This window comes from Embiotoca jacksoni, unplaced genomic scaffold, assembly GCF_022577435.1.
Source record: "Embiotoca jacksoni isolate LCO1_2020_lvr unplaced genomic scaffold, fEmbJac1.0.p SCAF_52, whole genome shotgun sequence".
Lineage (NCBI taxonomy): Eukaryota > Metazoa > Chordata > Actinopteri > Embiotocidae > Embiotoca > Embiotoca jacksoni.
The window spans coordinates 1,355,733-1,427,821 of NW_027185406.1; the positions used below are offsets into that span (position 1 = coordinate 1,355,733).

Here is a 72,089-nt window from a genome sequence, read left to right on the forward strand (position 1 = left end):
ACTTTTTTATATAATTTTGGAAGACATGCTATAGTATGACTTTTTTATGCAATTTTGGAATGACATGCTATAGTATGACTTTTTTATATTAATTTTGGAAGACATGCTATAGTATGACTTTTTTATATATTTTGGAAGACATGCTATAGTAATGACTTTTTTATATAATTTTGGAAGACATGCTATAGTATGACTTTTTTATATAATTTTGGAAGACATGCTATAGTATGACTTTTTTCTATAATTTTGGACGACATGCTAAAATATGACTTTTTTATATAATTTTGGACGACATGCTATAGTATGACTTTTTTATGCAATTTTGGAAGACATGCTAGAGTATGACTTTTTTATGCAATTTTGGAAGAAATGCTTTAGTATGACTTTTTTATGCAATTTTAGACGACATGCTTTGGTATGGCTTTTTAATGCAATTTTGGAAGACATGCTATAGTTTGACTTTTTTATATAATTTTGGAAGACATGCTATAGTATGACTTTTTTATATAATTTTGGAAGACATGCTATAGTCTGACTTTTTTATATAATTTTGGGAAGACATGCTATAGTATGACTTTTTTATATAATTTTGGAAGACATGCTATAGTATGACTTTTTTATATAATTTTGGAAGACATGCTATAGTATGACTTTTTTATATAATTTTTGGACGACATGCTATAGTATGACTTTTTTATGCAATTTTGGAAGACATGCTATAGTGTGACTTTTTTAGAAAATTTTGGGACGACATACTATAGTGTGACTTTTTTTATGCAATTTTGAAAGACATGCTATAGTATGACTTTTTTTATGCAATTTTGGAAGAAATGCTTTAGTAAGACTTTTTTATGCAATTTTAGACGACATGCTTTGGTATGGCTTTTTAATGCAATTTTGGAAGAAATGCTATAGTGTGACATTTTTATATAATTTTGGACGACATGCTATAGTATGACTTTTTTATGCAATTTTAGACGACATGCTTTAGTATGTCTTTTTTATATAATTTTGGATGACATGCTATAGTATGACTTTTTTATGCAATTTTGTAAGACATGCTATAGTGTGACTTTTTTATATAATTTTGGACGACATGCTATAGTATGCCTTTTTTATGCAATTTTGAAAGACATGCTATAGTATGACTTTTTTATGCAATTTTGAAAGACATGCTATTGTATGACCTTTTTTGAAAATTTTGGACGATATGCTATAGTATGACTTTTTTATATAATTTTGGGACGACATGCTATAGTATGACTTTTTTTTATACAATTTAAGACGACATGCTATAGTATGCCTTTTTTTATATAATTTTTGGACCGACATGCTATAGTATGACTTTTTTATGCAATTTTGGAAGACATGCTATAGTGTGACTTTTTTGTATAATTTTGGACGACATGCTATAGTATGACTTTTTTTATATAATTTTGGAAGACATGCTATAGTATGACTTTTTTATATAATTTTAGACAACATGCTGTAGTATGACATTTTAATGCAATTTTGGAAGACATGCTATAGTATGACTTTTTTATATAAATTTTGGAAGACATGCTATAGTATGACTTTTTTATGCAATTTTGGAAGACATGCTATAGTATGACTTTTTTATATAATTTTGGAAGACATGCTATAGTATGACTTTTTTATATAATTTTTGGAAGACATGCTATAGTATGACTTTTTTTATATAATTTTGGAAGACATGCTATAGTATGACTTTTTTATATAATTTTGGAAGACATGCTATAGTATGACTTTTTTCTATAATTTTGGACGACATGCTAAAATAATGACTTTTTTATATAATTTTGGGACGACATGCTATAGTATGCCTTTTTTATATAATTTTGGACGACATGCTATAGTATGACTTTTTTATGCAATTTTGGAAGACATGCTAGAGTATGACTTTTTTATGCAATTTTGGAAGAAATGCTTTAGTATGACTTTTTTATGCAATTTTAGACGACATGCTTTGGTATGGCTTTTTAATGCAATTTTGGAAGACATGCTATAGTTTGGACTTTTTTATATATTTTGGAAGACATGCTATAGTATGACTTTTTTATATAATTTTGGAAGACATGCTATAGTATGACTTTTTTATATAATTTTGGAAGACATGCTATAGTATGACTTTTTTATATAATTTTGGAAGACATGCTATAGTATGACTTTTTTATATAATTTTGGAAGACATGCTATAGTATGACTTTTTTATATAATTTTGGGACGACATGCTATAGTATGACTTTTTTATGCAATTTTGGAAGACATGCTATAGTGTGACTTTTTTAGAAAATTTTGGACGACATACTATAGTGTGACTTTTTTATGCAATTTTGAAAGACATGCTATAGTATGACTTTTTTATGCAATTTTGGAAGAAATGCTTTAGTATGACTTTTTTATGCAATTTTAGACGACATGCTTTGGTATGGCTTTTTAATGCAATTTTGGAAGAAATGCTATAGTGTGACATTTTTATATAATTTTGGACGACATGCTATAGTATGACTTTTTTATGCAATTTTAGACGACATGCTTTAGTATGTCTTTTTTATATAATTTTGGATGACATGCTATAGTATGACTTTTTTATGCAATTTTGTAAGACATGCTATAGTGTGACTTTTTTATATAATTTTGGACGACATGCTATAGTATGCCTTTTTTATGCAATTTTGAAAGACATGCTATAGTATGACTTTTTTATGCAATTTTGAAAGACATGCTATTGTATGACCTTTTTTGAAAATTTTGGACGATATGCTATAGTATGACTTTTTTATATAATTTTGGACGACATGCTATAGTATGACTTTTTTATGCAATTTTGGAAGACATGCTATAGTGTGACTTTTTTATATAATTGTGGACGACATGCTATAGTATGACTTTTTTATATAATTTTGGACGACATGCTATAGTATGACTTTTTTTTATACAATTTAAGACGACATGCTATAGTATGCCTTTTTTATATAATTTTGGACGACATGCTATAGTATGACTTTTTTATGCAATTTTGGAAGACATGCTATAGTGTGACTTTTTTGTATAATTTTGGACGACATGCTATAGTATGACTTTTTTATATAATTTTGGAAGACATGCTATAGTATGACTTTTTTATATAATTTTAGACAACATGCTGTAGTATGACATTTTAATGCAATTTTGGAAGACATGCTATAGTATGACTTTTTTATATAATTTTGGAAGACATGCTATAGTATGACTTTTTTATGCAATTTTGGAAGACATGCTATAGTATGACTTTTTTATATAATTTTGGAAGACATGCTATAGTATGACTTTTTTATATAATTTTGGAAGACATGCTATAGTATGACTTTTTTATATAATTTTGGAAGACATGCTATAGTATGACTTTTTTATATAATTTTGGAAGACATGCTATAGTATGACTTTTTTATATAATTTTGGAAGACATGCTATAGTATGACTTTTTTTATATAATTTTGGAAGACATGCTATAGTATGACTTTTTTATGCAATTTTGGAAGACATGCTATAGTATGACTTTTTTATATAATTTTGGACGACATGCTATAGTATGACTTTTTATGCAATTTTGGAAGACATGCTTTACTGTGACTTTTTTATGCAGTTTTGGAAGACATGCTATATTATGACTTTTTAATGCAATTTTGGAAGACATGCTATAGTATGACTTTTTAATGCAATTTTGGAAGACATGCTATAGTATGACTTTTTTTATATAATTTTGGAAGACATGCTATAGTATGACTTTTTTATATAATTTGGAAGAAATTCTTTAGTATGACTTTTTTATGCAATTTTAGACGACATACTATAGTATGACTTTTTTATGTAATTTTGGACGACATGCTATAGTATGACATTTTCATGCAATTTTAGACGACATGCTTTGGTATGGCTTTTTAATGCAATTTTGGAAGACATGCTATAGTGACTTTTTTATATAATTTTGGACGACATACTATAGTATGACTTTTTTATGCAATTTTGGAAGAACTATAGCATGTCGTCCAAAATTATATAAAAAAAAGTCACACTATAGCATGTCTTTCAAAATTGCATTAAATAGTCATACTATAGCATGTCGTCTAAAATTGCATAAAAAAGTCAGACTATAGCATGTCTTTCAAAATTGCAAAAAATAGTCATACTATAGCATGTCGTCCAAAATTATATAAAAAAGTCATACTATAGCATGTCGTCCAAAATTATATAAAAAAGTCATACTATAGTATGTCGTCCAAAATTATATAAAAAAGTCATACAATAGCATGTCGTCCAAAATTGTATGACTTTTTTAAACAAGTCATGTCGTCCAAAATTGTATGACTTTTTTTAAACAATTTTGGACGACATGACTTGTTTAAAAAAGTCATACAATTTTGGACGACATGCTATTGTATGACTTTTTTATATAATTTTGGAACGACATACTATAGTATGACTTTTTTATATAATTTTGGACGACATGCTTTAGTATGACTTTTTTTATATAACTTTGGAAGACATGCTATAGTATGACTTTTTTATATAATTTTTGGACGACATGCTATAGTATGACTTTTTTATATAATTTTGGATGACATGCTATAGTATGACTTTTTTATATAATTTTCTAAGACATGCTATAGTGTGACTTTTTTTATATAATTTTGGACGACATGCTATAGTATGACTTTTTTATATAATTTTGGACGACATGCTATAGTATGACTTTTTTATATAATTTTGGATGACATGCTATAGTATGACTTTTTTATATAATTTTTGTAAGACATGCTATAGTGTGACTTTTTTTATATAATTTTGGACGACATGCTATTGTATGACTTTTTTTATGAACTTTGGGACGACATTTTACAATTTTGGACGACATGCTATAATTAGAATTCTTCAGACAATAGTGACAACATTCTACAATATTTCTTTTTAATGCAATTGCAACAACAACTGCTACGTGTAAACTTTTGATGAGGTGCAATATCATCTCATCCTCAACTTATTTGGAAAATAATTGGACGATGCGGGCATCGATCCCGCTACTTCTCGCATGCAAAGCAAGCACTCTAACATTTGAGCTAATCCCCCATGAGAAAGTCTGAAATGGCAAGCGTGAAAAATTGATCTTCTGGTTAATAGAATAGACGACCTGATATAGTAGGACTTTATTAAGCACTTTTGGACGAAATGCTATCATGTGAGTTTTTTAAGGACTTTTGGAAGACATGCTAGAGTATGATTTTTTATGAAATTTTAGAAGACATGCTACAGTATGACTTTTTTATATAATTTTAGAAGACATGCTATAGTATGACTTTTTTATGCAATTTTGGAAGACATGCTATAGTATGACTTTTTTATGCAATTTTGGACGACATGCTATAGTATGACTTTTTTATACAATTTTGGACGACATGCTATAGTATGACTTTTTTCTATAATTTTGGACGACATGCTATAGTATGACTTTTTTATGCAATTTTGGAAGACATGCTATAGTGTGACTTTTTTATATAATTTTGGACGACATGCTATAGTATGACTTTTTTATGCAATTTTGAAAGACATGCTATAGTATGACCTTTTTAGAAAATTTTGAAGACATGCTATAGTATGACTTTTTTATATAATTTTGGACGACATGCTATAGTATGACTTTTTTTATACAATTTAAGACGACATGCCTTTTTTATATAATTTTGGATGACATGCTATAGTATGACTTTTTTATGCAATTTTGTAAGACATGCTATAGTATGACTTTTTTATATAATTTTGGACGACATGCTATAGTATGACTTTTTTATATAATTTTGGACGACATGCTATAGTATGACTTTTTTATATAATTTTGGACGACATGCTATAGTATGACTTTTTTATATAATTTTGGATGACATGCTATAGTATGACTTTTTTATATAATTTTGTAAGACATGCTATAGTGTGACTTTTTTATATAATTTTGGACGACATGCTATTGTATGACTTTTTTATGAACTTTGGGACGACATTTTACAATTTTGGACGACATGCTATAATTAGAATTCTTCAGACAATAGTGACAACATTCTACAATATTTCTTTTTAATGCAATTGCAACAACAACTGCTACGTGTAAACTTTTGATGAGGTGCAATATCATCTCATCCTCAACTTATTTGGAAATAATTGGACGATGCGGGCATCGATCCCGCTACTTCTCGCATGCAAAGCAAGCACTCTAACATTTGAGCTAATCCCCCATGAGAAAGTCTGAAATGGCAAGCGTGAAAAATTGATCTTCTGGTTAATAGAATAGACGACCTGATATAGTAGGACTTTATTAAGCACTTTTGGACGAAATGCTATCATGTGAGTTTTTTAAGGACTTTTGGAAGACATGCTAGAGTATGATTTTTTATGAAATTTTAGAAGACATGCTACAGTATGACTTTTTTATATAATTTTAGAAGACATGCTATAGTATGACTTTTTTATGCAATTTTGGAAGACATGCTATAGTATGACTTTTTTATGCAATTTTGGACGACATGCTATAGTATGACTTTTTTATACAATTTTGGACGACATGCTATAGTATGACTTTTTTATATAATTTTGGACGACATGCTATAGTATGACTTTTTTATACAATTTTGGACGACATGCTATAGTATGACTTTTTTCTATAATTTTGGACGACATGCTATAGTATGACTTTTTTATGCAATTTTGGAAGACATGCTATAGTATGCCTTTTTTATGCAATTTTGAAAGACATGCTATAGTATGACTTTTTTATGCAATTTTGAAAGACATGCTATAGTGTGACTTTTTTATATAATTTTGGATGACATGCTATAGTATGACTTTTTTATATAATTTTGGACGACATGCTATAGTATGACTTTTTTTATACAATTTAAGACGACATGCCTTTTTTATATAATTTTGGATGACATGCTATAGTATGACTTTTTTATGCAATTTTGAAAGACATGCTATAGTATGACTTTTTTATATAATTTTGGAAGACATGCTATAGTATGACTTTTTTATATAAATTTGGACGACATTCTATAGTGTGACTTTTTTATGCAATTTTGGAAGACATGCTATAGTATGACTTTTTTATATAAATTTGGACGACATTCTATAGTGTGACTTTTTTGTGCAATTTTGGAAGACATGCTATAGTATGACTTTTTTATATAATTTTGGACGACATACTATATTATGACTTTTTTTATGCAATTTTGGACGACATGCTATCGTATGAATTTTTTATATTATTTTGGACGACATGCTATAGTATGACTTTTTTATATAATTTTGGACGATATACTATAGTATGACTTTTTTATTTAATTTTAGAAGACATGCTATAGTATGACTTTTTTATATAATTTTGGACGACATGCTATAGTATGACTTTTTTATATAATTTGGATGACATGCTATAGTATGACTTTTTTATATAATTTTGTAAGACATGCTTTAGTATGACTTTTTTATGCAATTTTGGGAGACATGCTATAGTATGACTTTTTTATGCAAATTTGGAGGGAATGCCATACTAACAGTTTGTCACGTAATAGTACCCGCTTGCTATAATATTTCTTAATTCAATTGTCAACAACGAGCTAAATATGAATTTTTGATGAGACACTGTACAGTCTCCTCCTTGACTAAATTGGAGGATGCGGGCATCGATCCCGCTGCCTCTCGCATGCAAAGCAAGCACTCTACCATTTGAGCTAATCCCCCATGATAAAGTCTGAAATGGCAAACGTGAAAAATTGATCTTCTGGTTAATGTAAAAGACGACCTGCTATAGTATGACTTTTTTATATAATTTTGGATGACATGCTATAGTATGACTTTTTTATGCAATTTTGTAAGACATGCTATAGTATGACTTTTTTATGCAATTTTAGACGACATGCTTTAGTATGTCTTTTTTATATAATTTTGGATGACATGCTATAGTATGACTTTTTTATGCAATTTTGTAAGACATGCTATAGTGTGACTTTTTTATGCAATTTTGTAAGACATGCTATAGTGTGACTTTTTTATATAATTTTGGACGACATGCTATAGTATGATTTTTTTATATAAATATGGACGACATGCTATAGTATGACTTTTTTATGCAATTTTGGAAGACATGCTATAGTATGACTTTTTTATATAATTTTGGACGACATACTACAGTATGACTTTTTTATATAATTTTGGACGACATGCTATGGTATGACTTTTTTATATAATTTTGGACGACATACTATAGTTTGACTTTTTTATATAAATTTGGACGACATACTATAGTATGACTTTTTTATGCAGTTTTGGACGACATGCTATAAGAAGAATTCTTCAGACAATAGTGACAACATTCTACAATATTTCTTTTTAATGCAATTGCAACAACAACTGCTACGTGTAAACTTTTGATGAGGTGCAATATCGTCTCATCCTCAACTTATTTGGAAATAATTGGACGATGCGGGCATCGATCCCGCTACTTCTCGCATGCAAAGCAAGCACTCTAACATTTGAGCTAATCCCCCATGAAAACAGTTGCTTTGTAAAGTTAAAATGTTTTTTTTCTGGACAACACACTGGACGACATGATATCGTGTGACTTTTTTATACAATTTTGGAATACATGTTATAGTTTGACTTTTTTATCTAATTCAGGACGAAATGCTATTATAACAGTTTGTCATGTAATAGTAACCACTTGCTATAATATTTCTTAATTCAATTGTCAACAACATGTTAAATATGAATTTTTGATGAGACACTGTACAGTCTCCTCCTTGACTAAATTGGAGGATGCAGGAATCGATCCCGCTGCCTCTCGCATGCTAAGCAAGCACTCTACCATTTGAGCTAATCCCCCATGAGAAAGTCTGAAATGGCAAGCGTGAAAAATTGATCTTCTGGTTAATAGAATAGACGACCTGATATAGTAGGACTTTATTAAGCACTTTTGGACGAAATGCTATCATGTGAGTTTTTTAAGGACTTTTGGAAGACATGCTACAGTATGACTTTTTTATATAATTTTAGAAGACATGCTATAGTATGACTTTTTCATATAATTTTGGACGACATGCTATAGTATGACTTTTTTATATAATTTTGGACGACATGCTTTAGTATGACTTTTTTATATAACTTTGGACGACATGCTATAGTATGACTTTTTTATATAATTTTGGACGACATGCTATAGTATGACTTTTTTATATAATTTTGGATGACATGCTATAGTATGACTTTTTTATATAATTTTGTAAGACATGCTATAGTGTGACTTTTTTATATAATTTTGGACGACATGCTATAGTATGACTTTTTTATATAATTTTGGACGACATGCTATAGTATGACTTTTTTATATAATTTTGGATGACATGCTATAGTATGACTTTTTTATATAATTTTGTAAGACATGCTATAGTGTGACTTTTTTATATAATTTTGGACGACATTCTATAGTGTGACTTTTTTATGCAATTTTGGAAGACATGCTATAGTATGACTTTTTTATATAAATTTGGACGACATTCTATAGTGTGACTTTTTTATGCAATTTTGGAAGACATGCTATAGTATGACTTTTTTATATAATTTTGGACGACATACTATAGTATGACTTTTTTATATAATTTTGGACGACATGCTATAGTATGACTTTTTTATATAATTTTGGACGACATACTATATTATGACTTTTTTTATGCAATTTTGGACGACATGCTATCGTATGACTTTTTTATATAATTTTGGACGACATGCTATAGTATGACTTTTTTATATAATTTTGGACGATATACTATAGTATGACTTTTTTATGCAATTTTGGACGACATGCTATAGTATGACTTTTTTATATAATTTTGGAAGACATACTATAGTATGTCTTTTTTATGCAATTTTGGACGACATGCTATAGTATGACTTTTTTATATAAATTTGGACGACATGCTATAGTATGACTTTTTTATATAATTTTGTAAGACATGCTATAGTATGACTTTTTTATATAATTTTGGATGACATGCTATAGTATGACTTTTTTATATAATTTTGTAAGACATGCTATAGTGTGACTTTTTTATATAATTTTGGACGACATGCTATAGTATGACTTTTTTATATAATTTTGGACGACATGCTATAGTGTGACTTTTTTATATAATTTTGGATGACATGCTATAGTATGACTTTTTTATATAATTTTGTAAGACATACTATAGTGTGACTTTTTTATATAATTTTGGACGACATGCTATTGTATGACTTTTTTATGCAATTTTGGAAGACATGCTATAGGCTGACTTTTTTAGAAAATTTTGGACGATATGCTATAGTATGACGCTTTTGTGAAATTTGGGACGACATTTTACAATTTTGGACGACATGCTACAATATGTCTTTTTTATGCAATTTTGGAAGACATGCTATAGTATGACGTTTTTATGCAATTTTGGAAGACATGCTATAGTATGACTTTTTTACATAATTTTGGAAGACATGCTATAGTATGACTTTTTTTGAAAATTTTGGACGATATGCTATAGTATAACGTTTTTATGAACTTTGGGACGACATTTTACAATTTTGGACGACATGCTATAATAAGAATTCTTCAGACAATAGTGACAACATTCTACAATATTTCTTTTTAATGCAATTGCAACAACAACTGCTATGTGTAAACTTTTGATGAGGTGCAATATCGTCTCATCTTCAACTTATTTGGAAATAATTGGAGGATGCGGGCATCGATCCCGCTACTTCTCGCATGCAAAGCAAGCACTCTAACATTTGAGATAATCCCCCATGAAAACAGCTGCTTTGTAAAGTTAAAATGTTTATTTTCTGGACAACATACTGGACGACATGATATCGTGTGACTTTTTTTTACAATTTTGGAATACATGCTATAGTTTGACTTTTTTATATAATTTTGGACGACATGCTATAGTATGAATTTTATATAATTTTGGACGATATACTATAGCATGACTTTTTTATATAATTTTGGACGACATGCTTTAGTATGACTTTTTTATGCAATTTTGGAAGACATGCTATAGTATGACTTTTTTACATAGTTTTGGACGACATGCTATAGTATGAATTTTATATAATTTTGGACGATATACTATAGTATGACTTTTTTATGCAATTTTGGACGACATGCTATAGTGTGACTTTTTTATATAATTTTGGATGACATACTATAGTATGACTTTCTTATGCAATTTTGGACAACATGCTATAGTATGACTTTTTTATATAATTTTGGCAGACATACTATAGTATGACTTTTTTATATAATTTTGGAAGACATGCTATAGTATGACTTTTTTATATAACTTTGGAAGACATGCTACAGTATGACTTTTTTATATAAATTTGGATGACATTCTATAGTGTGACTTTTTTATGCAATTTTGGAAGACATGCTATAGTATGACTTTTTTATATAAATTTGGACGACATTCTTTAGTGTGACTTTTTTATGCAATTTTGGAAGACATGCTATAGTATGACTTTTTTATATAAATTTGGACGACATTCTATAGTGTGACTTTTTTATGCAATTTTGGAAGACATGCTATAGTATGACTTTTTTATATAATTTTGGACGACATACTATAGTATGACTTTTTTATATAATTTTGGACGACATGCTATAGTATGACTTTTTTATATAATTTTGGACGACATACTATATTATGACTTTTTTTATGCAATTTTGGACGACATGCTATCGTATGACTTTTTTATATAATTTTGGACGACATGCTATAGTATGACTTTTTTATGCAATTTTGGACGACATGCTATAGTATGACTTTTTTATATAAATTTGGACGACATGCTATAGAATGACTTTTTTATATAATTTTGTAAGACATGCTATAGTATGACTTTTTTATATAATTTTGGATGACATGCTATAGTATGACTTTTTTATATAATTTTGGACGACATGCTATAGTATGACTTTTTTATATAATTTTGGATGACATGCTATAGTATGACTTTTTTATATAATTTTGTAAAACATGCTATAGTGTGACTTTTTTATATAATTTTGGACGACATGCTATTGTATGTCTTTTTTATGCAATTTTGGAAGACATGCTATAGTCTGACTTTTTTAGAAAATTTTGGACGATATGCTATAGTATGACGCTTTTATGAAATTTGGGACGACATTTTACAATTTTGGACGACATGCTACAATATGTCTTTTTTATGCAATTTTGGAAGACATGCTATAGTATGACTTTTTTATGCAATTTTGGAAGACATGCTATAGTATGACTTTTTTACATAATTTTGGAAGACATGCTATAGTATGACTTTTTTAGAAAATTTTGGACGATATGCTATAGTATAACGTTTTTATGAACTTTGGGACGACATTTTACAATTTTGGACGACATGCTATAATAAGAATTCTTCAGACAATAGTGACAACATTCTACCATATTTCTTTTTAATGCAATTGCAACAACAACTGCTATGTGTAAACTTTTGATGAGGTGCAATATCGTCTCATCCTCAACTTATTTGGAAATAATTGGAGGATGCGGGCATCGATCCCCCTACTTCTCGCATGCAAAGCAAGCACTCTAACATTTGAGCTAATCCCCCATGAAAACAGCTGCTTTGTAAAGTTAAAATGTTTATTTTCTGGACAACACACTGGACGACATGATATCGTGTGACTTTTTTATACAATTTTGGAATACATGCTATAGTTTGACTTTTTTATATAATTTTGGACGACATGCTATTGTATGACTTTTTTAGAAAATTTTGGAAGGCATGCTATAGCATGACTTTTTTATATAATTTTGGACGACATACTATAGTATGACTTTTTTATATAATTTTGTAAGACATGCTTTAGTATGACTTTTTTATGCAATTTTGGAATACATGCTATAGTATGACTTTTTTATCTAATTCAGGACGAAATGCTATTCTAACAGTTTGTCATGTAATAGTAACCACTTGCTATAATATTTCTTAATTCAATTGTCAACAACGAGCTAAATATGAATTTTTGATGAGACACTGTGCAGTCTCCTCCCTGAATAAATTGGAGGATGCGGGCATCGATCCCGCTGCCTCTCGCATGCTAAGCAAGCGCTCTACCATTTGAGCTAATCCCCCATGGAGAAATCAGAAATGGTAAGCGTGAAAAATTGTTCTTCTGGTCAAAATAATGACGTTTTTATGCAATTTGGACGACATTCTTTAGTATGACGTTCTTATGAACTTTGGGACGACATTTTATAATTATGGACAACATGCTACAATAAGACTTCTTCATAAAATAGTGAAAACATTCTATAATATGTCTTTTTAATATAATTGCTATGTGTGAACTTTTGATGAGGTGCAATATAGTCTCATCGTCAACTTAATTGGAAATGATTGGAGGATGCGGGCATCGATCCCGCTACTTCTCGCATGCGAAGCAAGCACTCTACCATTTGAGCTAATCCCCCATGAAAACAGCTGTAATGGTAAGTTTGAAATGTTTATCTTCTGGACAACATACTGGACGACATGATATAGCACGAATTTTTTATATAATTTTGGACGAAATGCTACAATAACAGTTTTTCATGTAATAGTAAACACTTGCTATAATATTTCTACTTAATTCAATTGTCAACAACATGTTAAATATGAATTTTTGATGAGACACTGTACAGTCTCCTCTTTGACTAAATTGGAGGGTGCGGGCATCGATCCCGCTGCCTCTCGCATGCTAAGCAAGCACTCTACCATTTGAGCTAATCCCCCATGAGAAAGTCTGAAATGGCAATCATGAAAAATTGATCTTCTGGTTAATGTAACAGACGACCTGCAACAGTATGACTTTTTTATGCAATTTTGGACGAAATGCTATTATAACAGTTAGTCATGTAATAGTAACCACTTGCTATAATATTTCTTAATTCAATTGTCAACAACAAGTTAAATATGAATTTTTGATGAGACACTGTACAGTCTCCTCCTTGACTAAATTGGAGGATGCGGGCATCGATCCCGCTGCCTCTCGCATGCTAAGCAAGCACTCTACCATTTGAGCTAATCCCCCATGGAAACAGCTGTAATGGTAAGTTTGAAAAATTGATCTTCTGGTTAATAGAATAGACGACCTGCTATAGTACGACTTTTTTATGCAATTTTGGACGATATGCTTTAGTATGACTTTTTTATATAAATTTGGACGACATGCTATAGTATGACTTTTTTATATAATTTTGGACGACATACTATAGTATGAATTTTTTATGCAATTTTGGAAGACATGCTATAGTATGACTTTTTAATATAATTTTGGAAGACATGCTATAGTATAACTTTTTTAGAAAATTCTGGACGACATGCTATAGTGTGACCTTTTTATATAATTTTGGACGACCTTCTATAGTATGACTTTTTTATATAATTTTGGACGACATGCTATAGTATGACTTTTTTATATAATTTTGGACGACATGCTATAGTATGACTTTTTTATATAATTTTGGACGACATACTATAGTTTGACTTTTTTTTAAATTTTGGACGACATGCTATAGTATGACTTTTTTATATAATTTTGGACGACATGCTATAGTATGACTTTTTTATTTAATTTTGGATGACATGCTATAGTATGACTTTTTTATATAATTTTGGACGACATGCTATAGTATGACTTTTTTATATAATTTTGGACGACATGCTATAGCATGACTTTTTTAGAAAATTTGGGACGATATGCTATAGTATAAAGTTTTTATGAACTTTGGGACGACATTTTACAATTTTGGACGACATGCTATAATAAGAATTCTTCAGACAATAGTGACAACATTCTACAATATTTCTTTTTAATGCAATTGCAACAACAACTGCTACGTGTAAACTTTTGATGAGGTGCAATATCGTCTCATCCTCAACTTATTTGGAAATAATTGGAGGATGCGGGCATCAATCCCGCTACTTCTCGCATGCAAAGCAAGCACTCTAACATTTGAGCTAATCCCCCATGAAAACAGCTGCTTTGTAAAGTTAAAATGTTTATTTTCTGGACAACACGCTGGACGACATGATATCGTGTGACTTTTTTATACAATTTTGGAATACATGCTATAGTTTGACTTTTTTATATAATTTTGGACGACATGCTATTGTATGACTTTTTTAGAAAATTTTGTAAGACATGCTATAGCATGACTTTTTTATATAATTTTGGAGGACATGCTATAGTATGACTTTTTTATATAATTTTGTAAGACATGCTTTAGTATGACTTTTTTATGCAATTTTGGAAGACATGCTATAGTATGACTGTTTTAGAAAATTTTGGACGACATGCTGTCGTTTGACTTTTTTATATAATTTTGGACGACATGCTATTGTATGACTTTTTTAGAAAATTTTGGAAGACATGCTATAGTATGACTTTTTTATGTAATTTTGTAAGACATGCTATAGCATGACTTTTTTTTAAATTTTGGACGACATGCTATAGCATGACTTTTTTATATAATTTTGGACGACATGCTATAGTATGACTTTTTTATATAATTTTGGACGACATGCTATAGTATGACTTTTTTATATAATTTTGGATGACATGCTATAGTATGACTTTTTTATATAATTTTGTAAGACATGCTATAGTGTGACTTTTTTATATAATTTTGGACGACATGCTATAGTATGACTTTTTTATATAATTTTGGACGACATGCTATAGTATGACTTTTTTATATAATTTTGGACGACATACTATAGTATGACTTTTTTTAAAATTTTGGACGACATGCTATAGTATGACTTTTTCATATAATTTTGGACGACATGCTATAGTATGACTTTTTTATATAATTTTGGACGACATGGTTTAGTATGACTTTTTTTATATAAATTTGGACAACATGCTATAGTATGACTTTTTTATATAATTTTGGACGACATGCTATAGCATGACTTTTTTATATAATTTTGGACGACATACTATAGTATGACTTTTTTTTAAATTTTGGACGACATGCTATAGTATGACTTTTTTATATAATTTTGGACGACATGCTTTAGTATGACTTTTTTATATAAATTTGGACGACATGCTATAGTATGACTTTTTTATATTATTTTGGACGACATGCTTTAGTATGACTTTTTTGTATAAATTTGGACGACATGCTATAGTATGACTTTTTTATATAATTTTGGACGACATGCTTTAGTATGACTTTTTTTATATAAATTTGGACAATATGCTATAGTATGACTTTTTTATATAATTTTGGACGACATGCTATAGTATGACTTTTTTATATAATTTTGGATGACATGCTATAGTATGACTTTTTTATATAATTTTGTAAGACATGCTATAGTGTGACTTTTTTATATAATTTTGGACGACATGCTATAGTTTGACTTTTTTATATAATTTTGGACGACATACTATAGTATGACTTTTTTTTAAATTTTGGACGACATGCTATAGTATGACTTTTTTATAGAATTTTGGACGACATGCTATAGTATGACTTTTTTATATAATTTTGGACGACATACTATAGTATGACTTTTTTTTAAATTTTGGACGACATGCTATAGTATGACTTTTTTATATAATTTTGGACGACATGCTATAGTATGACTTTTTTATATAAATTTGGACGACATGCTTTAGTATGACTTTTTTTATATAAATTTGGACAACATGCTATAGTATGACTTTTTTATATAATTTTGGACGACATGCTATAGTGTGACTTTTTTATATAATTTTGGACGACATACTATAGTATAACTTTTTTAGAAAATTTTGGACGACATGCTATAGTATGACTTTTTTATATAATTTTGGACGACATACTATAGTATGACTTTTTTTTAAATTTTGGACGACATGCTATAGTATGACTTTTTTATATAATTTTGGACGACATGCTATAGTATGACTTTTTTATATAATTTTGGACGACATGCTTTAGTATGACTTTTTTTTATATAAATTTGGACAATATGCTATACTATGACTTTTTTATATAATTTTGGACGACATGCTATAGTATGACTTTTTTATATAATTTTGGATGACATGCTATAGTATGACTTTTTTATATAATTTTGTAAGACATGCTATAGTGTGACTTTTTTATATAATTTTGGACGACATGCTATAGTATGACTTTTTTATATAATTTTGGACGACATGCTATAGTATGACTTTTTTTTAAATTTTGGACGACATGCTATAGTATGACTTTTTTATAGAATTTTGGACGACATGCTATAGTATGACTTTTTTATATAATTTTGGACGACATACTATAGTATGACTTTTTTTTAAATTTTGGACGACATGCTATAGTATGACTTTTTTATATAATTTTGGACGACATGCTATAGTATGACTTTTTTATATAATTTTGGACGACATGCTTTAGTATGACTTTTTTTATATAAATTTGGACAATATGCTATAGTATGACTTTTTTATATAATTTTGGACGACATGCTATAGTATGACTTTTTTATATAATTTTGGATGACATGCTATAGTATGACTTTTTTATATAATTTTGTAAGACATGCTATAGTGTGACTTTTTTATATAATTTTGGACGACATGCTATAGTATGACTTTTTTATATAATTTTGGACGACATACTATAGTATGACTTTTTTTAAAATTTTGGACAACATGCTATAGTATGACTTTTTTATAGAATTTTGGACGACATGCTATAGTATGACTTTTTTATATTATTTTGGACGACATGCTTTAGTATGACTTTTTTGTATAAATTTGGACGACATGCTATAGTTTGACTTTTTTATATAATTTTGGAGGACATGCTATAGTATGACTTTTTTATATAATTTTGTAAGACATGCTTTAGTATGACTTTTTTATGCAATTTTGGAAGACATGCTATAGTATGACTGTTTTAGAAAATTTTGGACGACATGCTGTCGTTTGACTTTTTTATATAATTTTGGACGACATGCTATTGTATGACTTTTTTAGAAAATTTTGGAAGACATGCTATAGTATGACTTTTTTATGTAATTTTGTAAGACATGCTATAGCATGACTTTTTTTTAAATTTTGGACGACATGCTATAGTATGACTTTTTTATATAATTTTGGACGACATGCTATAGTATGACTTTTTTATATAATTTTGGACGACATGCTTTAGTATGACTTTTTTATATAAATTTGGACGACATGCTATAGTATGACTTTTTTATATTATTTTGGACGACATGCTTTAGTATGACTTTTTTGTATAAATTTGGACGACATGCTATAGTATGACTTTTTTATATAATTTTGGACGACATGCTTTAGTATGACTTTTTTTATATAAATTTGGACAATATGCTATAGTATGACTTTTTTATATAATTTTGGACGACATGCTATAGTATGACTTTTTTATATAATTTTGGATGACATGCTATAGTATGACTTTTTTATATAATTTTGTAAGACATGCTATAGTGTGACTTTTTTATATAATTTTGGACGACATGCTATAGTATGACTTTTTTATATAATTTTGGACGACATACTATAGTATGACTTTTTTTTAAATTTTGGACGACATGCTATAGTATGACTTTTTTATATAATTTTGGACGACATGCTATAGTATGACTTTTTTATATAATTTTGGACGACATACTATAGTATGACTTTTTTTTAAATTTTGGACGACATGCTATAGTATGACTTTTTTATATAATTTTGGACGACATGCTATAGTATGACTTTTTTATATAAATTTGGACGACATGCTTTAGTATGACTTTTTTTATATAAATTTGGACAACATGCTATAGTATGACTTTTTTATATAATTTTGGACGACATGCTATAGTGTGACTTTTTTATATAATTTTGGACGACATACTATAGTATAACTTTTTTAGAAAATTTTGGACGACATGCTATAGTATGACTTTTTTATATAATTTTGGACGACATACTATAGTATGACTTTTTTTTAAATTTTGGACGACATGCTATAGTATGACTTTTTTATATAATTTTGGACGACATGCTATAGTATGACTTTTTTATATAATTTTGGACGACATGCTTTAGTATGACTTTTTTTATATAAATTTGGACAATATGCTATAGTATGACTTTTTTACATAATTTTGGACGACATGCTATAGTATGACTTTTTTATATAATTTTGGATGACATGCTATAGTATGACTTTTTTATATAATTTTGTAAGACATGCTATAGTGTGACTTTTTTATATAATTTTGGACGACATGCTATAGTATGACTTTTTTATATAATTTTGGACGACATACTATAGTATGACTTTTTTTTAAATTTTGGACGACATGCTATAGTATGACTTTTTTATAGAATTTTGGACGACATGCTATAGTATGACTTTTTTATATAATTTTGGACGACATACTATAGTATGACTTTTTTTTAAATTTTGGACGACATGCTATAGTATGACTTTTTTATATAATTTTGGACGACATGCTTTAGTATGACTTTTTTTATATAAATTTGGACAATATGCTATAGTATGACTTTTTTATATAATTTTGGACGACATGCTATAGTATGACTTTTTTATATAATTTTGGATGACATGCTATAGTATGACTTTTTTATATAATTTTGTAAGACATGCTATAGTGTGACTTTTTTATATAATTTTGGACGACATGCTATAGTATGACTTTTTTATATAATTTTGGACGACATACTATAGTATGACTTTTTTTTAAATTTTTGACGACATGCTATAGTATGACTTTTTTATAGAATTTTGGACGACATGCTATAGTATGACTTTTTTATATTATTTTGGACGACATGCTTTAGTATGACTTTTTTGTATAAATTTGGACGACATGCTATAGTTTGACTTTTTTATATAATTTTGGACGACATGCTATTGTATGACTTTTTTAGAAAATTTTGTAAGACATGCTATAGCATGACTTTTTTATATAATTTTGGAGGACATGCTATAGTATGACTTTTTTATATAATTTTGTAAGACATGCTTTAGTATGACTTTTTTATGCAATTTTGGAAGACATGCTATAGTATGACTGTTTTAGAAAATTTTGGACGACATGCTGTCGTTTGACTTTTTTATATAATTTTGGACGACATGCTATTGTATGACTTTTTTAGAAAATTTTGGAAGACATGCTATAGTATGACTTTTTTATGTAATTTTGTAAGACATGCTATAGCATGACTTTTTTTTAAATTTTGGACGACATGCTATAGTATGACTTTTTTATATAATTTTGGACGACATGCTATAGTATGACTTTTTTATATAATTTTGGACGACATGCTATAGTATGACTTTTTTATATAATTTTGGATGACATGCTATAGTATGACTTTTTTATATAATTTTGTAAGACATGCTATAGTGTGACTTTTTTATATAATTTTGGACGACATGCTATAGTATGACTTTTTTATATAATTTTGGACGACATGCTATAGTATGACTTTTTTATATAATTTTGGACGACATACTATAGTATGACTTTTTTTAAAATTTTGGACGACATCCTATAGTATGACTTTTTCATATAATTTTGGACGACATGCTATAGTATGACTTTTTTATATAATTTTGGACGACATGGTTTAGTATGACTTTTTTTATATAAATTTGGACAACATGCTATAGTATGACTTTTTTATATAATTTTGGACGACATGCTATAGCATGACTTTTTTATATAATTTTGGACGACATACTATAGTATGACTTTTTTTTAAATTTTGGACGACATGCTATAGTATGACTTTTTTATATAATTTTGGACGACATGCTTTTGTATGACTTTTTTATATAAATTTGGACGACATGCTATAGTATGACTTTTTTATATTATTTTGGACGACATGCTTTAGTATGACTTTTTTGTATAAATTTGGACGACATGCTATAGTATGACTTTTTTATATAATTTTGGACGACATGCTTTAGTATGACTTTTTTTATATAAATTTGGACAATATGCTATAGTATGACTTTTTTATATAATTTTGGACGACATGCTATAGTATGACTTTTTTATATAATTTTGGATGACATGCTATAGTATGACTTTTTTATATAATTTTGTAAGACATGCTATAGTGTGACTTTTTTATATAATTTTGGACGACATGCTATAGTATGACTTTTTTATATAATTTTGGACGACATACTATAGTATGACTTTTTTTTAAATTTTGGACGACATGCTATAGTATGACTTTTTTATAGAATTTTGGACGACATGCTATAGTATGACTTTTTTATATAATTTTGGACGACATACTATAGTATGACTTTTTTTTAAATTTTGGACGACATGCTATAGTATGACTTTTTTATATAATTTTGGACGACATGCTATAGTATGACTTTTTTATATAAATTTGGACGACATGCTTTAGTATGACTTTTTTTATATAAATTTGGACAACATGCTATAGTATGACTTTTTTATATAATTTTGGACAACATGCTATAGTGTGACTTTTTTATATAATTTTGGACGACATACTATAGTATAACTTTTTTAGAAAATTTTGGACGACATGCTCTCGTATGACTTTTTTATATAATTTTGGACGACATACTATAGTATGACTTTTTTTTAAATTTTGGACGACATGCTATAGTATGACTTTTTTATATAATTTTGGACGACATGCTATAGTATGACTTTTTTATATAATTTTGGACGACATGCTTTAGAATGACTTTTTTTATATAAATTTGGACAATATGCTATAGTATGACTTTTTTATATAATTTTGGACGACATGCTATAGTATGACTTTTTTATATAATTTTGGATGACATGCTATAGTATGACTTTTTTATATAATTTTGTAAGACATGCTATAGTGTGACTTTTTTATATAATTTTGGACGACATGCTATAGTATGACTTTTTTATATAATTTTGGACGACATACTATAGTATGACTTTTTTTAAAATTTTGGACGACATGCTATAGTATGACTTTTTTATAGAATTTTGGACGACATGCTATAGTATGACTTTTTTATATAAATTTGGACAACATGCTATAGTATGACTTTTTTATATAATTTTGGACGACATGCTATAGTGTGACTTTTTTATATAATTTTGGACGACATACTATAGTATGACTTTTTTTTAAATTTTGGACGACATGCTATAGTATGACTTTTTTATATAATTTTGGACGACATGCTTTAGTATGACTTTTTTGTATAAATTTGGACGACATGCTATAGTATGACTTTTTTTTAAATTTTTGGACGACATGCTATAGTATGACTTTTTTATATAATTTTGGACGACATGCTATAGTATGACTTTTTTATGCAATTTTGGAAGACATGCTATAGCATGACTTTTTTAGAAAATTTTGGACGATATGCTATAGTATAAAGTTTTTATGAACTTTGGGACGACATTTTACAATTTTGGACGACATGCTATAATAAGAATTCTTCAGACAATAGTGACAACATTCTACAATATTTCTGTTTAATGCAATTGCAACAACAACTGCTTTGTGTAAACTTTTGATGAGGTGCAATATCGTCTCATCCTCAACTTATTTGGAAATAATTGGAGGATGCGGGCATCGATCCCGCTACTTCTCGCATGCAAAGCAAGCACTCTAACATTTGAGCTAATCCCCCATGAAAGCAGCTGCTTTGTAAAGTTAAAATGTTTATTTTCTGGACAACACACTGGACGACATGATATCGTGTGACTTTTTTATACAATTTTGGAATACATGCTATAGTTTGACTTTTTTATCTAATTCAGGACGAAATGCTATTCTAACAGTTTGTCATGTAATAGTAACCACTTGCTATAATATTTCTTAATTCAATTGTCAACAACGAGCTAAATATGAATTTTTGATGAGACACTGTGCAGTCTCCTCCTTGACTAAATTGGAGGATGCGGGCATCGATCCCGCTGCCTCTCGCATGCTAAGCAAGCGCTCTACTATTTGAGCTAATCCCCCATGAAGAAATCAGAAATGGGAAGCGTGAAAAATTGTTCTTCTGGTCAAAATAATGACGTTTTTATGCAATTTGGACGACATTCTTTAGTATGACGTTCTTATGAACTTTGGGACGACATTTTATAATTATGGACAACATGCTACAATAAGACTTCTTCATAAAATAGTGACAACATTCTATAATATGTCTTTTTAATATAATTACAACGTATAAACTTTTGATTCATCGTCAACTTAATTGGAAATGATTGGAGGATGCGGGCATCGATCCCGCTACTTCTCACATGCGAAGCAAGCGCTCTACCATTTGAGCTAATCCCCCATGAAAACAGCTGTAATGGTAAGTTTGAAATGTTTATCTTCTGGACAACACACTGGACGACATGATATAGCACGACTTTTTTATATAATTTTGGACGAAATGCTACAATGACAGTTTTTCATGTAATAGTAACCACTTGCTATAATATTTCTTCTTAATTCAATTGTCAACAACATGTTAAATATGAATTTTTGATGAGACACTGTACAGTCTCCTCCTTGACTAAATTGGAGGATGCGGGCATCGATCCCGCTGCCTCTCGCATGCTAAGCAAGCACTCTACCATTTGAGCTAATCCCCCATGAGAAAGTCTGAAATGGCAAACGTGAAAAATTCATCTTCTGGTTAATAGAATAGACGACCTGATATAGTATGACTTTATTAAGCACTTTTGGACAACATGTTATCATGTGAGTTTTTTAAGGACTTTTGGAAGACATGCTAGAGTATGACTTTTTTATGCAATTTTAGACGACATGCTATAGTATGACTTTTTTATATAATTTTGGATGACATGCCATAGTATGACTTTTTTATGCAATTTTAGACGACATGCTATAGTATGACTTTTTTATATAATTTTGGAAGACATGCTATAGTATGACTTTTTTATATAAATTTGGATGACATTCTATAGTGTGACTTTTTTATGCAATTTTGGAAGACATGCTATAGTATGACTTTTTTATATAATTTTGGACGACATACTATAGTATGACTTTTTTATATAATTTTGGACGACATGCTATAGTATGACTTTTTTATATAATTTTGGACGACATACTATATTATGACTTTTTTTATGCAATTTTGGACGACATGCTATCGTATGACTTTTTTATATAATTTTGGACGACATGCTATAGTATGACTTTTTTATATAATTTTGGACGATATACTATAGTATGACTTTTTTATGCAATTTTGGACGACATGCTATAGTATGACTTTTTTATATAATTTTGGAAGACATACTATAGTATGACTTTTTTATGCAATTTTGGAAGACATGCTATAGTATGACTTTTTTATATAATTTTGGACGACATGCTATAGTATGACTTTTTTATATAATTTTGGACGACATGCTATAGAATGACTTTTTTATATAATTTTGTAAGACATGCTATAGTATGACTTTTTTATATAATTTTGGACGACATGCTATAGTATGACTTTTTTATATAATTTTGGATGACATGCTATAGTATGACTTTTTTATATAATTTTGTAAGACATGCTATAGTGTGACTTTTTTATATAATTTTGGATGACATGCTATTGTATGACTTTTTTATACAATTTTGGAATACATGCTATAGTTTGACTTTTTTATCTAATTCAGGACGAAATGCTATTCTAACAGTTTGTCATGTAATAGTAACCACTTGCTATAATATTTCTTAATTCAATTGTCAACAACGAGCTAAATATGAATTTTTGATGAGACACTGTGCAGTCTCCTCCTTGACTAAATTGGAGGATGCGGGCATCGATCCCGCTGCCTCTCGCATGCTAAGCAAGCGCTCTACTATTTGAGCTAATCCCCCATGAAGAAATCAGAAATGGGAAGCGTGAAAAATTGTTCTTCTGGTCAAAATAATGACGTTTTTATGCAATTTGGACGACATTCTTTAGTATGACGTTCTTATGAACTTTGGGACGACATTTTATAATTATGGACAACATGCTACAATAAGACTTCTTCATAAAATAGTGACAACATTCTATAATATGTCTTTTTAATATAATTACAACGTATAAACTTTTGATTCATCGTCAACTTAATTGGAAATGATTGGAGGATGCGGGCATCGATCCCGCTACTTCTCGCATGCGAAGCAAGCGCTCTACCATTTGAGCTAATCCCCCATGAAAACAGCTGTAATGGTAAGTTTGAAATGTTTATCTTCTGGACAACACACTGGACGACATGATATAGCACGACTTTTTTATATAATTTTGGACGAAATGCTACAATGACAGTTTTTCATGTAATAGTAACCACTTGCTATAATATTTCTTCTTAATTCAATTGTCAACAACATGTTAAATATGAATTTTTGATGAGACACTGTACAGTCTCCTCCTTGACTAAATTGGAGGATGCGGGCATCGATCCCGCTGCCTCTCGCATGCTAAGCAAGCACTCTACCATTTGAGCTAATCCCCCATGAGAAAGTCTGAAATGGCAAACGTGAAAAATTCATCTTCTGGTTAATAGAATAGACGACCTGATATAGTATGACTTTATTAAGCACTTTTGGACAACATGTTATCATGTGAGTTTTTTAAGGACTTTTGGAAGACATGCTAGAGTATGACTTTTTTATGCAATTTTAGACGACATGCTATAGTATGACTTTTTTATATAATTTTGGATGACATGCCATAGTATGACTTTTTTATGCAATTTTAGACGACATGCTATAGTATGACTTTTTTATATAATTTTGGAAGACATGCTATAGTATGACTTTTTTATATAAATTTGGATGACATTCTATAGTGTGACTTTTTTATGCAATTTTGGAAGACATGCTATAGTATGACTTTTTTATATAATTTTGGACGACATACTATAGTATGACTTTTTTATATAATTTTGGACGACATGCTATAGTATGACTTTTTTATATAATTTTGGACGACATACTATATTATGACTTTTTTTATGCAATTTTGGACGACATGCTATCGTATGACTTTTTTATATAATTTTGGACGACATGCTATAGTATGACTTTTTTATATAATTTTGGACGATATACTATAGTATGACTTTTTTATGCAATTTTGGACGACATGCTATAGTATGACTTTTTTATATAATTTTGGAAGACATACTATAGTATGACTTTTTTATGCAATTTTGGAAGACATGCTATAGTATGACTTTTTTATATAATTTTGGACGACATGCTATAGTATGACTTTTTTATATAATTTTGGACGACATGCTATAGAATGACTTTTTTATATAATTTTGTAAGACATGCTATAGTATGACTTTTTTATATAATTTTGGATGACATGCTATAGTATGACTTTTTTATATAATTTTGGACGACATGCTATAGTATGACTTTTTTATATAATTTTGGATGACATGCTATAGTATGACTTTTTTATATAATTTTGTAAGACATGCTATAGTGTGACTTTTTTATATAATTTTGGATGACATGCTATTGTATGACTTTTTTATACAATTTTGGAATACATGCTATAGTTTGACTTTTTTATCTAATTCAGGACGAAATGCTATTCTAACAGTTTGTCATGTAATAGTAACCACTTGCTATAATATTTCTTAATTCAATTGTCAACAACGAGCTAAATATGAATTTTTGATGAGACACTGTGCAGTCTCCTCCTTGACTAAATTGGAGGATGCGGGCATCGATCCCGCTGCCTCTCGCATGCTAAGCAAGCGCTCTACTATTTGAGCTAATCCCCCATGAAGAAATCAGAAATGGGAAGCGTGAAAAATTGTTCTTCTGGTCAAAATAATGACGTTTTTATGCAATTTGGACGACATTCTTTAGTATGACGTTCTTATGAACTTTGGGACGACATTTTATAATTATGGACAACATGCTACAATAAGACTTCTTCATAAAATAGTGACAACATTCTATAATATGTCTTTTTAATATAATTACAACGTATAAACTTTTGATTCATCGTCAACTTAATTGGAAATGATTGGAGGATGCGGGCATCGATCCCGCTACTTCTCGCATGCGAAGCAAGCGCTCTACCATTTGAGCTAATCCCCCATGAAAACAGCTGTAATGGTAAGTTTGAAATGTTTATCTTCTGGACAACACACTGGACGACATGATATAGCACGACTTTTTTATATAATTTTGGACGAAATGCTACAATGACAGTTTTTCATGTAATAGTAACCACTTGCTATAATATTTCTTCTTAATTCAATTGTCAACAACATGTTAAATATGAATTTTTGATGAGACACTGTACAGTCTCCTCCTTGACTAAATTGGAGGATGCGGGCATCGATCCCGCTGCCTCTCGCATGCTAAGCAAGCACTCTACCATTTGAGCTAATCCCCCATGAGAAAGTCTGAAATGGCAAACGTGAAAAATTCATCTTCTGGTTAATAGAATAGACGACCTGATATAGTATGACTTTATTAAGCACTTTTGGACAACATGTTATCATGTGAGTTTTTTAAGGACTTTTGGAAGACATGCTAGAGTATGACTTTTTTATGCAATTTTAGACGACATGCTATAGTATGACTTTTTTATATAATTTTGGATGACATGCCATAGTATGACTTTTTTATGCAATTTTAGACGACATGCTATAGTATGACTTTTTTATATAATTTTGGAAGACATGCTATAGTATGACTTTTTTATATAAATTTGGATGACATTCTATAGTGTGACTTTTTTATGCAATTTTGGAAGACATGCTATAGTATGACTTTTTTATATAATTTTGGACGACATACTATAGTATGACTTTTTTATATAATTTTGGACGACATGCTATAGTATGACTTTTTTATATAATTTTGGACGACATACTATATTATGACTTTTTTTATGCAATTTTGGACGACATGCTATCGTATGACTTTTTTATATAATTTTGGACGACATGCTATAGTATGACTTTTTTATATAATTTTGGACGATATACTATAGTATGACTTTTTTATGCCATTTTGGACGACATGCTATAGTATGACTTTTTTATATAATTTTGGAAGACATACTATAGTATGACTTTTTTATGCAATTTTGGAAGACATGCTATAGTATGACTTTTTTATATAATTTTGGACGACATGCTATAGTATGACTTTTTTATATAATTTTGGACGACATGCTATAGAATGACTTTTTTATATAATTTTGTAAGACATGCTATAGTATGACTTTTTTATATAATTTTGGATGACATGCTATAGTATGACTTTTTTATATAATTTTGGACGACATGCTATAGTATGACTTTTTTATATAATTTTGGATGACATGCTATAGTATGACTTTTTTATATAATTTTGTAAGACATGCTATAGTGTGACTTTTTTATATAATTTTGGATGACATGCTATTGTATGACTTTTTTATGCAATTTTGGAAGACATGCTATAGTCTGACTTTTTTAGAAAATTTTGGACGATATGCTATAGTATGACGCTTTTATGAAATTTGGGACGACATTTTACAATTTTGGACGACATGCTACAATATGTCTTTTTTATGCAATTTTGGAAGACATGCTATAGTATGACTTTTTTATGCAATTTTGGAAGACATGCTATAGTATGACTTTTTTACATAATTTTGGAAGACATGCTATAGTATGACTTTTTTAGAAAATTTTGGACGATATGCTATAGTATAACGTTTTTATGAACTTTGGGACGACATTTTACAATTTTGGACGACATGCTATAATAAGAATTCTTCAGACAATAGTGACAACATTCTACAATATTTCTTTTTAATGCAATTGCAACAACAACTGCTATGTGTAAACTTTTGATGAGGTGCAATATCGTCTCATCCTCAACTTATTTGGAAATAATTGGAGGATGCGGGCATCGATCCCGCTACTTCTCGCATGCAAAGCAGGCACTCTAACATTTGAGCTAATCCCCCATGAAAACAGCTGCTTTGTAAAGTTAAAATGTTTATTTTCTGGACAACACACTGGACGACATGATATCGTGTGACTTTTTTATACAATTTTGGAATACATGCTATAGTTTGACTTTTTTATATAATTTTGGACGACATGCTATTGTATGACTTTTTTAGAAAATTTTGGAAGGCATGCTATAGCATGACTTTTTTATATAATTTTGGACGACATACTATAGTATGACTTTTTTATATAATTTTGTAAGACATGCTTTAGTATGACTTTTTTATGCAATTTTGGAATACATGCTATAGTATGACTTTTTTATCTAATTCAGGACGAAATGCTATTCTAACAGTTTGTCATGTAATAGTAACCACTTGCTATAATATTTCTTAATTCAATTGTCAAGAACGAGCTAAATATGAATTTTTGATGAGACACTGTGCAGTCTCCTCCCTGACTAAATTGGAGGATGCGGGCATCGATCCCGCTGCCTCTCGCATGCTAAGCAAGCACTCTACCATTTGAGCTAATCCCCCATGGAGAAATCAGAAATGGTAAGCGTGAAAAATTGTTCTTCTGGTCAAAATAATGACGTTTTTATGCAATTTGGACGACATTCTTTAGTATGACGTTCTTATGAACTTTGGGACGACATTTTATAATTATGGACAACATGCTACAATAAGACTTCTTCATAAAATAGTGAAAACATTCTATAATATGTCTTTTTAATATAATTGCTATGTGTGAACTTTTGATGAGGTGCAATATAGTCTCATCGTCAACTTAATTGGAAATGATTGGAGGATGCGGGCATCGATCCCGCTACTTCTCGCATGCGAAGCAAGCACTCTACCATTTGCGCTAATCCCCCATGAAAACAGCTGTAATGGTAAGTTTGAAATGTTTATCTTCTGGACAACATACTGGACGACATGATATAGCACGACTTTTTTATATAATTTTGGACGAAATGCTACAATAACAGTTTTTCATGTAATAGTAAACACTTGCTATAATATTTCTACTTAATTCAATTGTCAACAACATGTTAAATATGAATTTTTGATGAGACACTGTACAGTCTCCTCTTTGACTAAATTGGAGGATGCGGGCATCGATCCCGCTGCCTCTCGCATGCTAAGCAAGCACTCTACCATTTGAGCTAATCCCCCATGAGAAAGTCTGAAATGGCAATCATGAAAAATTGATCTTCTGGTTAATAGAATAGACGACCTGATATAGTATGACTTTATTATGCAATTTTGGACGAAATGCTATTATAACAGTTTGTCATGTAATAGTAACCACTTGCTATAATATTTCTTAATTCAATTGTCAACAACAAGCTAAATATGAATTTTTGATGAGACACTGTACAGTCTCCTCCTTGACTAAATTGGAGGATGCGGGCATCAATCCCGCTGCCTCTCGCATGCTAAGCAAGCACTCTACCATTTGAGCTAATCCCCCATGGAAACAGCTGTAATGGTAAGTTTGAAAAATTGATCTTCTGGTTAATAGAATAGACGACCTGCTATAGTACGACTTTTTTATGCAATTTTGGACGATATGCTTTAGTATGACTTTTTTATATAAATTTGGACGACATGCTATAGTATGACTTTTTTATATAATTTTGGACGACATACTATAGTATGACTTTTTTATGCAATTTTGGAAGACATGCTATAGTATGACTTTTTTATATAATTTTGGAAGACATGCTATAGTATAACTTTTTTAGAAAATTTTGGACGACATGCTGTCGTATGACTTTTTTATATAATTTTGGACGACATACTATAGTATGACTTTTTTTAAAATTTTGGACGACATGCTATAGTGTGACCTTTTTATATAATTTTGGACGACATGCTATAGTATGACTTTTTTATATAATTTTGGACGACATGCTATAGTATGACTTTTTTATATAATTTTGGACGACATACTATAGTTTGACTTTTTTTTAAATTTTGGACGACATGCTATAGTATGACTTTTTTATATAATTTTGGACGACATGCTATAGTATGACTTTTTTATTTAATTTTGGATGACATGCTATAGTATGACTTTTTTATGTAATTTTGGACGACATGCTATAGTATGACTTTTTTATATAATTTTGGACGACATGCTATAGTATGACTTTTTTATGCAATTTTGGAAGACATGCTATAGCATGACTTTTTTAGAAAATTTTGGACGATATGCTATAGTATAAAGTTTTTATGAACTTTGGGACGACATTTTACAATTTTGGACGACTTGCTATAATAAGAATTCTTCAGACAATAGTGACAACATTCTACAATATTTATTTTTAATGCAATTGCAACACCAACTGCTACGTGTAAACTTTTGATGAGGTGCAATATCGTCTCATCCTCAACTTATTTGGAAATAATTGGAGGATGCGGGCATCAATCCCACTACTTCTCGCATGCAAAGCAAGCACTCTAACATTTGAGCTAATCCCCCATGAAAACAGCTGCTTTGTAAAATTAAAATGTTTATTTTCTGGACAACACACTGGACGACATGATATCGTGTGACTTTTTTATATAATTTTGTAAGACATGCTTTAGTATGACTTTTTTATGCAATTTTGGAAGACATGCTATAGTATGACTGTTTTAGAAAATTTTGGACGACATGCTGTCGTATGACTTTTTTACATAATTTTGGACGACATGCTATTGTATGACTTTTTTATATAATTTTGGAAAACATGCTATAGTATGACTTTTTTATGTAATTTTGTAAGACATGCTATAGCATGACTTTTTTATATAATTTTGGACGACATGCTATAGTATGACTTTTTTATATAATTTTGTAAGACATGCTTTAGTATGACTTTTTTACGCAATTTTGGAAGACATGCTGTAGTATGACTTTTTTCGAAAATTTTGGAAGACATGCTATAGTATGACTTTTTTATGTAATTTTGTAAGACATGCTATAGCATGACTTTTTTATATAATTTTGGACGACATGCTATAGTATGACTTTTTTATATAATTTTGTAAGACATGCTTTAGTATGACTTTTTTACGCAATTTTGGAAGACATGCTGTAGTATGACTTTTTTCGAAAATTTTGGAAGACATGCTATAGTATGACTTTTTTATGTAATTTTGTAAGACATGCTATAGCATGACTTTTTTATATAATTTTGGACGACATGCTATAGTATGACTTTTTTATATAATTTTGTAAGACATGCTTTAGTATGACTTTTTTATGCAATTTTGTAAGACATGCTATAGCATGACTTTTTTATATAATTTTGGACGACATGCTATTTTAAGACTTTTTTATATAAATTTGGACGACATACTATAGTATAACTTTTTTATGCAATTTTGGAAGACATGCTATGGCATGACTTTTTTATATAATTTTGGAAGACATGCTATAGTATAACTTTTTTATAAAATTTTGGACGACATGCTATAGTATGACTTTTTTATATAATTTTGGACGACATGCTATAGTATAACTTTTTTATAAAATTTTGGACGACATGCTATAGTATGACTTTTTTATATAATTTTGGACGACATACTATAGTATGACTTTTTTTTAAATTTTGGACGACATGCTATAGTATGACTTTTTTATATAATTTTGGACGACATGCTATAGTATGACTTTTTTATATAATTTTGGACGACATGCTATAGTATGACTTTTTTATATAATTTTGGATGACATGCTATAGTATGACTTTTTTATATAATTTTGTAAGACATGCTATAGTGTGACTTTTTTATATAATTTTGGACGACATGCTATAGTATGACTTTTTTATATAATTTTGGACGACATGCTGTCGTATGACTTTTTTATATAATTTTGGACGACATGCTATTGTATGACTTTTTTAGAAAATTTTGGAAGACATGCTATAGTATGACTTTTTTATATAATTTTGTAAGACATGCTTTAGTATGACTTTTTTATGCAATTTTGGAAGACATGCTGTAGTATGACTTTTTTCGAAAATTTTGGACGACATGCTGTCGTATGACTTTTTTATATAATTTTGGACGACATGCTATTTTATGACTTTTTTATATAAATTTGGACGACATACTATAGTATGACTTTTTTATGCAATTTTGGAAGACATGCTATAGCATGACTTTTTTATATAATTTTGGAAGACATGCTATATTATAACTTTTTTAGAAAATTTTAGACGACATGCTGTCGTATGACTTTTTTATATAATTTTGGACGACATGCTATAGTATAACTTTTTTATAAAATTTTGGACGACATGCTATAGTATGACTTTTTTATATAATTTTGGACGACATACTATAGTATGACTTTTTTTTTAATTTTGGACGACATGCTATAGTATGACTTTTTTATATAATTTTGGACGACATGCTATAGTATGACTTTTTTATATAATTTTGGACGACATGCTATAGTATGACTTTTTTATATAATTTTGGATGACATGCTATAGTATGACTTTTTTATATAATTTTGTAAGACATGCTATAGTGTGACTTTTTTATATAATTTTGGACGACATGCTATAGTATGACTTTTTTATATAATTTTGGACGACATGCTATAGTATGACTTTTTTATATAATTTTGGACGACATACTATAGTATGACTTTTTTTTAAATTTTGGACGACATGCTATAGTATGACTTTTTCATATAATTTTGGACGACATGCTATAGTATGACTTTTTTATATAATTTTGGACGACATGGTTTAGTATGACTTTTTTTATATAAATTTGGACAACATGCTATAGTATGACTTTTTTTTAAATTTTGGACGACATGCTATAGTATGACTTTTTTATATAATTTTGGACGACATGCTTTAGTATGACTTTTTTATATAAATTTGGACGACATGCTATAGTATGACTTTTTTATATAATTTTGGACGACATGCTTTAGTCTGACTTTTTTGTATAAATTTGGACGACATGCTATAGTATGACTTTTTTATATAATTTTGGACGACATGCTTTAGTATGACTTTTTTTATATAAATTTGGACAATATGCTATAGTATGACTTTTTTATATAATTTTGGACGACATGCTATAGTATGACTTTTTTATATAATTTTGGATGACATGCTATAGTATGACTTTTTTATATAATTTTGTAAGACATGCTATAGTGTGACTTTTTTATATAATTTTGGACGACATGCTATAGTATGACTTTTTTATATAATTTTGGACGACATACTATAGTATGACTTTTTTTTAAATTTTGGACGACATGCTATAGTATGACTTTTTTATAGAATTTTGGACGACATGCTATAGTATGACTTTTTTATATAATTTTGGACGACATACTATAGTATGACTTTTTTTTAAATTTTGGACGACATGCTATAGTATGACTTTTTATATAATTTTGGACGACATGCTATAGTATGACTTTTTTATATAAATTTGGACGACATGCTTTAGTATGACTTTTTTTATATAAATTTGGACAACATGCTATAGTATGACTTTTTTATATAATTTTGGACGACATGCTATAGTGTGACTTTTTTATATAATTTTGGACGACATACTATAGTATGACTTTTTTTTAAATTTTGGACGACATGCTATAGTATGACTTTTTTATATAATTTTGGACGACATGCTTTAGTATGACTTTTTTATATAAATTTGGACGACATGCTATAGTATGACTTTTTTATATAATTTTGGACGATATGCTATAGTATGACTTTTTTATATAAATTTGGACGACATGCTTTAGTATGACTTTTTTTATATAAATTTGGACAACATGCTATAGTATGACTTTTTTATATAATTTTGGACGACATGCTATAGTGTGACTTTTTTATATAATTTTGGACGACATACTATAGTATGACTTTTTTTTAAATTTTGGAAGACATGCTATAGTGTGACTTTTTTATATAATTTTGGACGACATACTATAGTATGACTTTTTTTTAAATTTTGGAAGACATGCTATAGTATGACTTTTTTATATAATTTTAGAAGACATGCTATAGTATGACTTTTTTATGCAAATTTGGAGGGAATGCCATACTAACAGTTTGTCATGTAACAGTAACCACTTGCTATAATATTTCTTAATTCAATTGTCAACAACGAGCTAAATATGAATTTTTGATGAGACACTGTACAGTCTCTTCCTTGACTAAATTGGAGGATGCGGGCATCGATCCCGCTGCCTCTCGCATGCTAAGCAAGCACTCTACCATTTGAGCTAATCCCCCATGATAAAGTCTGAAATGGCAATCGTGAAAAATTGATCTTCTGGTTAATGTAACAGACGACCTGCAACAGTATGACTTTTTTATGCAATTTTGGACGAAATGCTATTATAACAGTTTGTCATGTAATAGTAACCACTTGCTATAATATTTCTTAATTCAATTGTCAACAACGAGCTAAATATGAATTTTTGATGAGACACTGTACAGTCTCTTCCTTGACTAAATTGGAGGATGCGGGCATCGATCCCGCTGCCTCTCGCATGCTAAGCAAGCACTCTACCATTTGAGCTAATCCCCCATGGAAACAGCTGTAATGGTAAGTTTGAAAAATTGATCTTCTGGTGAATAGAATAGACGACCTGCTATAGTATGACTTTTTTATGCAATTTTGGACGACATGCTTTAGTATGACTTTTTTATATAAATTTGGACGACATGCTATAGTATGACTTTTTTATATAATTTTGGACGACATACTATAGTATGACTTTTTTATGCAATTTTGGAAGACATGCTATAGCATGACTTTTTTTTAAATTTTGGACGACATGCTATAGTGTGACTTTTTTATATAATTTTGGACGACATGCTGTAGTATGACTTTTTTATATAATTTTGGATGACATACTATAGTATGACTTTTTTATATAATTTTGTAAGACATGCTATAGTGTGACTTTTTTATATAATTTTGGACGACATGCTATAGTATGACTTTTTTATATAATTTTGGACGACATGCTATAGTATGACTTTTTTATATAATTTTGGACGACATACTATAGTATGACTTTTTTTTAAATTTTGGACGACATGCTATAGTATGACTTTTTCATATAATTTTGGACGACATGCTATAGTATGACTTTTTTATATAATTTTGGACGACATGGTTTAGTATGACTTTTTTTATATAAATTTGGACAACATGCTATAGTATGACTTTTTTTTAAATTTTGGACGACATGCTATAGTATGACTTTTTTATATAATTTTGGACGACATGCTTTAGTATGACTTTTTTATATAAATTTGGACGACATGCTATAGTATGACTTTTTTATATAATTTTGGACGACATGCTTTAGTCTGACTTTTTTGTATAAATTTGGACGACATGCTATAGTATGACTTTTTTATATAATTTTGGACGACATGCTTTAGTATGACTTTTTTTATATAAATTTGGACGACATGCTATAGTATGACTTTTTTATATAATTTTGGATGACATGCTATAGTATGACTTTTTTATATAATTTTGTAAGACATGCTATAGTGTGACTTTTTTATATAATTTTGGACGACATGCTATAGTATGACTTTTTTATATAATTTTGGACGACATACTATAGTATGACTTTTTTTTAAATTTTGGACGACATGCTATAGTATGACTTTTTTATAGAATTTTGGACGACATGCTATAGTATGACTTTTTTATATAATTTTGGACGACATACTATAGTATGACTTTTTTTTAAATTTTGGACGACATGCTATAGTATGACTTTTTTATATAATTTTGGACGACATGCTATAGTATGACTTTTTTATATAAATTTGGACGACATGCTTTAGTATGACTTTTTTTATATAAATTTGGACAACATGCTATAGTATGACTTTTTTATATAATTTTGGACGACATGCTATAGTGTGACTTTTTTATATAATTTTGGACGACATACTATAGTATGATTTTTTTTTAAATTTTGGACGACATGCTATAGTATGACTTTTTTATATAATTTTGGACGACATGCTTTAGTATGACTTTTTTATATAAATTTGGACGACATGCTATAGTATGACTTTTTTATATAATTTTGGACGATATGCTATAGTATGACTTTTTTATATAAATTTGGACGACATGCTTTAGTATGACTTTTTTTATATAAATTTGGACAACATGCTATAGTATGACTTTTTTATATAATTTTGGACGACATGCTATAGTGTGACTTTTTTATATAATTTTGGACGACATACTATAGTATGACTTTTTTTTAAATTTTGGAAGACATGCTATAGTGTGACTTTTTTATATAATTTTGGACGACATACTATAGTATGACTTTTTTTTAAATTTTGGAAGACATGCTATAGTATGACTTTTTTATATAATTTTAGAAGACATGCTATAGTATGACTTTTTTATGCAAATTTGGAGGGAATGCCATACTAACAGTTTGTCATGTAACAGTAACCACTTGCTATAATATTTCTTAATTCAATTGTCAACAACGAGCTAAATATGAATTTTTGATGAGACACTGTACAGTCTCCTCCTTGACTAAATTGGAGGATGCGGGCATCGATCCCGCTGCCTCTCGCATGCTAAGCAAGCACTCTACCATTTGAGCTAATCCCCCATGATAAAGTCTGAAATGGCAATCGTGAAAAATTGATCTTCTGGTTAATGTAACAGACGACCTGCAACAGTATGACTTTTTTATGCAATTTTGGACGAAATGCTATTATAACAGTTTGTCATGTAATAGTAACCACTTGCTATAATATTTCTTAATTCAATTGTCAACAACGAGCTAAATATGAATTTTTGATGAGACACTGTACAGTCTCTTCCTTGACTAAATTGGAGGATGCGGGCATCGATCCCGCTGCCTCTCGCATGCTAAGCAAGCACTCTACCATTTGAGCTAATCCCCCATGGAAACAGCTGTAATGGTAAGTTTGAAAAATTGATCTTCTGGTGAATAGAATAGACGACCTGCTATAGTATGACTTTTTTATGCAATTTTGGACGACATGCTTTAGTATGACTTTTTTATATAAATTTGGACGACATGCTATAGTATGACTTTTTTATATAATTTTGGACGACATACTATAGTATGACTTTTTTATGCAATTTTGGAAGACATGCTATAGCATGACTTTTTTTTAAATTTTGGACGACATGCTATAGTGTGACTTTTTTATATAATTTTGGACGACATGCTATCGTATGACTTTTTTATATAATTTTGGACGACATGCTTTAGTATGACTTTTTTATGCAATTTTGGAAGATATGCTATAGCATGACTTTTTTAGAAAATTTTGGACGATATGCTATAGTATAAAGTTTTTATGAACTTTGGGACGACATTTTACAATTTTGGACGACATGCTATAATAAGAATTCTTCAGACAATAGTGACAACATTCTACAATATTTCTTTTTAATGCAATTGCAACAACAACTGCTACGTGTAAACTTTTGATGAGGTGCAATATCGTCTCATCCTCAACTTATTTGGAAATAATTGGAGGATGCGGGCATCGATCCCGCTACTTCTCGCATGCAAAGCAGGCACTCTAACATTTGAGCTAATCCCCCATGAAAACAGCTGCTTTGTAAAGTTAAAATGTTTATTTTCTGGACAACACACTGGACGACATAATATCGTGTCACTTTTTTATACAATTTTGGAATACATGCTATAGTTTGACTTTTTTATCTAATTCAGGACGAAATGCTATTCTAACAGTTTGTCATGTAATAGTAACCACTTGCTATAATATTTCTTAATTCAATTGTCAACAACGAGCTAAATATGAATTTTTGATGAGACACTGTACAGTCTCTTCCTTGACTAAATTGGAGGATGCGGGCATCGATCCCGCTGCCTCTCGCATGCTAAGCAAGCGCTCTACCATTTGAGCTAATCCCCCATGAAGAAATCAGAAATGGTAAGCGTGAAAAATTGTTCTTCTGGTCAAAATAATGACGTTTTTATGCAATTTGGACGACATTCTTTAGTATGACGTTCTTATGAACTTTGGGACGACATTTTATAATTATGGACAACATGCTACAATAAGACTTCTTCATAAAATAGTGACAACATTCTATAATATGTCTTTTTAATATAATTACAACGTATAAACTTTTGATTCATCGTCAACTTAATTGGAAATGATTGGAGGATGCGGGCATCGATCCCGCTACTTCTCGCATGCGAAGCAAGCGCTCTACCATTTGAGCTAATCCCCCATGAAAACAGCTGTAATGGTAAGTTTGAAATGTTTATCTTCTGGACAACACACTGGACGACATGATATAGCACGACTTTTTTATATAATTTTGGACGAAATGCTACAATGACAGTTTTTCATGTAATAGTAACCACTTGCTATAATATTTCTACTTTATTCAATTGTCAACAACATGTTAAATATGAATTTTTGATGAGACACTGTACAGTCTCCTCCTTGACTAAATTGGAGGATGCGGGCATCGATCCCGCTGCCTCTCGCATGCTAAGCAAGCACTCTACCATTTGAGCTAATCCCCCATGAGAAAGTCTGAAATGGCAAACGTGAAAAATTCATCTTCTGGTTAATAGAATAGACGACCTGATATAGTATGACTTTATTAAGCACTTTTGGACGACATGCTATCATGTGAGTTTTTTAAGGACTTTTGGAAGACATGCTAGAGTATGACTTTTTTATGCAATTTTAGACGACATGCTATAGCATGACTTTTTTATATAATTTTGGAAGACATGCTATAGTATGACTTTTTTATGCAATTTTAGACGACATACTATAGTATGACTTTTTTATATAATTTTGTAAGACATGCTTTAGTATGACTTTTTTATGCAATTTTGGAAGACATGCTATAGTATGACTTTTTTATGCAATTTTGGAAGACATGCTATAGTATGACTTTTTTATGCAAATTTGGAGGGAATGCCATACTAACAGTTTGTCATGTAACAGTAACCACTTGCTATAATATTTCTTAATTCAATTGTTAACAACGAGCTAAATATGAATTTTTGATGAGACACTGTACAGTCTCCTCCTTGACTAAATTGGAGGATGCGGGCATCGATCCCGCTGCCTCTCGCATGCAAAGCAAGCACTCTACCATTTGAGCTAATCCCCCATGGAAACAGCTGTAATGGTAAGTTTGAAAAATTTATAGAATAGATGACCTGCTATAGTATGACTTTTTTATGCAATTTTGGAAGACCTGCTTTAGTATGATTTTTTTTTACGCAAATTTGGAGGAAATGCTTTACTAACAGTTTTTCATGTAATAGTAACCACTTGCTATAATATTTCTTCTCAATTCAATTGCCAACAACATGACAGTGTTGTGAAAAATGTATCTTCTGGAAGACATAATGGCTGACATGCTACAGTTTGACTTTTTCACGCAATTTTGGACGACATGCTATAGTATGACTTTTTTGTCGAATTTTGGACCACATGCTAAAGTACTGACTACCAACACGGCTGTAGAAATTGAAATATACTGCAGGGATGGATTAAATTCACGTTTAAAAACTAACTGAAAATATTTCACTCTGTTTATGTTTTAAATTTACCCGTCAAAATAAAGTGACACCATTTGTACAAACACTGGGATTAATTCAGAGTTTCAGTGAATAAGACCACAGTCGACCGTTTTCCATTTAGAGTGAACTATTTTCCAAATACAGTCATTACCCTCTTTTTCTTCTCTTTTTTCAAGTCTTGTTTTTTTTTCTACCCGAGCCAACAGATGATTTAGTGTGAGATACAATGGCTTTCATTTCAGTTCGCTTTAGGGAATTCTCCTTTTGCTCTTATGATGCATTATCATGTTTCCTTCAGCCTGTGTGTTTCTCCGCGTGGACGTGTGTGTGTGTGTGTGTGTGTGTGTGTGTGTGTGTGTGTGTGTGTGTGTGTGTGTGTGTGTGTGTGTGTGTGTGTGTGTGTGTGTGTGTGTCAGGACATAAAGTACAGATTATCTTATGTGTCTTATATAACAATGGTGTTTAGGAAAGCTCCCGAGACCAGTGGCAACAACACCTACTGTAGCCCGCAGCTGTGAAAAGCATTTCCTGATGAATATGAAACAAACCTTCCTGCATAAAGTATCACCAACTATAGAGTCAGTCTGTTTGTTTGTTTGTTTGTTTGTTTGTTTGTTTGTTCGATGACTGGGTCCAGACGCCTCACTAACAAAACGATTCTGTACCCACATACAGTAAATTAACTACAGGTATTCTGATGTGTCACTATTTCTGATGTTCTCAATGCGCCATTTGTATGGAAATGTTTCCACTTCGTCTTTAAACTCAGGAAAAAAAAAAAAGGCTTGTTTTAAAATGGACCACAAACGTTTCACATTATTTCAGCACAAATTCACACAAACTCTTTAAGCTTTGACGGAGGCTCTCAAAACAACAAGACCCAAATGACAAAATAAGTAGATCTTTCCAACAACAGACTTAATATCCGCTATAGAAATGAGCATTCCCCAACCTGCTTTATCTACAGTAAAGGCATGCCCCCCAAAAAAACTTCAACAACTAAAACAGCGTACTCGTAACCTAGAAGTGCCTTAAGCTGTAATACCACCGAGTGCCACTAGAGGTTGACTCCAAAAAAGTCTCCGGCTCCATCGACTCCCATTCAACTTTTCTCATGAAATACAAAGTCAATACATTTTCACCACTAGTTATTTCAGTGTTGATAGCAGCAGTGACTCATCGTTGATCACTTCCTTCTATTTGAACCAATCGGAACAGATTTTATGTTTGTGTCTCCAGCTATCAGGAGATTGTTTTCCATGTTTGTCGATATCTGTGCGTACCTGGACTGACGACGCGTCACGTCTCACGGGAAGTGAATTCGCTGCTTGACTTTTAATTGTTCGTTTTCTCCAGAGCAGCGCGCTCCGAAGGGAAGTCGCTGTCGTACGCGTTGCGTGTGGCGGTAAATAACCAATAAACACGCAACAAATTAAGCATAACCTGCTGCATATTCATCCTACTGTTATCTGTTATTATTCTTTTGTCTGTTCCATGTGAATACGAGTCAGCGAGGCACACAGAGACAGAAGGCCTCCTGTCTGCACAAGAGCTGTCAACAGGGAATTCAGACTATAATAATATCTCGCAGACTGATTCTCTGCAGCACACACTGACATCTATTTTATTTTGTGGTTTTTTTTTTTCATCCTTTCAGGGCGACACACAAACACAAAAAAAAACGTCCTCCTCTGCAGGAGCATGTCGCAGCGCCGTCGCAGCGCCGTCTCTCCGCCCGTGATCAATACAGGTCAGCGTCGGTCATTGGATGTGATCATCCACGGGTTCCCTCAGGAGGGAAGTAAAAAGCGCTCCACTTCTCATCGTTTGTACTTATTGGACAGTGAGCACGGATCCATGTTCCTGCTGATGTCAGAGGAAATCAAGCAGCAGAGGAAAAAATATATATATATATCTATATAAATGTGGGGGATAGTGAAAGGAACTGGAAGCTCTGAAGTGACGTAATATCCAGATGTGTCCCGAGGGGTCCATGAAGAGGTTCGCGACAGAAGGATCAGTAGTTTCACCGGCTCCAAGTTGGATTTTCTCCTATTTTACTCCGCAATAAAGTCTCGACAAGCAATATCTCACACGACAACAGCGACCAGCAACGAAAAACGGCAGGTGGAGCGCCAACTAATCGATCGCGTCGGGCAGCAATCAGCATTCAGAGTTTAAGACGGGACTCATGTACGAGGTGCGAGCACACGGATCGTGAGGAAGTGAGGTTAACACCTCGGCGCGAGCGCTACGAGAGTTTGCGTGACCGCTCATTTGTTTTGCATTTGTGGTTTTGCTGGATTTGCAGCAGATATAAAGTTATTAAATAATCATTTTCGATTTGAAAACAGACAAACATGCAGGTGTTTCAATAAAAGGAGAACGTGTGGCTCACAGCAGCTCCGCCATCATGTGTTCTTTGGATGTTTTATCCACCACATAATACAGTCTGATCGGGTCCAGGTTCATTCGGCCGCACGACAACGATCCCAAAACCAATATTAAGAGACATAAAGAACTTCAGTGACACAAAGAACAAGAGGTTCTGCAACAGCGAGTCCATTTCCTGCTCTCTGCATGAAATGAACTGCTGAATAAAAACTTTTCAAGGCATCCTGGTTTTACCTTTAGTGCCTGAAACTTTTATTTTTCTTGTATGAAGGAGACAAAACTGTAACATCCATCTCTTCTTCCCATCAGTCCATTTGACTCAATCAATGGTGACAGCCGGCCTCCCCTCTCTGCTTTCATCTCTCACTCTCTCTCTGTTTTTTTTTTGTATTTTTCAAAGCCGTCAGCATCCATCTCATTCGTTACAGCTCTATTATGCAGCGCCGCCTCAATAAAATAACAAATGCATGAATAAATCATACCCGGCGCAATCTATCTGATTCATACAGTTTGGATAATTATTCATTTTTTCATGAAAAAAAAAATGAAAAAAAGAAGCACTTCGTTGATTCATCGTGACCCCGGAACAGTTTCCAAGGTTACGGGACGGGAAAGCGATCGGCGCGCGATGGAGAGAAGGAACGAACTGAACTCGCCGAATATCCAAATATTCAAATCTCTCTCATGCCCGCTCTCTCCGCTGCCGCTCCCCAAATATCCGTGACCAAATGGACTTATAATTGGAAGTCAGGAGGGGCCCCCAGAAATACTCCTCACCTTCTCTCTGAGTCGTCCAGATATTAGTTCTGGCGAGTTACGGGGTTGATATGAGCACACGGGGAGGAGATGAGGGAAAGAGAAAGTCATTAGGTTGGAGACCGGCGCTCGTTTTTGTAAGGGCTTCTCTCGATCTCTACATTTCTTCTTTTTTTTTTCTCTCTCTCTTCCGTTTCTTTTGCACACACACACACACACACACACACGCACACACGCACACGCACACACACACACACACACACACACACGCACACACACACACACACACACACACACACACACACACACACACACATTCCCTCCTTCCAACAATGTTTCTCATTATAGCCTGTCTCCTCATATTTGTCATATTGGGCAGTCACCCGTGATGATATCATGGGGTATTGGGGCAGTGTGTGTGTGTGTGTGTGTGTGTGTGTGTGTGTGTGTGTGTGTGTGTGTGTGTGTGTGTGTGTGTGTGTGTGTGTGTGTGTGTGTGTGTGTGTGTAGTGGTTTGCAGGAGTGACTTTGCTTTTTACAATACCCCTCTTAGCTTTCTCACACATACTGTATGTCCTCACACACACACACACACACACACACACACACACACACACACACACACACACACACACACACACACACACACACACACTTGAAGAGTCAGACAGTCCTATCTGCTTCAGAGTCCTGATTTCTTCTTTGTGGGTGTTGAGGGTCCCCCATTGTCTGAATTGAATAGGACATGTCTCCAGATCTATGAATCTTATTATGAAGGAAGTGAAAAGAGGAGAAGGAAGATGGGAAGATGGATTTTAGATCTGACAAAACCAACCTGTACAGACGCCGTCCCTTAACAGACCAGCTAAAAGCAACAAATGCAAAAAAAAAAAAAAAAAAAAGGCCCGTGTCTGTACGTTCTCCCGACAAAAGACATCCAGCGACTGTTCGATAATAAGCGTCCTTTCAGCAGCAAGAAGCACGGGATTATGACTGTTATGTCAACGGCAAATTGTCTTTGGAAAGAGGTCAGTGTGGATTAGGGCACACAAACTTCGCGTCACCATACGTTTTCAGTAAAGAAAAAAATATATTTTTTTTTTTTTTTTGTCACAATACATTTTCAGTAGTGGAAAAAAATGTTGCGATTTATTTTCACAAAATTTTAAACCAGTTGCTAACAAGTGTATAATTGTCTCGCTGAAAAGGCGAAAACACTCGAATGCTACATACTGAAAAGACTCTGAACTTTCTACTGTCCTGTCTAAAAAAATTTAAGTAAAGCCAATTTATAATTAACCTAAATTCACCGTTAAAGCCAGCAGTGCAATTTCCCCTTCAAAAAAAAATAACGTTCCTTTGCTGGTTTGTTTTCCTGTGAGCTCCACCTGGTGGCCAGTTTTTTGACGCCAGTGTGCAGCTGGTGATCACACACCAAAGTGTATGTGATACACCCGTCAGTCCATTAGGATATCGTGTTCAAGGAGAATTTTTAAAAAAAAGTATAAAGAGGAAGGAGAAGTAAGAAGGAGTTTGGATCGAACAGTAAACCAGCGTTTGAGTCTGAGAAACTTTTGTTTTTTTTGTCTCATTCAAAGGAGGATCCAAAGAACATTTCACTATCGCTTTTTAGGAAACATGACCTCTCTCCCGAACCCAATCATTTTTGTAAAGCACTTAAATAATAAGTACGGTAAAAGAGATATAAAACAAATAGAGAATTTGTGGTCATTAAACATGAGGGAGAAAAGTTTACAGTTGAAAATTGAATATAAAATTTCTCGCAATTTCCCTTTACATCTGTCACAATGTCAATTTATTGTGAGGCCGAGAGCAAATACTAAATTAATTTAAAAAAAAAAAAAATTAAATACAATACTAAATACATTTTGCTTAAATTGAATTGTTTTCAATGGAAAATATCCAAGAGAAAATATCAGCAAACATTTCATCTGTCCATCCATTTGTTAGGAATGAGACCTCTGTGCATCATACATTGTATGGTCAAACACACACACACACACACACACACACACACACACACACACACACACACACACACACACACACACACACACGCACACACACACACACACAAAGAGTTCCTGAGGGAAAAGTGTCAGGAAATGAGATCTGGATCAGGAGGGAAGGAAGTTGAATTCTAAAATAAGGAAAACAAATCAACACCACTGAAACAATCTGGCCTGTGTGTGTGTGTGTGTGTGTGTGTGTGTGTGTGTGTGTAACAAGTGTAAATGAAATGATCTGAGAACTTTGTAATTGCTTTCCGTCCAGCGAGGATGCCGTTCGTTCTCCTGATATATATATAGAGAGATAGAGCACCAAAAAAATTTAATCGACACGTGCGGCGAACACACCTGAAAATGAGGCGTTACTGTGTATTATTTTGAAAATGCTCCATTTGAGGCGCTTTCGCAAAGTGAGAGCAAATTCTGCGGGTGAAAAGAACATAAATAGACTTTAATAGTCTTCCGTTTATAGGTTGATTCATTTGTGTCTTGGAGGAGATCAACAGAATCAGAGCATTACAGATAGTTGTTAATATTACAACAGTCTTTCTTGCAGAAACTAGTCAAATTACTTTTATTCCTGTTTTGTAGAGCTGCAACGATTGGTCGATAAATTGATTGGTTGATTGACAAATTGCTCGCCAATTAGTTTGAAAATTGATTTTTTTTTTTTTTAATTTTGGGTTACTTTTTTTTTTTATGAAAAAACGTTTATGATTTCAGCTTATTAAATATGAAAATCTTCGGGCTCCTTGATACTAAACTGAAATACAAAACAAGACATTTTAGGCTGCAACTACAGCTTGATGGCATTTTATTTTATTGTAGTAAAAAAGTGCAATATTTCCAAATCTGAATTCAGGCGGCCTGTTATTCACTAAAAGATTCCAGTTCACGCCAGCAATTAACTGGAAATAATGAATGGGAAATTTACCAAGCAAAATTCAATCGAAGAGAAACTTCTTGGACATGATTTTGTTCTTGTATATTAAATTCTGTGTATAGACTTTCATAAATGAAGCTATTCTGTGAATGGAAGACACATTTTTAACATTAGGAAAGTTGACATTTAAAATGACATTTACAACCAGTTTTGTGGGTCGCTCGAGCTGAGTAGAAAACAAATAAACGTGAAGGTAAACAAGTTGAGGCTTTTATTTTTGGCCTTCGTGATGCATGTTAATATCTTCACTTGGATATAAAAAAAATAAAAATAATAATAAATAACCTGTTGCTGCAACTCCTCACGCTAGTAAATCTCCGTACCCTCCCTGGCAGCTTCAACAGTTCAGAGGAAGTGAATCTGCTCTTGAAAAACGCCGGTTTGTTGTGAATTGCCAACGAGGTCCGACTGCACCGAGAGGGTCGATGACATGAAGGGAGGTGAAGAGATAAAAGGAGACAAAGAGGGGAGACTTACCTTTTTCAACCTTTACAGACAGTTACGCTGTCAGCACGCCCTCTTCGGTGCAACGACATCAACCCCAACGGGAAGGTGACATTTACCTTCTTCTGGCCTACAAAGAGCCCTCCGCTCCTCAATAGGCACTGACACACACACACACACACACACACACACACACACACACACACACACACACACACACACACACTGTACATTATAGCCCCCGACAGTGTCAGTGTTTCCATTAAGAGCTGAACTTGTGCCAATTTGAATGTCTCTGAAGAGCCGACCAGCGCCGAGGGAGCAGACGAGCGAGCCGGAGTGCAGGCAGGAGTGGAGATTAGGGGGAGGACATTTTTTTTATTTGGTGGGGAGGAGGGGGGGGGGGGGGGAGTCCTGTGGGTCACCAAGGTTTTCGGATTCCTACTGCATGGCAGACAATTTCCACAAATCATCACGTGACTGCGATGACGCGGGAGAAAACGTCCCCAAAAAAAGGGGACTCGTGGGTCAGTTTTTAAAAAATCAATGAACAAACAGAATAGAAAAAGGTGTCCAGCAGCTGTTTCCAACTCCTAATAGCTTCAAAATGAATGTGCATGTTATGTCAGCATTGCCGAACCATGTTTAGGCATAATTAACCATTTATCAGTGCTCTTTGTGTCCCTTTTTGTAAAGTGGAAAACATGTGTCCCTTAAGTAACACACAAATGCACGAGATGGCTTAATTAGCCTCGTCACAATTAACCATTCATTAACGCTCTTTGTGACCTTTGTAAATCTGAAAATAAAAATGTATATATACTGACTATACGAACAGGGATTAACAATCAAAAGTAGAGTAGAGTATCAGAGTATTGAATCAACAAGTGATTTAGGTCGTTATTTTTACCAAAATTAATGATAAAATAATCGTTGAATGTTGTCACTTTTTTTTCTTTGTGACGTCTTTATTTTTTGTACCAAATTACGGAGAGAAGTATCGATAAGAGAATCGATAAGTATCGATAAGCGGAATCGGTGTCGGTATTGATAGAATCTCAACAATACGCATCCCTAGTTGTTTCAGAGATGCTCCCATTGTTGTCTATAATAAGAACTATAAGAACTATTCGATCTGTAATCGAATATTCTTCTTCTTCCCGTTATTTAAGCTTTTAGGCGGGTGACCGCCACCTGCTGGCGGGAGGTAACGCAGTACAACCAGGCGACGGCAAAAAAACGGGAAATAAGGAAGAAGGACAGTCGCACATACCAGTTGATTTTTTTGGAGATTAAAACGAATATTTGAAATTCATATTTCCGAAAGAAAACGTACTTCATGCTCTCATTCCCTGAAGGTGCAGTTCACTGTCTGCGGAGCAACTCCGGACCTCGTTGCGTCACACGTTTGACTTTTAACACTCTCGAGCGGAAATCGAAGGGAAAGCCGTTTAACGTTTTGTCGACATTTCACACAGATGTTGAACTCGGCCAACACCGACGGCGGTCCAGCCAAAAAAAGAGGACTAAATGTCACCGCTGGAAATATCTTCATCTGTTACTTTACGTCTCTTGTGTCTCGCCGTTGCTTTGGTCCCCCAGACATAAAAACTCTATCTTGGCGTATTTCCTGCTAAGCAGACAGAAATGCAGCTATCTATTGCAGGTAACGCTCCCATCTGTCACACAGAGAGAGAGAGAGAGAGAGGAAGAGGAAGAGGAGGCTCACGCTTTACCTCTGACACACACACACACAGGAAATTCATCTTAAATCTCCTCATATTTTTTTTTTTTTTTTTTTTTTTTTGTCAGTGTTTCAATTTCACTGTACACCTCCTGCACCACTGAGCAGATAGAGACAGAGGAGAGGGCTGCAGAGGAAGGGCAGAACAAAGGAAAGTGTCACTGTCAGCCCGGGCTGACACGCACGAGAATGAGTAAAGCTCTTCCCAATTTCTCTTTTTCACTTCAACCCCGGGAGCCCCCACCCCCCCCCCCCCTTCATCCCCCCCCTCCCCCCCCTTTTCATCCGCGATGCGCCGGGAGAGCAGTCGATCTGAAGTAACCCGCTGCGAGGAGAGGATGAGTTTACTGCTTTCAAATTGTGTGCATAATATCAAAATAACAGCAGCGCTTATACAGTTTCTTATTGTTTATGTGCAGTCCCGTTAGTCCTTAAGCAGACATCGAACTTCTGATGCAGCTTTCTTCAAAATCACCCCGTCGGTACGTCGAAGTATAGAAAATCTAAAGTTATTCTGCTTTTGAAAAACCCTGCAAGATAAAAAAAAAAAAAAAACTCAGTATTGCCGAAATACAGAAAACCCTTAAATTCACGATGTAGGTTTTTCTTTTTTAAATCTAAATTTAAGGAAGATATAGAAATGGCTCTTGATCTTGAAAACCTACATATCAAAATATAATGATTACAAATAATGACTGTCCTTTTTGGTTTGACTTACCGCACCAAAAGAAAAATATGTTACGCGCTCAAAATAACCAAATATTGGCGTGCGATTTGGAAAAGGCCTTTGAAGCTAAATTACAACTCTACAATCTTTGTGTTGAAGGCGTTTTCTTTTCTCTATATGTCGAACTTCACACTTGCTAACCTTTTGAATGTTGATCCGTGGGGATGCTTTGCTTTCTGATGACTTCCCATCTGGTCGACTTGTACGCTAGCTTTACCCGGCAGAACTTTCATCGCACCACGCCAACACCTTCTTCTTCTCCGTTTGTCGTTCGGACCTGATGCGGTTCGTAAAAACAGCTTTGAGGGGAATTACCGCCACCTTCTGGCCGTAGTGAAGCATTACTACCGGGCGATGATCAAAAACATGAGAAATGAGACGATAGTCGCGTAAACTGTGATTTTTTTTTTTTTCTTTTTAAATAACTATTCAAAAATCGTGACCTATTCTAATGTGAGATCTACAACCTAAAGTTTGAGTTTATATTGCTTAGAAACACTTTAATTTGGTTATCTGAGAAGGTTATTTTGCGTACACTTGCCTTTCCGGTACACATTTCCCAAAAGCAGATTAAAAGGTGTAACTACTTTAAATTGTACCGCATCGTTTCGGTAACACTACGACATTTCTACAGAAGTTTTGAAGTCTTCCTGATAAATAATACCACAGTAAATACGAGGCCTACAGGATCTAGTGAGCCAACTTTCCTCCCTCACAACCTTTGTCCATTTATTTTCATTTGTATTTCACCTCGGTTTAATTTTTCATCTGTGGTCCCCGGACAGCTGAATAGGAAACAATCTCAGATTCACGGCGCGATAGCAGCCGAGCAATTACTCCAGTTGCTTCTCACACATACATACTCACCTCAGGAGGATGGGAAATTCTTTTACTCTGCGATGTGGTCAATTGAAGCTACAAATGATGTTCATTAACATCAGTGAAGCGGCATTAGGCCGGTAATGATTATGAAGGTTATATTCAGTCTTGCTTACAATAACTCCTGCAAGGGAAAAAAAAAAATAACAATAATATGACGCATTGGTATTCAAAACAAGGCGGCAGGAACTTTTTTATTTTTTTGATTGAAGGTACGGTTATTCAATATTCAATTTTGTGCTATGAGCACCCACACAAACACGCACGCAACACCGTACATGGTGGGTGACAACGAAAAGCAGCACTGGAATTTAATCAGTATTTAAATTGAAAAAAATTGGTCTGTCATCACGGAATAATTTGGACTGTAAATTGTGTCTTTCCGGTGCCCAGAGGTGTGTGTGTGTGTGTGTGCGTGTGTGCGCGTGTGTGTGTGTGTGTGTGCATGTGTGTGCGTGTGCGCGTGCGTGTGTGTTTATGTGTGTGTCCGACTCTGATGAGACAAGGTAGTCTCCATTGTTGTCCCGCAGCTTTCAATTTGCGGGCCATTTGTTTGCATTATCCAGTTTATGACAGGTGGGGTGAGAGAATGCCATTGTTGTATCTGATTCTAATTATTTAGCAGCTGTAAAACACCAACACAACCCGCTGCCTCTCCTGTTTGCGTCCACCTCGTTTGTCTGCCGTCGTCTTTTTCTTTTTTTTTTTTTTTCCCCTCCTCGCCTGTTTCTTACACCTCGTTTTTTTTTTTTTTTTATTTTAAATTTTTTTAAAAAAAAATTCTGCAGTTACAGCTAGCGGCAGCTTTTTTTTTTTTTTTTTTTTTTTTTTTAAGAAATTGTGCAAATATTTGGGGAAATTTGTTTATATGGCATCGTAACAACAGGCAGGTGGAAAAAATAAATACCAATTTCACCTCCAATTACATTGTATAGACATCGGGCGCTCCAAAACTTTTCTATCGTGCCCTCCTTTCAGGAGCTGGAAACGTTCAATTCGCACCCAAAAATGCTGCTCATTTTTTATTTAACGTTAATATTACTGGGAAAACTACAAAAAAAAAATTAAAAAAAAGTCAAGCTTGGATCAAATAATCATATTCATGCAACTTTAGGTCCGCTCAATATTGTTTCCCCGGGTCATCCAAGCCCCACACTCTATACCCCCCTAGTTTAAGGGGACATTGATTCGGGTTATGTTTATGTTTAGGATTCCTAATCAAAAGGAAACATCAAACCCAAACTGTTTTTTTATTTTTAAAAAAAAGAAGTAAACTGTAACAAATAGAAAAGTGTCTTAAAAACACGCCGTGCTTCTCATATCTTGTGGTAATGAAGGTCCCGGAAAAGGTGACCGGCTCTTCATTTCATCCATATTAGGACGATTTGACGCGTGATTTGGATTAAATGCAAAATGCAAAAAATTCAACGAAAATACAGGAAGTAGCGTGACTTTTATATAGTGAGGTGGAAAGCGTGAGAACGTGTGTGAGAATATTAAATGGTGTCAGCGAATGTATTTCAGAAGTACGTTGGTGTTCTGGTCCGGACGCCGGCACGCAAGAAGAAGACGTGATGGACTCCGTCACCGTAGTCCACGCGGGCTTGAAGAATGTATATGATTACATCTCCAGGGATATTTGTTTCGAGTCTTGCAGGGTTGTTTCTTTTCCAAACCTTTTTGTTTTCACCGACAGAATCTCGAGGAGTGGCGAGCGTTCAGTATGCCCACGCTGCCCCCCCCCCCCCCCCCCACCGCCCCTTACAATTGCATCTTTGTTTTGTTTTGTTTTGTTTTTTGCCAGGTGTGAAGCTTGGTTGGCTTCATCAGACCGTGACCTCGAGGATGCTCCGGGCAGTGTGCAGCCATGTGAAAAACATTTGAGATGAGGTTCTCCAAGTCTAAAGCAGTCGTATCCTATCAGAAAAATGGTGGATTACCCTCCTCGGGCTCAGGGAAGGAAAGGAGTCAGAGCATCCTGAACTCTTGTTCACACGTTTGGATAAATTGGAGTGCGATATCGACGCGCAGATCGGTGCGGCATTGGCGTTTATGCAGGCCAGAGCGGGTTGAAGAGGGAACTGCTGCCTGAAGCCGAAGCTCTTGATTCCACCGCCGACCCGCGTATCAGACATCACCTACGGCCGTGAGCTCGGGGTGAATGGGGGGAAAAAAAAAAAAAATCACAGCTAGAGGATCACGAGAAAATCTTTTTCTCTCACCGGACGTCTTCGCTGAGGCGCTTCAGGTGAAATGGAAGCACCTCGGGAGGCAAAGGTTTATAGGAAACCGATAGCAAGGGTGAGAAACCTGCCGTCATAGAGGAGCACACGCTTTCACAGGACCTGTCCGGGAAGACGTTCGTAGTTTGTGGAAGTTTTCCAAGGCACGTCCGACTGGGAGAAAACCGCCGGGGCGGAGCCAGATTACACCGGAGGGATTATATAACCCATCTGGTCTGGGGTTCCCCGGGGAGATCTGGAAGATGTCTGGAATACCTCGCTCTGCTCGATGCCACTTCTGGGCTTACGCTTTCCGCAGACCGCGGCACGGTCCAGTTAATCCGCCTCGGTGCGGCCGGGGGACAAAAAAAAAATAAAATAAAAACGCAGTCACTTTATGCCACACGGACTCTTATGTGCCCCGAGAAACACGGCTGACGGTCTCTCCGGGACAGATGCCACCTCTCTCCATCTCGCCGTCTCTGTCTCTCTCATTCCCCCTTTTCAGAAATTAATCAGGCGACGTGTACTTGGGAAATGAGGTGACATTTTCCTATAATGAGAGCGATGGGTGGAAGGGAAGGAATCACTGCGTTACCGGGACCCGCCATCGACAGAGATTGACATTTTCCATTACGGAGTCAAAATGTACATGTGTTGCTCCGTCTGAGTTGCTGTGTGTGTGTGTGTGTGTGTGTGTGTGTGTGTGTGTGTGTGTGTGTGTGCGTGTGTGTGTGTGTGTGGCAGCAGGAAGCAAAGAGGTCATCCATCTTGTTACAGCCATATCCTAAAGTCTTTGCGTGTGTACATTTGTGCGTGTATGCGCTTGCAGGTTTTTCTGCATGTGTGGTGTCCATGCATGTGCTCGGATGCAAAAGCGTACGTGCGTGTGTGTGTGTGTGTGTGTGTGTGTGTGTGTGTGTGTGTGTGTGTGTGTGTGTGTGTGTGTGTGTAGAGAGAGTGGTTGTAAGGTAAAAAAAAAAAAATAGCATGATTTATAGAAGGGAGCGGTGCTGGAAAGCGCTGGGTACAGCGACGCCTGTAAATCCTGATAAAAAACCTGGATAGAAGCAATTTAATGCCATCAATCTTCCCACCTAAGGGCTGTGATATATTGGCAGGTAGAAAGATGTGTGTAGGTGCGAGTTGATGTGTGTGTGTGTGTGTGTGTGTGTCAAGGAATTAAAGCGGTAAGCTAAACTCATTCCTCAGGTAGACAAACCTGTGTTTGACAATTAGTTCAAACGACAGCAGCTGCTTTGTGGATCTTCCATTGAGCTACAGACGTACACACGCCTTGATTACGCGGGACGACGTCTACGATGACAGACACGGCCGATTACATTTAAACTCGACATCAGAGTTACGCCCCCGTCGAAACAACACGACAAGGCTTTCATTAAGCCCGTCTTCTTGAAATTTGTTTTTACCGTTGGCTGTATGAAACGAGGCCGAGCGGAGGCGCCTTAACCTGCAGTACCACCGGGCGCCACTGGAGGTCGGCTCCAAAAAGCCTTCGGCTCCGTAGGCTCCCGTTCAACTGGTCTCGTCAATTCTCAGTCGATAACATTTCTCCGCGAGTTGTTAAGAGTTTTGTTGGCTAAAGTCGCCCCTTCTTATTCGTTTTCTGGCGGTCCGTCTGAAAATAGCCCCGTCATTAATTAGAAAACCAAAACCAAAGGTTAAAACGGGTATTTTAATTTCAACAGCGGGTCCGACGACCACATGTAATAGGATAAGTGTATCTCATAGAGACAAATCAAAAGATCTTTTTTTTTTTTGTGCCTAGTTTAGCATATAAGTATTTAGTTTATTTTGAAATTGGTCGCTAATAGTTGTCCAAAAAAGAAAATTGCTGATATACGCGTGCGCAACCAAACATACTGTAATGTCTTCTAGCTGAACATTATCTGTCCGTGAATGCAGACAGAAAGCTAAAAAAAAAAAAAAAGGAAGACCTGAAGCGTTACCAGCCTGGTGTTCTCAGCTCCCTCGGGGCCGATGTGTCTTTACGTTCGCTTGCCTTCGGGTTAATAAGAGTATGATTTACCAGCATGACGGGGCCCCAGTTAATCCAACCACAGCCGGTGTCGGTACTCTGCTTTGCCGTTCTCCACCAAATGGTGATAAACACTAACACAACGTCCGCGAATAAAAGAAAAAAAAAAAGAAAGACAACTAAAAATAAACGCTCCATGTAGCGTTGACCTAGTGCTGTTTTTTTTTTGTTTTTTTTTGATCATCAACACAAAATAATGAATTATTCATCGTGAAAGTCAGTCGACTGAATAATCTGCGATTGTGTTCACTCTTGATTCTTGTTTCCCGTTCTACAATATCCTCTGAATATTTCTTGGGAGGATATCGGAGTTGACAACGCAACGACATTTTTTTTTTTTTAACAATAAAAAAAAAAACTAGACTGCCTTCTTTCCAGGACATAAAAATACATGCAAGATAGTGAAATCATGCCGGATCATTTACGTACCATGCTACATTTCTCTGCCTGGTACCGGACCGGTTTATTTCCTTCCCGGTCTGCTGTGACCGTTGTGAAGATGAGGCTGCATCGACGGGCGTTATCTTTCTGTGTGACAGACTTGACTGGAGAGGCCTTGAGAAATGATTTAATTTACCCCCGCAGCCACTAAATCACCTCCAGTAGGAAATGCTTCTTCACACACACACACACACACACACACACACACACCACACACACACACACCACACAACACACACTTAAACATACACACCAAATCAAGCAAACATCCCACACAGGCACAAACACCTAAGACACACACACACACACACACACACACACACACACACACACACACACACACACACATTGACAAGACAGTATATCAAACCATGAGTCTATCCACACTGCAGTATTGCTGATTTGGAAAATTCCCTCTCAGACTGCAGCCTGCGAACAACGAGGCGGCGCCGCCTCCCGATTGTTTGTCACAGCGCCGACTCAGGTGGATTTCAAATCCCTCCAACGTTGACGCCGTTTCGGTGTCAACGAACAACATGAACAAGCGGCAACCGGCGGCGACGCCGCCCCCACCGGTTTTGCGAAACGGACGTCACGAAGCCTCGAGTTCGGAAATCGGCCCCCTCCGCCGGTTCGGAGCGGTTCGGAGCCGGCAGCGGACCCGTGTCTGGGGCGGGCCGGGGGGATTTGAGACGATCCGATTGGGAACCCGGTGACGCTACGTCCCGCCCACCCGCCCCATCAAACCGGTTTTTTTCAGAAGAAAAAAAAAAAAACACGGCTTTTTGAAGCTTATTTTTCTCATTAACGACGAGATTATTTTCAGACGGACCGCCGGGAAACTGACAGGAAGGAGCGAATTTGGCGAACAACACCGAGATAAATCGTGGAGAAATCTTCTTGACTGAGCATTTCACAAGACAAGTTGAATGGGAGTCTACGGAGCCGGAGGCTTTTTGGATCCGACCTCTAGTGGCGGCCGGGTGGTATCGCAGCTTAAGTTTCTTCCGCATCGGCCTCATTTTCAGAAGAAAAGGAAGACGGAGCGTTTAAAAGGAAGACGCACTCGTTCCAAATTAGACCCCTTTTTTCTTTTTACTTCAAAAGTAACGATACGACCAAGAGGGTCAAAGTTCAAGCCGCATTTTCTTATGATCAACTATGTCCCACTTGTAAACGCACCACATGTACCAGTACACATTTTTCAGGATGAGCGGCAGTACGTACTAAAAGTAAAAAAGGACAGTCGTATTTTTATTCAGTCACACTTTGAGTGTATAAAAATGTTCATATTGCGTTCTAGCATAAAAGGGAAAAAAAATTAACAATTTATGCAGCTCATACATTGTTACATTTCCCTTCGTGTTGTTTTTTTTTTCCTCTCGGCTCCCAGAACTTCAGCACCAAGGGGTGTTTTTGATTAAATCTTGTGGAAGTTGATGCATGTAATTACTGAATAAGTAATCACCGCTTCATTCGGGCATTCGTCCAATTTCCCCTTGTTTGTTGGCGTCTATAGAATCTTATTCATATTGATGCTCCGTTGGCCCAGTTTCCCCAGTTAAAATCATTAAAGTTTAATTGCGTCGTAACTGTATTTCCACCTTCCCGCGACTACAGAAAACACACGGCGACGGTTTTACGGGAGGTGGGGGGGGGGGGGGCGAGGGGGAAGGTCCTACGTAAGGAGAATAAAATGTCAGCCGGAGACGGCCCGAGATGGCCACTGGCTGTCCGGATGACATCGCGTCGACTTTAAAGCCCGGCGTCCTCAACACCTCGTGACAGTTAGATTAGGATTTTGACAGCCTTAAGCCTTCAAAAGCTCACACTCAAAAACACTCTTCTGTGAACTTTTACTTTGCTGCCCAGTCTTTTCGCACGCACACGCACACATGCCACACACACACCACGCACACGCACACATGCACACGCACACACACACACGCCAACTGTCAGTCAGACGCGACATTTCCTGAAGTAACCCGGCCTGTCCGTCTCTTCGCAGACACGCACACGTGAGAACAGATGACCGAATCAACGATGATTATTCTGACGTCCCTGCAGCTGTTGTTCGTCGGCTTTTATCAAAAAGCAACCAACAACAACAACAACAACAAAATCTGGAGAAGCAAAATCTTCTCAGCAAGGTAGACGGAGAACATTCAAGTGTTCTGCACAAGGCGGCGACCAGCAGCAACTTATATAAAAGAGCGACTTTAGCTGACAACGCCGAGATAACGTCCGTTGGAGCCGACCTCTGGTGGCCCTCGGTGGTATTGCGGCTTTTTTAATTTATTTTTTAAGGCAGTTCCGCATCTGCCTCGTTTTTCAGAGCCGGAAGCCACGCCCACTTTTATATACGGTCAGTGCTGAAGGTAAAGCTGAACGAAGTTAACTGCGACCCCAGAGGAGCATTTTTGCTCAAATAAAACAACAACCTTCAACCGGTGATCCTGAGACTCTTTTGTGTACACAGCTGAAGCAGAATCTGCTTTTGAAGAGAGTCCGATCCGACGTCCGGCAGCCGAAACGGCTTCGCCCGCGGACTCTGGCTCGGCGTTGGCTACCGCGTTGCGTCCCTGACTGCAACCACGGTCGGCCCTCGATTTTTTTTGTTCCGCATCTCCCCGGTTCCCAACGCTTTGCGTCTCCTCTCCGCGTGACGGCAGCAGCTGCGGCGTCATTAAAAGGAAATATTTCCCGTTTAAAGTGGAGGAGGAGGAGGGGGGAAAAAAACACTCCCGCAACTACCTAGTTTGAAACTGCTCGACTCTCGGTGCTCGGCATCAGCTTGTTTGCGCCGTCGTTTGTGAGTTGTTGTTGTTGTTGTTGTTTTTTCTTTTCTTTTCGCCTTCCTTCTCTTCTGAGGATTTCGCGAGCGTTAGGGAAGCCTCTCCTCTCTCCTCTCTCTCCCCTCTCTCCCGTCTCCCCTCTCCGGTGGGGAGGGCGAGGCAGCTTTGTGATAACCTTGCCCTGTCATTGCGTTTCTTAGAACAAATCTGCTCTTATCAGGATCTTGTAGCAGGCAGCAAATGCAATTTCCCAGCTACCCCCTCCCCTCCCCTCCTCTCCTCTCCTCTCCCTCCCATCCCCTCCCTCCTCCCTCCTTCCTCCTCCTCCTCTTCCTCACTGGCGGGCGCCTGCCTTCAAATCCTACACGGGCAATCTGCCTGTGTGATCTGACGTCTTTAAGAGGGACTTGAACATTAGCCCGTCTGACAACTCCAGCTCTACCTCTGACAAAGTGTCAGCCTCGCCCGGTGCGAGCGCCCTCACTCCTTCTCTTTCATTTCAGCACTGATTGCTTTCCATCTCTTTCATCCCTTTCCGCGTGTTAGTCTCTCTCTCTCTCTCTCTCTCTCCTCTCTGGTACTTGTCTCTCCGTCTCTGTTGTCCCACTTGTCGGGGTCTTTTTTTTTTTTTTTTTTTTTTGGTCCGGCCGCAGATCACAGGAATGCATTAGCGGACTTCTCGCTTGTCTTTCATGTCTCTTTCCCTCTTCTCTCCTGCAACATGTCGCGGGGACAAACATCTCTCCTCTGGCCGAGTCCGATTGGTCCAACGTTACGGCAGATCTGTTCAGACGGGCTGCTGCTGCGTGCACGCGTGCGCGGTCTGCCGAAACTTTCGTTTCTTTCCGTGCGAGGTCGTGTTTCTTTGCGTAAAGCAAAAACATGCTGAGTCATCATTTTTGTTATTGATTATTCTTTTTTTTTTTTTTTTTTTCCCCTCCATTTCCCGAAAGCGCTTCGGGACCGTTGCTGTATAAAAAAAAAAAAGGCGCTATAAATAAATCCGAAGCTGAGTTCAGTCGAGTTTAAATCTAAGACAATTCTCACGACAGTCGACAGATTGATGCCACGTGTGAAATCAGGACTTCATAAGAAAAAAAGAAAAAGAAAAACAAATATTAAATTGCCAAATATATACAGCCAATATTAAAGCCCGTTAAGGTTGAACTTGATCAGCGGATCTCTTTTTAAAGTTGGGAGGAACTGGAACGGAGACTTTGAACAAAGGGTTTGGTCAATTTGAAAATAATATTTAGTTGCAGTCCTTGTAAATACTGTTCAGCCACTTGTGAGGTTTTATATCCTCACTGAAGTTATCCCGTCGGGAACGCAGGAACATCTGCACCAAATTAAATGAGACGTCTCACGCGGAACCAAAAAACGTCAACCGTCTGGCAGTCCTAGATTAAAATGTCATGAGATCAGCAAATTAGGATTCACCCATCTAGTAATTACAATAAACCAGTGGTTGATATCTCCGGACCGACGAACATTGCACCATTCTGCTAGTGTGGATAAATATGTGTAGGATGCTAAGCTACATTGCACTCTGGTTTTTTTTGTTTTGTTTTTTTCCAAACAGAAATGATCCTATTTTAGAGATAAGACACAGCTGCAAAATAGACTTCATCACTTTAAATGTCAGTATGTATGTGCAAAGCTCTGATTTCACCATCAAATGTGTTTTGTGGAGGGAAAAAAACAAAAACAAAAAAAAATAATAAACTGATTAAGTCCACAGGGACTAAAGCGACACTCACCGTCTCTCAACTCTCTGGTCCTGGCAATGGCATCGCTGCAGGAGCCCGACAGCAGCCAGATGAAAGCCGGTGAGGCTGAGTGTCACACAACCCCCTCAGAGAGATCATGCGGTGCTACTGATGAGATGTCGCTCCATCATTTTACTCCCCTGGTGGCATCGCGCTGCGCCGTGATGCGGAACTGAGACCGAGAGAAAACCGGAGAATAAAAGTAAAATATTTCATTCATGCGTTTCCAGCGGGGGGGGGGGGGGGGGGGGGGTTTCCCCCCAAAACATTTGTTGGAAGTTTGCCGTCCTGGCTTCGGGGGGAGGTGGGAGGGGGGTATTAAGTGTAATGGGCAGGCCGCCCTTTTTCACTCCTCTACCTGTAGTTGTTACGTGAGCTCAGGAAATAAGTCCAAATAAGTCAAAGGAATAGCTCGACAAGAGTTGGACGATATGATCAATGCATTCGCACGTTGGTCAAAAAACAAACGCGGCGTCACCACTGGTTACATGTGCAATACACCTAACAGTCCACTGGAGGTAAAGCGTGTCAGTGTCACAGCTTTGCCAAAGTGCAAAACCCATTGACTGTATGTAAAAGTGTTCGTAGCTTCCGGGTCTGAAAAATGATGCCAATGCAGAAGTACCTTCAAGCCGCGATACCACCGAGTGCCACCAGAGGGGCGGCTCCAAAAAAAAAAAAAAAAAAAAGCCTCCATTGACTCCCATTCAACTTCTCTCATCAAATTCGAAGTCAATAAAATTCACCACGCGTTATTTCACTGTTGTTAGCAAAAGTCGCTCCTTCTTATTAGTTTTCTGGCAGTCCATCTGAAAATAATTAGAGAAAATCCGAACTGGAGGCTTCGTAACGGCCGTTCCCAAACCAACGGATCACCCTCTTAGGCTCCATCTACTTTATTTCAAATGAGCCAAAATGTTGAAATTTTCCTTTAACTAGGAAATGTAAATCCGATTTCATCCCGCCAAAATAAAATACTACACGTTTGGTTCACACACATATCAAACTGTGTCTGTCAGCGGTTTGCCATGAGCAGACATCAAAACAGGAAATTGTGTGAGCTCAGCCACTCAAGCAACCTGGAATAACGGAAAACCTCATTACTGTTTTCAACGAAACGCCGTTTCTTTTTGAACTCGGAGTTTCAGAAGAGTGTTTTTCCTGTCTGCACTTGAGCTGACTGAACTAACGTGCGGAGCTAATTGGTACAGATATGTGCGGCTTGGCTGGTGATTAAAAAGTGTCTGGTCTCACATCCTATTTCAGCTGCAGCCATGACAGAATATGAGGCCCCTGTTGTGAAACAAGCTGGTAACGGGAGGGGGGGAGGAGGGGAGGGGGGAGGGTGGGGGGGGGGGGGTGATGATGGAGAATTATTAGTCAAATTTGTCGAAACATCCAGTCTGCAGTCATGGCACGCCTTTACAGCATTGTCGTTGACGGGTCTGAGTGCCATTTTGTTTATGTTGTTCATAACACGTTGAGGTGGGATTCGTACGACGTCTGTTTGAGACTTCACATCACGGCTCATTTCTGCGCTGTGATTTGCAGACAGCTTTGTAATTGAAGTTAAATTACAAAAGACATTTACAGTTTCCAAGGTTAAGGTCCGTTTGCAATCTGTTCTGCTCACAGCGGCAAAGTCAATGATCAATTCACTCAATTGTAAAAAAAAAAAAAAAAAGTGATTTTGGCCCTGGAGAGCCGTCACAACGCGACATCAGAGAGGAGTTTTACCTTTCTTGTCATTTTAATTACATCCAGATTTACGTTTTACGTTGCTTTTTTTTTTTAAAAAACCCACTGAGGACGGCAGAAGTTCACTGGGTACATTTGGGTTTTTTTTGTTTCTGAGATTGCCGGGGAAACGCAGACTTTTTTTTTTCAGACTTTTCCCCCTCATGCCTGCAAGGCTTCCAGGTGTTGTTGCGCATTTAACTCAGTGTAAAAATCAACACTTCCACTCGTGTGATATCAAACTGTGTTGGTATTTTTTTTTATTCAGTAAACTCTACGACGTGTGAACTCAACAGCTTATCTTGTTTTTTTTCATCATAGAAGAGTTTCCTTGAAGTGATAATATATTTTCATTAATATGATTGTAGATAATCAGATATTTCAAAGTCAGACTCAATGTAGATTCTTATCTTTACTATTCATCAGTTTGATAAAAAAAAAAAAAAAAAAAGCTGTCCTCATTAAACATTGCAAGCTAATAAAATAAGTCAGATAACCATGAGAGGACTTAATAATGTAACTATCAGAAAAACTCTTTCTGGATTTAGGCAGATCAGATCAAGAGAAGCAATTTCTGATATGAGCTAAATTACTTACTTTTTGATATAGTGATTGATTGATATAATGCTTCGTTATTTATTCAGGTAATTTATTGGGATTAGTGCACACTCGATCATTTAATTTACATTTATCGATACAGAACTGAAGCCAATTGCAGCTTATTTTTGCACTACGCCTAAAAACACACAAACAGCATATGAACTCATACACAACCACGTAAAAATATCAAGATGGCTGAAGCTGGTTAGCATTATTTGTTTATTTAATATTTATTATAAAGATCACTGTTTTATTTGCTCTTAGATGAGAAGATTAATGCCAAAATGAAAGTAGCGTCAATTCGATTATCTTAGCTGATATACAGCGGGTACGGAAAGTATTCAGACCCCTTTAAATTTTTCACTCTTTGTTTCATTGCAGCCATTTGCTAAAATCAAAAAAGTTCATTTTATTTCTCATTAATGTACACTCAGCACCCCATCTTGACAGAAAAAAACAGAAATGTAGAAATTTGTGCAAATTTATTAAAAAAGAAAAACTGAAATATCACATGGTCATAAGTATTCAGACCCTTTGCTGTGACACTCATATTTAACTCACATGCTGTCCATTTCTTCTGATCCTCCTTGAGATGGTTCTACTCCTTCATTGGAGTCCAGCTGTGTTTAATTAAACTGATTGGACTTGATTAGGAAAGGCACACACCTGTCTATATAAGACCTTACAGCTCACAGTGCATGTCAGAGCAAATGAGAATCATGAGGTCGAAGGAACTGTCCAAGGAGCTCAGAGACAGAATTGTGGCAAGGCACAGATCTGGCCAAGGTTACAAAATAATTTCTGCAGCACTCAAGGTTCCTAAGAGCACAGTGGCCTCCATAATCCTTAAATGGAAGAAGTTTGGGACGACCAGAACTCTTCCTAGACCTGGCCGTCCAGCCAAACTGAGCAATCGTGGGAGAAGAGCCTTGGTGAGAGAGGTAAAGAAGAACCCAAAGATCACTGTGGTTGAGCTCCAGAGATGCAGTAGGGAGATGGGAGAAAGTTCCACAAAGTCAACTATCACTGCAGCCCTCCACCAGTCGGGGCTTTATGGCAGAGTGGCCCGACGGAAGCCTCTCCTCAGTGCAAGACATATGAAAGCCCACATAGAGTTTGCCAAAAAACACATGAAGGACTCCCAGACTATGAGAAATAAGATTCTCTGGTCTGATGAGACCAAGATTGAAGTTTTTGGCGTTAATTCTAAGCGGTATGTGTGGAGAAAACCAGGCACTGCTCATCACCTGCCCAATACAATCCCAACAGTGAAACATGGTGGTGGCAGCATCATGCTATGGGGGTGTTTTTCAGCTGCAGGGACAGGAAGACTGGTTGCAATTGAAGGAAAGATGAATGCGGCCAAGTACAGAGATATCCTGGAAGAAAACCTCTTCCAGAGTGCTCTGGACCTCAGACTGGGCTGAAGGTTCACCTTCCAACAAGACAATGACCCGAAGCACACAGCTAAAATAACAAAGGAGTGGCTTCGGAACAACTCTGTGACCATTCTTGACTGGCCCAGCCAGAGCCCCGACCTAAACCCAACTGAGCATCTCTGGAGAGACCTGAAAATGTCTGTCCACCAACATTCACCATCCAACCTGACGGAACTGGAGAGGATCTGCAAGGAAGAATGGCAGAGGATCCCCAAATCCAGGTGTGAAAAGCTTGTTGCATCATTCCCAAGAAGACTCATGGCTGTACTAGCTCAAAAGGGTGCTTCTACTCAATACTGAGCAAAGGGTCTGAATACTTATGACCATGTGATATTTCAGTTTTTCTTTTTTAATAAATTTGCACAAATTTCTACATTTCTGTTTTTTTTCTGTCAAGATGGGGTGCTGAGTGTACATTAATGAGAAATAAAATGAACTTTTTTGATTTTAGCAAATGGCTGCAATGAAACAAAGAGTGAAAAATTTAAAGGGGTCTGAATACTTTCCGTACCCACTGTATGTCTAGCTGGAAGCAGACTGGTTCTGTCCAAAGGTTATTCAAAACAACTAATTAACAATTATATAGCGATATGTATTGTTTACTAATTAACCAATGAGTTGATGTGGACAAAAATCTAAATGTCAAAAATGTGTTGTCATACGGGGGAGTTAGCATCTTAATGCTAAGCTAGGATGCTGCTTCATATGTAGCGTACGTGATATCAAACAAAAAAAGGCCCCGGAGTCTCGGTAGGCGTTTGCAAATTCTGCTGTCTTCTGCCAAACTACACCACGCAAGCGTGAACACAAAGTACCACCAGCATGTCCAACAACCAGCACGTTATTTGGAGAATACAGAACAAACATAGACAGAACAAATCTGACAGATCCCAGCAGACCTGTCAGCTTTGTGTTTACTGAACCTGTTCTCCGCACTGCGAAATAATCTCGTGTTCCCAAATCTTCAATCAAATAACAAAACCTTCATCTACAAAGGAAGTTCCACTACAAACACGCGCAGACGCTCACATTTCTTCTTTCTTTTTTTTTTTTTTTTTTTTTTTTTGCTCGCTCGCGACGCGCGCGCACTCGTGGCACTTGAATTAGATTCTATTGGATTTTATTAAATCTTCTTTGAGCTTTCGCTTCACAGCAGCATCCATCAGAGGATTATTATTTATCTAGCTGTCGCGAACTGACAGCTTGCGGAGTCCCACGGAGATCGAGAGGAACAGTTGTGTGTGTGTGTGTGTGTGTGTGTGTGTGTGTGTGTGTGTGTGTGTGACCACAATAATGTACATCGAAGCGCTCTCGTGTTCATAACGCACGCGTGTTGTTTGCGTTGCGGGAACCTCGCCGGTGTTGAAAATTTAAAGCGAAGGAGTTACTCGCAACAGGAAATCACGTCGCGGATAATTGCCGACATTAGCCGAGCATGTTAGAGCCACGCGGGTCTGCATTATGCAAATGTGGTTAAAAATGCAAATGTTTTCGTTGGACACTAATAGCTGATTTTTTTTATTTTTTTTTAAAAGAGCTTTTCTTTGATGCATTATAGAATAGAAATAAAAAAAATTAAAAATAGGACTAGATTAGTAATAATTGGTGAGAAGCCAAACAGTAATTGTGTCACTTAATGTTTGCCCTCGGTGTCCTCCTGTGCGTGCGGTGTGAGACAAACAGTCAAAATGCTTGAATGCATTACACGTGCAAACAACCGCATTAGACCGCAGATGTTGTTGTCAGATGTGTTTTAATGCTGCTGATCATTTTCGTGTTTTAAGGCGCGAGGTAAAAACTGTTAAAAGTTCATTTGACGGTGTTTTGTCCCGTTTCCCCGTTTAAACTCCCTCCTGTTGCCGAGCGGAGAGAGGACCAGATAGAGAAGCTAGAAATCGCAGCAGGACATCATATTTTGGCGTGTGTGTGTGTGTGTGTGTGTGTGCGTGTGTGTGTGTGTGTGTGCGTGCGTGTGTGTGTGTGTGTGCGTGTGCGTGTGGGTAAAAATGGAAAAATACTTTGTTTCCTCTTAAAATATTTCATTTAAAGACAACGATGGAAATGTTCAGATTCTTCAGATCTCCAGTGTAAATGTTTCATTTGCATTTAACAAATACTACTTTGGTAAAAAAAAAAAAAAAAAAGTTCAGATGCATTTTATTAAAGTGTCAAAGCTAGAAGTCAATATTTTTGTGGCAAATGTACGTCAGTGTTTTATTAACGGAACAGAAACGGCGGCTGAGCAGCATTTTACTCTCGCAGCTATTTAAAGGGGACGTAGATTTTAAGGCCTTCGGTGGTGAAGTCCAGCGGCTCTTAAACGTCACGAGGTAAATGTGTTTCTTGGTTTGTTTGTATGTAATATATATAGATATATAATGTACTGTATATACTGTGCATTTTATATTTTATGTTTTTTACTGCTATTTACTGCTATTTTATTGCTTTTCTATTATTCTATTCTATTCTATTCTATTATTTTATTCTATTATTTCTATTATTATCTTATTGCTTCTGTATGCTGCTGTAGCGAAAAAATGTCCCCTCGGGGATGAATAAAGTAACTACCTACCTACCTAGTATATAATAAATGTAAACAACACAATTGAGTCTATTTCTACTCACAAATGAGAGCTTCCTTCTGCGGGACTAACGTCCTCACACCTAATCGCCTGAAATATCGATCCTTGAGCGGACTTTCATCGTCAATAAACGCGTCGTTAACGTCGGGAAGTCGCAGATCGGTTAAGTTGAGGCACTGAAACGAGCCGGCTGGCTGCGGTTGTCCGATAAGTTACATTAAACACGCGACGTAAATACGTTACGTCAACTTACGAATTTAAGATAAAATAGGTCGGCGTTGACTCATCTGTTGACTCGAAACAAACTTTTTTTTTACCGTTTTTTTTTTTTTCTTTGCTTTCTTAAGAAATAGTTCATTTGGACTTATTTGTGCCTCAAACAATTATTTACGTAAAACCATGTGAGAAGTTCGATGCTGCTAGCAAGAGATATCGGAAATGTGAGAAGAGGCCCCAATTTATGTCTTGTTTTCAAATGGGTGAAAAAAAATGAAAAAAAAAATGAAAAAATTAAAAAGTGTCTGTATTTTACTTCCTTTACTTTTTTGGGTCAAAATTTAACACCTGTAAAAAAAACAAAAAACAATTCTTGTTCTTTGGAGATGAATAAGGTAATCCATCCATCCAGATAAATGTTGCGGTGGAATAAGAACAATATTTCTCGTTGAATCGTGGTCAAGTACAAGTAGAAAGTGGCACTAAATGCAAATAATTGTCCTGTTTACTCGAGCAAATGTACTTATTTTCCATCGCTGCCGCGCGAACCTCCCTCAACATGCAGGAATGATAAGTCACGCTTCTCGCCTCGCAAAAACATCCATTACATGAAATAATAGTCATTTTAGGAAACACTTTGATGCCGCCCGGGGACAGCAGATTGGCCCCGTGGTCCTCCCACCTCTCAGCGTTTAACAGGTTACGCCGGGCGTTCAAGCACTTAATGTGGAAACCTCGGCGACCGGCACAGCGGAGGGAAACAGCGGGGGGGGGGGGGGGGGGGGGGGGGGGGAACAAAAGCCGAGTGGTTCGAGTCACTTTTGCTTTTCGAACGTGCTCCTTTGGGACGTCGCGGAGATGGTTTTTTTTTTTTGACAGATTTTCCTAAAATGTAATACCGCTGGTGTGCCTCGTGGGTTCGATTCGAGTTCCTGGAGGTGTGATTTTACCTTCACAGGGTTCCCGCTCTCGAGTTAAAATGTCAAATTCCCTGAATTTTTCACCGACTGAAGCAGCTCAGCGACCCGCGACGAGCAGGAAGAACGGGACGCCGTTGTTGCCGAGCAGACGAGAAACAACCGTTTCTAAAAAAAACTGGTCGCAGAAGCCAAGAATGTATCTCACAATAACGGTAATGAGCTCGCGGCCTAATGAGCTACATTTTTTTTGTTTTTTATTTCTGTCAGTGGCCACTAATACACACTGACAATAACTAGCCAACTTAGCATTATAGCTACCTTTTGATAAATGTCAACTCAAATTTAAACATGCCAAACAAAATTCCCTGACATTGTATGACTCGGCCTGAAAAATGATTATAAAAAAAAACAAAAATTCCCCGACTTGCCCTGTCTGGAAAAAGAGTTTTTAAAATTCACTGAAATTCGCTGACTCGTGGGAAAACCGCCGAGAAAACGGCCTCTTGATTTTCTTCTCTACTTTTATCAATTAAATAATGGGATGAGGGGTTCGGGGCGGCACGGTGACAAGAAGGTTCAGGGTTCGAACCTTAAGTCGAGGAGGGCCTTTCTGTGTGGAGTTCGCCCCTAAAAGTCAGCTGTGAAAGGCTCCAGCTCCCCCGTGACCCCGTCCAGGATAAAGCAGGTACAGAGTATAAATAATGGACGGCCGAGTGGTTGGAGCGAAGACTGCTTAGAGCAGAGATGTTTTACATAATGAGAATCCTGAAAATACCGTGTGTCCGCCTGTAGCCTCGGCTTGATTGAGGAAAAATCTTTAAATGTGTTCTAATTGGGATCTCCAGGACTCTCCTCGGGGGATCTCTGGCAGTTCTTAGATTTCATTTTTATTTTTTTTTCTTAAGCTGAGCTTTGCTCCCCCTGCCGTTCGTAACCGTCCCGGGCCCGGAGCGCCGCGCTGATGAACAAGGATCTGCAGCAGGAAATGAGCCGAATCCATCAACCTGCTATTACTGCTGAAACATTATACACCGGGGTACCTCTTTCTTTCAATCAATCCTCTACATATAGACCTACACACACACACAAACACACAAACACACAAACACCTTGGGGGCACAACAACACTCGGTCACACAAGAAGCCTGCAAACAAACACAGAAAGGAAAAGACTTAAAAGCACAAAAACCGAACGTACTTCTGGATTTCTGGTTATAAAACTGCGTCCAGCCGGCTTCTTTTGTTTCCCTGCAGCTGCCACGGGTCAGAAAGCACTTTATTAGGGTGCTGCCCACCCCCCACTCTTGTATATGTGTGTATGTGCACCCCCCCCCCCTCCATTTCAATGAGAGCTTGTCATAATGTGGCTGATAAAGTGCTGATACGGCTACACCGCCGCCGGGCAGACGGATATAGATGGAGAGGGGGAGAAAGCAGGAGGAGCGACCGGGCGGATGGATGGATGGCCGGCGAGACGGATGGATGGACCGGACGGTGTGTATAAGCAATTCGGTACGGCAACTTTAGATGAACCTACAATTTGTCAGAGGGCCGAGTGAGTATGAAAGAAAGGGCAATATGGATGGAAAGCGGCGGATTTGCTGGCAGCAGCCTCTTACTCAGCAGCGGAGCCACGAAACATGATGGAAAATGCTGCCGTGATGGTGTGTGTGTGTGAGTGTGTGTGTGTGTGTGTGTGTGTGTGTGTGTGCGTGCGTGTGTGTGTGTGTGTGTGTGTGCGCTCATCAACAAACTGCCACAAGCTGAAGGCTCAAAGAGGAGACAAGTCTGACACCTAGTGGTTGTATGTGTGTGTAGCATCTCTCCGCACTGCCAGATTTACACCCGTTTGACTCGCGGGACCGAGAGACACAAAATAAATTTAGTATTTGCCGGTTTTTTTTATCGTGGTAACACAACCGGCAGCTCTTATATATATATATATATGTATATATATATTTTTTTTTTTACCAGAGATTCCCTGAGACTGGAGGGATCTTCTGGTAGCTTGAATCGTATTTTTCTTAAGTAATGACGGGATTATCTTCAGTCGGGACCGCCAGATCAAATTAACCTGGAAGAGCGAATTTAGCGAACGACATTTACAGGAAAACCCGGCGATACTACGTCCCGCTGATGGCTGTAACCTGAATACACCGCAGGCCTGTCAATCAAACAGACACGCCCCTGCAAAAAAACCCAAAAAAACAACAGCTTTTCGAAGCTTATTTTCTAATTAACGACGAGATTATTTTCAGTCGGACCGCCTGGAAACTAATAAGAAGGAGCGACTTTCGCTAACGACACCGAGGTAACTGCTGGAGAAGGTTTATTGACGGGAGAATTTAACGAGAGAAGTTGAGTGGGCGTCGCTGGAAACCGGCGCTTTTCGGAGCCGACCTCTAGTGGCAGTCGGTTGTATTGCAGCCGAAGGCACTTCAGCATCGGCCTCATTTTTCAGAGCCGGACGCTACGTCCAACTTCTTTCTGCAGCAAGCGGCCTGAACTAAAGTTATTCCCTACAAAAAGCGTCATGACTATTATTTCGCAGCCTTAAGAGAGTTTACGCTTTAAAAAAAAAAATGTGGCAAACGGTGAGAAGCCATGAGAATCAACGTCCCATGTTACGTTCGCACACCGACACGAGCGGTTGCGGCCCTGGAGAATAAAGCTGCACACGTCAAGTTCAAAGTCTGTAAAGCTGAAATTGTCCTCGTTGGTTTTTGGTCAAATACGTGAGCACGATATAAAATGATCACTTCACGTTTTAATCAGTTACGATCAAAGAGTTTCCGTCCGCCGTCGGAGCCACGAGAGAACCGACTATCGAGACAAACCCGGGACGTTCGGAGGGACGACGGAGCGAATGTTAAACGGGCCGACCGTCTCCGCCCCGAAAGCCGCTTTTTAAATCTACAAAAGACAAGACAATCTGAGCCGTTTGTGTCGTACGTCAAAAGACTTTATTAACATTTTGTATCTCACCGGCCTGTACGTGGAGTACTGAAAGGCCCCGCACGCAGTTAAATCCACCCACACAGAGAAGTTTAACATTTAGACATCATTAAAAAAAAAAAAAAAAAAAAAAAATAATCTAAAATGCTGTTTTGGATGTTGGAGAAACAAGTTTTATAGCACGTAAACTTGCACTTCGGATGACGTGTCGACTGGCAGATTTTGTCGTTCTGTAGACGTGCCGAGCTGCTTTGACCGAAAGCGTTTCAAGTTTTGCAAATTTCAAGTTTTAGAAGTTCAGTATTTGGTGAATGAGACGGACAAGGAAGAAGGTACATTTTTGCTTTATTATAAAACACTTCAGGAAAATTATTGAGGAGCTGAAGTCGTCTTTTTATGTTGTTCTATATCTTATTTGACTGAAGTTAACAGTTTTATTAATGGTCAAGTCAAAAAGACAACGTCCACTTACAGCATAGAGGACTGTCTGTTTGTTAGAGTTTTAGAAATGTGTTTTTATTAATATTAAGATTTACATTCAGGAACCCACTTCATCAAGTTCCACCAGTGTAGCACCGTCATATTATTTTTGTGGGAATGGCCTTGTTTTTTTTGTTTACAAGCCCCCCCTTACTCCCCCCTCTATAACTCCATTACTATATTATAATTTTTTTTTGCAGTTCGTACAAACGGCATGAAACATAAATTGTGAGTTTCCCAAAATTAAATTTGGTGATATTTCCCAGAAACCTCTGGTATGATGGCATTTATCGTGCAAAATAAAAAGTTTTGACAGCAAATTTCCAGCGGAAACGCCTACGTGAGCGTACGCCCCGCCCACGTGAGCGTATGCCCCGCCCAAGTCAGCGTACGCCCCGCCCACGTGAGCGTATGCCCCGCCCACTACGTCCAACTCAACTCGCGACCAACATGTTTTGATCCGCAATCAAAAACTCTAGTTTGTAAAATTCTAAACTGGCAAAACCGTAAGAGCACATTTGTTTGCAAACCAAATGAATTCATTTTCAGTTTATACATTTTTACTCACACACACTTGATTTTTTTTTTTTTTAATTGCGGTGCGAGAAATTTGCTCTCAAAACTTTGCGTGATTAAGACCCAGAAATACTTTCGTATTGTCGATGTCTCGTCGTATTCACGCGATATTACACCAGTGCGTTGTGGGAAACTACTGCAGGACGAGGTTTGGCGTCAGCAGCTTTAGAAATGTGCATAAATAACGCTCACGCTTATGTTCCAGTGTTTGTAACCAGAAAAAATTTTTTTGTTTGTTTGTTTGTTTTTTTGCCTCCAAAGCAGCTCAGTTTGTTTCAGTGGGAAAAAAAAAAAAAAAAACTCAGTCTGCTGCCGACAATGGGAAAGAACAGGAGTGCACCGACAGGCAGCAACCATATAAATAATCTAATGTAGTTTTAATCTGGAAACTTTGACACAAACCGAAAAATAAATGACACGTTTCTGAAAAGGAGCGTAAACCTGAATCTTAAAAACGACCCGGTTCTTTAGAAAATCCATCAGAGACGTTTTTTTTTTTAATCAGGATTCATGTCCGCTCCGAGCGTCTGCGTTTTTAACTTCCTTCCTTCGTAACAAAATGATATCAAGTTGATGAATAAAGGTCAAATATTAAACACTCTTAATATATTTTTTACATTTAAAAAAAAAAAAAAAAAACGATCTATAAAGCGTCTGCAGTAAGGACGGATCCCAAAACGGTG

The 72,089-nt window shown here is 35.4% G+C and overlaps 1 protein-coding gene and 2 non-coding genes across 5 annotated transcripts in view; all 3 read right to left on the reverse strand.

The window, feature by feature from the left end:
• Positions 1-13,160: 13,160 nt before the first annotated feature.
• Positions 13,161-13,233, reverse strand: trnaa-agc (transfer RNA alanine (anticodon AGC)). Its single transcript has one exon. It is a non-coding gene; the product is annotated as a tRNA-Ala (tRNA).
• A 25,752-nt stretch (positions 13,234-38,985) lies between these two features.
• On the reverse strand, positions 38,986-39,058 carry trnaa-agc (transfer RNA alanine (anticodon AGC)). Its single transcript has one exon. It is a non-coding gene; the product is annotated as a tRNA-Ala (tRNA).
• Positions 39,059-71,011: 31,953 nt separating this feature from the next.
• The window catches only part of gnpat (glyceronephosphate O-acyltransferase), an 11,509-nt gene continuing 10,431 nt past the window's right edge, over positions 71,012-72,089 (reverse strand). For all 3 annotated transcript variants that reach the window (XR_011179398.1, XM_069172363.1, XM_069172362.1), the window contains one exon: positions 71,012-72,089. This exon is cut by the window's right edge. The gene's annotated coding sequence lies outside the window, so the exon portion shown is untranslated.